The 65,238-nt window shown below is 56.2% G+C and overlaps 5 protein-coding genes across 7 annotated transcripts in view; 4 read left to right on the top strand and 1 right to left on the bottom strand.

The window, feature by feature from the left end:
* Window positions 1-6,537, top strand: part of SMARCD1 (SWI/SNF related, matrix associated, actin dependent regulator of chromatin, subfamily d, member 1) — an 18,026-nt gene extending 11,489 nt beyond the window's left edge. Inside the window, 10 exon segments of the mRNA XM_038753179.1 lie at window positions 406-528; window positions 646-768; window positions 2,502-2,618; window positions 2,757-2,858; window positions 2,958-3,119; window positions 3,326-3,423; window positions 4,384-4,519; window positions 4,676-4,798; window positions 4,999-5,100; window positions 5,513-6,537. Of these exon segments, the coding sequence (XP_038609107.1) occupies window positions 406-528; window positions 646-768; window positions 2,502-2,618; window positions 2,757-2,858; window positions 2,958-3,119; window positions 3,326-3,423; window positions 4,384-4,519; window positions 4,676-4,798; window positions 4,999-5,100; window positions 5,513-5,566 (1,140 nt within the window). The 3' untranslated portion in view covers window positions 5,567-6,537.
* Window positions 6,538-9,534: 2,997 nt separating this feature from the next.
* Window positions 9,535-23,580, top strand: GPD1 (glycerol-3-phosphate dehydrogenase 1). Its single transcript, XM_038753010.1, has 8 exons — window positions 9,535-9,658; window positions 12,478-12,655; window positions 14,691-14,831; window positions 15,626-15,764; window positions 16,013-16,125; window positions 18,863-19,096; window positions 22,949-23,055; window positions 23,254-23,580. Exons 1-8 carry the CDS (start codon window positions 9,609-9,611, stop codon window positions 23,348-23,350), a joined length of 1,059 nt encoding a protein of 352 aa, XP_038608938.1. The 5' UTR covers window positions 9,535-9,608; the 3' UTR covers window positions 23,351-23,580.
* A 7,251-nt stretch (window positions 23,581-30,831) lies between these two features.
* On the top strand, window positions 30,832-37,532 carry LOC119933535 (cytochrome c oxidase assembly protein COX14). 3 transcript variants are annotated; one of them, XM_038753085.1, is made up of 2 exons: window positions 30,832-30,907; window positions 37,113-37,532. In XM_038753085.1, exon 2 carries the CDS (start codon window positions 37,114-37,116, stop codon window positions 37,291-37,293), a length of 180 nt encoding a protein of 59 aa, XP_038609013.1. In that variant the 5' UTR covers window positions 30,832-30,907; window position 37,113; the 3' UTR covers window positions 37,294-37,532. The 3 variants fall into 3 exon arrangements, with proteins under 3 accessions (XP_038609013.1, XP_038609014.1, XP_038609012.1); XM_038753086.1 differs by lacking the exon at window positions 30,832-30,907 and adding an exon at window positions 34,733-34,755; XM_038753084.1 differs by lacking the exon at window positions 30,832-30,907 and adding an exon at window positions 36,098-36,137.
* A 3,428-nt stretch (window positions 37,533-40,960) lies between these two features.
* CERS5 (ceramide synthase 5) lies at window positions 40,961-59,611 on the bottom strand. Its single transcript, XM_038752300.1, has 10 exons — window positions 59,340-59,611; window positions 48,590-48,695; window positions 47,618-47,748; window positions 47,278-47,335; window positions 47,138-47,188; window positions 46,785-46,877; window positions 45,379-45,507; window positions 45,180-45,286; window positions 44,657-44,813; window positions 40,961-41,630 (listed from the first exon to the last, which is right to left on the bottom strand). The coding sequence occupies exons 1-10, from the start codon at window positions 59,609-59,611 to the stop codon at window positions 41,481-41,483; spliced, it is 1,254 nt and encodes a 417-aa protein (XP_038608228.1). The 3' UTR covers window positions 40,961-41,480.
* A 2,383-nt stretch (window positions 59,612-61,994) lies between these two features.
* On the top strand, window positions 61,995-64,239 carry LOC119932920 (basic proline-rich protein-like). The gene is made up of 2 exons (XM_038752046.1): window positions 61,995-63,455; window positions 63,514-64,239. Exons 1-2 carry the CDS (start codon window positions 61,995-61,997, stop codon window positions 64,237-64,239), a joined length of 2,187 nt encoding a protein of 728 aa, XP_038607974.1.
* Window positions 64,240-65,238: the final 999 nt, after the last annotated feature.

Below are 65,238 nucleotides of genomic sequence, written 5' to 3'. Positions count from 1 at the left end.
AGACCCGAGGAAGGACACCCCCCACCACCCCCCAGTCTTGCCGGGTCGCAGGAGGGTGTTCTGGGGAGGTTCTGGAACGCCCCCGTCCCTGAAGTATTTTTAGGACAGAAGGGTTTAGCTTGCGGGGAGAGGGACTCAGGTCCGGGATGAGATGGGCCTCGACGTCCCCTCATGGACCCTCCCGGCTGAGTCTCCCAGAAAGTTCCGCCTCCCGGCCCGCTGTCCCCCGCTTTATTTATATTAATGTCTGTCTCCCCTTCTAGACTGTAAGCTTGTTGTGGACAGGGAGTGTTTCTGTTATATTGTTGTATTGTCCTCTCCCAAGCGCTTAGTACAGCGCTCTGCGTGCAGTAGGCACTCAGTAAATAGGACTGAGTGAGTGAGCGAGCGCCGCTGCCCCCGCAGATCCGGGAGTTGGTCCCAGAGTCCCAGGCCTACATGGACCTGTTGGCCTTCGAGCGCAAACTGGACCAGACCATCATGAGGAAACGGCTGGACATCCAGGAGGCCCTGAAGCGGCCCATCAAGGTACCCGCCGCCCCCCACCCGGGGCTCCCCTCCGAGGGTCCCGGTGGAGACCGGCCGCTCCTGGCCTGGGGGTCCCCACCGGAGCCCGTTTAACGACGACCCCCTCTCCCCCCCCAGCAAAAACGCAAGCTACGCATTTTCATTTCCAACACCTTCAACCCGGCCAAGTCGGACGCGGAGGACGGGGAAGGGACCGTGGCCTCCTGGGAGCTGCGGGTGGAAGGACGGCTCCTCGAGGACGTGAGTGGGCGGCGGGCGGGATCGGGGGTCCTGCTCCGGATGGGGGCCAGAGGCTGGTGGGAGGTGTCCTTTGTGTGCCTCTCCTGTCAGGCTGGAGACCCCATTTTCCTCCCGCCTGCCAACCCCTCCTCTGACCCTGCCTGTTCCACAATGGCCTCAGGCCGGCCTCCCCTCACACCCTTCTTGGGGTGCCGCGGCCTTCCCCCCACAACCCCGGGGTGGCTGGTGTCAGAGGGGGGGCTCAGGGCAGGGTGGAGATGGAGAAGGGGAGACCAGAGGCCTTCGAGGATCCTGCCCGGGTGCCGGCCCCCCTCACCAACCCCCAAACACAGGCTTAAATCAGGCTGAAGTCAGGGTAAACCAAGGGAGGAACTTCTGTCCTCTGGGGCCGGTGGGGGGGGGCAGGGGTGGGGGGGGGGCAGGCCAAGGAAGCCTCAGAACAGGTCTCCTAGGGGGAAAAACAAAAGGGACATTCACCTGCCTTAAGGCAGGGGCCTGGCCCAGATGATCCCTAGGAGTATAGCCCTTTTGTGCCGGAGACTGGAAGGAGTCCCCCGAGAGATGCTTTCCACTCCCATCTCCCCCCTTGTCTCCTCTCATCATCCCATCTCCCTCATCCCTTCTCTCACTCCCCATCTTTCTCTTCCTTCCTCCCCATCTTTCCCTTCCTTCCTCCCCATCTTTCCCTCTCCCCATCTCTCCTTTCCTCCCCCATCTCCATTCCTCCCCCTACATCTCCCTCCCCATCTTTCCCATCCCCCATCTCTCCCTTTCTGCCCCGTCTCTCCCTCCCCCCGACCTCTCTCTCCTACTCCATCTCTCCCTCTCCCTTCCTCCCTCCATCTTTCTCTCCCCCACATCTCCCCACCTCTCCCTTCCTTCTCACTTTTCCTGCCCACATCTCTCCCATCTCTCCTTTCCTCCCCCATCTCCATTCCTCCCCCTACATCTCCCTCCCCATCTTTCCCGTCCCCAAATCTCTTCCTCCCCATCTCTCCCTTTCTGTCCCGTCTCTCCCTCCCCCTACCTCTCTCTCCTACTCCATCTCTCCCTCTCCCTTCCTCCCTCCATCTTTCTCTCCCCCACATCTCCCCACCTCTCCCTTCCTTCTCACTTTTCCTGCCCGCATCTCTCCCATCTCTCCTTTCCTCCCCCATCTCCATTCCTCCCCCTACGTCTCCCTCCCCATCTTTCCCGTCCCCCAATCTCTTCCTCCCCATCTCTCCCTTTCTGCCCCGTCTCTCCCTCCCCCCACCGCTCTCTCCTACTCCATCTCTCCCTCTCCCTTCCTCCCTCCATCTTTCTCTCCCCCACATCTCCCCACCTCTCCCCTCCTTCTCACTCTTCCTGCCCGCGTCTCTCTCGTCTCTCCTCCTCCTCGTCTCCCACCACTCTCCCACCCAAATATAGAAACTCACACAGTTCAGGCCCAGAAACTCCCCCTCTTGTTCCCATAGCAGTGAATTCTTTCTGAGTCCCCGCTCCTCCCTCCCCGACTCCCACTCTGCTCCCACCTAGTCTGGGAACGGCTCCACGGGGCCTCCCACGCCTCTGAGCCCAGCCTGCCTCTGGGCGGGCGCCCCCGGATACCCGCAGCCCCTCGGTCCCGGGGTGAGGCCTCGGCACCGTCGACCTCCCGGCCGGAGTTTCCCATCCGCCCCGGGCAGCCAGAGGGCCGTGGGGAGGCCCCCGCCGTGGTCCTCTCCAAGCCGCGTCCTCGGCCTCCCCCGCAGTCCGCCCTGTCCAAGTACGACGCCACCAAGCAGAAGAGGAAATTCTCCTCCTTCTTCAAGTCCCTGGTGATCGAGCTGGACAAGGACCTGTACGGGCCCGACAACCACCTGGTGGAGGTGAGCGGTGGGGGTGGGGGGATTAGGTTGGCGCATCCAGCCGCCGGATCACGGGCCCCACCCTGGGGCTGGGGAAGCCAAGCGGAGGCCGAGCCGCTCCCGGACGCCCTCCTCCCTCCCCCGCCCCCCGCCCCTCAGTGGCACCGGACCGCCACCACGCAAGAGACGGACGGCTTCCAGGTGAAGAGGCCGGGGGACGTGAACGTCCGCTGCACCGTGCTGCTCATGCTCGATTACCAGGTAACGCCCCTACCCACCCATCCCCGCCCTGTCCGTCCTCTCCCCGCTATCCCCCCCCCCCCACAACTCCCTCCCGCTGTCTCCGTGTCCCCCCCTCAGCCTCCCCAGTTCAAGCTGGACCCCCGCCTCGCCCGCCTGCTGGGCATCCACACGCAGACCCGGCCCGTGATCATCCAGGCTCTGTGGCAGTACATCAAGACCCACAAGCTCCAGGACCCCCACGAGAGGGAATTTGTCAGCTGTGACAAGTACCTGCAGCAGGTGACCGGTGGCGGGGAAGAGGGGGAGGCCTTCATCCCCCTGCCCTCACCCTCCCGACCCCCGGTTGCCACTCCCTCTTTAGACCGTAAGCTCTCTGTGGGCAGACAACGGGCCTGTCTCCTGTGGGACTGTACTTTCCCAAGAGCTCAGTTCAGCGCTCAGCACGCGGTCAGCGCGATCGACTGACCGACTGACTCTCCCACCAGATCTTCGAGTCGCAGCGGATGAAGTTCTCAGAGATCCCCCAGCGACTTCACGCCCTGCTCATGCCCCCCGAGCCCATCATCATCAACCACGTCATCAGGTACTGCTCCAAAGAGTCTTCCGGGATTGCACCTTCTTGTCTCCAGCCTCTCGGGACTTTTTTGGTTCGTTTGGTTTTGTTTTTTAACTGGTATTTGTTCAGCGCTTACTATGGGCCAGGCACCGGACTAAGCACTGGAAGCTAATCAGGTTGGGCAAAGTCCCCATCCCATGTGGGGCTCACGGTCTTCATTCCCACTTTGCAGATGAGGGAACTGAGGCCCAGATTGCCCAAAGTCACACAGCAGGCAAGTGGCAGAGCCGGGATTAGAACCCAGGTCCTTCTGACTCCTAGGCCGTGGCTCTATCCACCGGGCCGTGCTGGTTCAGTCGGCCCCTCGGCCCCTGGGATGCTCTGAAAACAGCTTTCTGCCGATGGGATTGTGCCCGTCCAGAGTGCCAATGGACTGGCAGCCCTTGAGGACCAGGCTGGGTCCCCTCGTGCCCAGGCAGGGCTCGGATTTACCCGTGGGCACTCCCCCAAGCATAGAGGGGTGCTGTCCTGTTAAGCCCATCTTCCCTCAATCTCCCTGTCCCCTGGGGCAGCCCCATCTTTGGAGGTGGGAGGTAGAGGTCCCGGGGGTTGATGGAGAGGATTCTAGGAAACAGGAGCTCCAGGTGGGTAGGGGGAGAGGTTTATTGTTATATTGTTCTCTCCCAAGCGCTTAGTACAGCACTTTGCACACAGTAAGCACTCAATAAATACGACTGAACGATTCTGGGAGGCGGAAGAGCTCGAGGCGGGTAGGGGGAGAGGATTCTGGGAGGCAGAAGAGTCGAGGGGGGCCGGATCCCGGAATCTGGTGCGCTGGGGGTGGGCGGTGGGGGTTGCGGAGCTGGGGGTGGGTCGGGGAGAGTCCTGGGAGTCCAGGATGGAATTTGGGAGCTGGGTCGGGATTTGGTCAGGGCCACTCTGTATCGGCCGCCGTGTCTTCCCCCGTCCCCCTCCCCGCGCCGCCAGTGTTGACCCCAATGACCAGAAGAAGACGGCCTGCTACGACATCGACGTGGAAGTGGACGACACGCTCAAGACGCAGATGAACTCCTTCCTGCTGTCCACCGCCAGCCAGCAGGAGATCGCCGCCCTGGACAACAAGGTGGGGGGTCCGCCCCCGTCCTCCCAGGAGCCGAGCCAAACTGGGCTCTCTGAGGAGAGCCCCCCAAGCTGGTCCCCTGTTTGATCCTGATACCCCCACGCCCCCAATGCCCCTGCTGTGTCCCCCCCCAACGCCCCCAACCCCTGCCATCCCCAGATTCACGAGACCATCGAGACCATCAACCAGCTGAAGACGCAGCGCGAGTTCATGCTGAGTTTCGCCCGGGACCCCCAGGGCTTTATCAACGACTGGCTCCAATCTCAGTGCCGGGACCTCAAGGTGAGTCTGGGGGCCGGAAACCACCGGGGCTGCTGCGCAGGGAGAACTCAGGGGCATCCGCCCTCGGGGGACGGGCCCCTCCAACCCCACCACTGTTGTTCAGGTGCCGGCAAACTGGGGAGGGGGGAGACGGGCCCCCAGGCTGTCTGGGGGAGGGGGTCGGGGAATCGGCCCAGCCCCCGGATCCCGCCCACCCCCAGGCCATGACCGACGTGGTGGGCAACCCGGAGGAGGAGCGGCGAGCCGAATTCTACTTCCAGCCCTGGGCGCAGGAGGCCGTGTGTCGCTACTTCTACTCTAAGGTGGGTGCGGGGCCCAGGCTGGCTGGGGGGGGCCGGGCCGAGCCCCTCCTCTGCCCTGAGCCTCAGAATTCAGCCCCCGTGGGCAGTGGGGAAGGGCGGGGTGCACACGTTGGACCAAATCAGACAGAGAACCTCATTTTAAGCAAGGGCAGAGAGGAGCTAGAGGTGGGAGTCATGGAAGTGTTAATCTGGGAAGGCCCTCTGAAGGAGGTGGAGGAGATGGGGATGAGAAGCCAGGAGGGCATTCCAGGCACAGGGGGTGGGCCTGGCGATGGCTGGGCCGGGGGAGAGACGTGGTCAGGGAGGGGAACGGCTGTGGGAGAGCCTGAGGATGCAGGCCTGGAATCCCAGGAGTCAGGGGGCCTCAGGGAGGGTCGCTGACACCCCCCTTCCTTTCCCTCCCCCCTACCAGGTGCAGCAGAGGCGGCAGGAGCTGGAGCAGGCCCTCGGAATCCGGAACACATAGGGGCTCGCCGGCCCGGTCCCCCACCCCCCATTGCCCGGGACCCCCGGGGCCGGAGGCCGCCACCCCGAGCCGACGAGTTGCCTCGATTCTGGGCCACACGGCAGCCGTCAGCCCCTCCCCGTCGGTCCTTCGTCACCTCCCCACCCCTCCCCTCACTCTGCCTTGTCAGCCCCGAGACTCCCACCTCTGGGCCTGCCCCGGTCCCGGTAGGACCCTCATAGTGTTAGTGCCAGACCCCCATGGTGGGGATCTGATGCGCACGGAGCCAGTTGGGGGTCGGGGATCGGAGTTTCCGGCCGGTCCCGGCCGCGGCCGCCGGCCCCCAGGGCCGTCTGTAAGCTGGCAGTTCCCCACCCCTCCCGCTTCCCTTTCCTCCCCCTACCCCCTGTCCCCGCTACCCACCTCAGGCAAGGCTCTGCCCACACCTCGGGCATCCCAGCCCACGGGAAGGATGACCCCAACCGACCTCCCGCGCCCCTCTCCAAGGGTGCTGGCGGGCTGCCAGGCCCGCTGCCCGGAGCCAAGTTGCGGGCCGGTGCCTCGCCACGGACCTCCCCCACTTTTCCCCACTCCTACAAGCCCCCAGTGCCCAGACCCTGGGGCGTCCCCCCCACACTCACTAGAGGCACCGGACTGAGCTGAGGCCTACGGGGGGTCAGCAGGGGCAGCGGGGCTGGGCCGGCGGGCGACCTAGAGACCCGCGGCGACCAGCCGGACACGGGCACCGACCTCCCCCGCCTCTTCTCCTCCCCTCCGCCGGCCTCCCGCTCCCCCACCTCCAGACCCCCAGGAAGCCCGTAGCCGGGGCCAGGGCGGCCCACCCCCACACCGGGCGGGAAGGCCCGGGGCCCCCCGGCCAGTAGCTGTCGCAGAATAACTGTTTTTACTACCGGATACTGCATTTTTTCATGGACCAAATTTTTTTTGTACTGTCCCCTACTAGATGTCACCCGGTTTTAATAAAAGCCTCTTCAGAAGGACGGCCCGAGATGTGGGGTCAGGCCCTGTGGCGGGGAGGGACCCATTTGGGGGTTTGGCCTCGCTTGACACTGGCCCCGGAGTGGCCCCTGCTCTGCTCCTGGGACTGAAGAGTGGTTCACCTCAGCAATCCGGGGAAAAGCACGCTGCTAGTTTGGGCAGTGGAGACCCCTCCCTGATCTCCCCCCCTTCCGTTAACGGTGTGGGGGAGGAGCAGGGGCCTGCCCAAGCCCAGATAGACTTGGCTAACTGCCTGAGACAGCCAAAGTCCTCCGTCTTGGAGGCTGGCAACACAACCAGACGACCCTTCGGTTCTCCCAGCCCTGGGTCTGCACCTCCAAAGGAGGAGGCCGCTGAACCCCAAATCCCACCTCAGATTGCACAAACAGATCGGCGCTGCCCCAGGTAATTCCCTCTCAACCAACCCACAGATGCTATTTATTGAGTGCTTACTATGTGCAGAGCACTGTACTAAACCTTTAATACGATACAACAGAATTAGCAGACACGTTCCCTGCCCATAATGAGCTTACAGTCTAGAGGGACAGACGGGGGGGGGGGGGGGGGAAATGCTGACGAAAGGGGCATTGCTTGGGGTGAGTCCGTGCCCGCAGGGATGCCAGTCCCCTAAATCGGGCTGCCCCCACCCACTTGGGTCTCACCTCCCTCTCCCGTGCTGCAAGAGCCCGCGCCCCTGCTGCCTCTGGGCACATGCCAGCCCTCACCCTGCTTGTCTTTCTGCTGACCTTTCTCCATCCCCAGGGGCCTGTGGTTCCTCCCCCCTGCAGGGTTGGAACTGCCAGGCTAAAAGTGTTTCAAGGGGAAAGAGCAACCAGGACAGAAGCGAAGGAAACTGGGTCCTAAAGGGGTTGGGGGTGAGCCCTGGGCGATGACGAGGGGGCCGTGGTCTAGGCAGCAAGAAGAACTGGCTCCCTGCAGGGCTTCACCCCTGGAGTAGAGCTAATTTCCGAGAGCGTTCTCCTGAACTCGCGTCCGTCCGCCCTAGAAGGTGCTGGGTAGAGGCAGGGAGACAGGTCAGATGGTTGCCATGTTAGTGGACACAACGCATCGTATAAGTGCTTGGGAATCAATTAACCGAGCGCTTATTGTGAGCAGAGCGCTGAATGATGATGATGGTATTTGTTAAGCGCTTACTATGTGCAAAGCACTGTTCTAAGCGCCGGGGGGGGGATACAAGGTGATTAGGTTGTCCCACGTGGGGCTCACCGTCATCCTCCCCATTTGACAGATGAGGTAACTGAGGCTCAGAGAAGTTAAGTGACTTGCCCAAGGTCACACAGCAGATATGTGGTAGGGACTGTCTCTATATGTTGCCAACTTGTACTTCCCAAGCGCTTGGTACAGTGCTCTGCACACAGTAAGCGCTCAATAAATACGATTGATGAGGATATGTGGCGGAGCGGAGATTCGAACCCATGACCTCTGACTCCAAAGCCCGGGCTCTGTCCACTGAGCCATGCTGCTTCTCTCTATTATTATTATTATTATTATTATTATTATTAAGTGCAGATATGCATGTGGCCCTGCCTCCCCCTGCCCCCGCTGGGGGCTTCACCCCCGAGCTTGACTTGCTCCACGGTTGGCATCTGACCCGCCCCTGGTGCCAAGCTGCAAGCAGCCGGCCTTTCCCTTAACGGGGAGCCGGCCAGCCCTGGCCAGTTGCCCAGGCAGCCTCCACCCTGGTGGGCAGAAGGCCCTGGCCCGGCTGGGTTGTGCCCCCCACACTGCCGCACTCTCTGGGCAGACCAGATGAGGGGCGGGGGTGGGTATTGTCCCCATCCCCACCCTCTTTGTGGGGGCCTGGCTGGGCAGAGGGGGTGACGCAGGAGGCGGCTGCCCCTGGCAAACTGCAGGTTCCCAGGGCCATAATCTGGGCCGGACCCCGTCCTCTCCCCCCAGCCCAGGGAAATGTTTCAAGTGGGGCCCTGAGGACCCCAACCTCTGTGGGTGAAAGGTCAGGGGTGATTCTCCTCTCCCTGCTCAGCCTAAGAGTTTTCCAAATGAATAAGTGGCTCACTTTCCACCCCACCTCTGGGTGACTGCTGTGTACCCTTGGGGTAAGCCCTGTCCCTCTCTCAGCTTTAAATGACCCTCCCCTGAAACTGGAAAGGCCCAGCCCCCTCCTTCCTCTCCCCCTCCTCACCCTCCCCATCCCCTCCTCCTTACCTCCTTCCCCTCCCCACAGCACCTTATATATGTAAAAATGTTTGTGCATATCTATTACTCCATTTATTTTACTTGTACATACTTATTCTATTTATTTTATTTGGTTTATATGTTTTGTTGTCTGCCTCCCCCTTCCAAGCTGTGAGCCCACTGTTGGGTAGGGACTGTCTCTATATGTTGCCAACTTGTACTTCCCAAGCGCTTAGTCCAGGGCTCTGCCCACAGTAAGTGCTTAATAAATACGATTGAATGAATCAATTGTATTTATTGAGCGCTTACTGTGTGCAGAGCAAGAATGAAAAAACTGGAGGAGACTGTTTTAGGGGGTACCACCGGGCAACTAGCATGGATGGGGAGGGGGGCAAGACTCCCATGGTGGGGGGGGGGGGGATTGTGGGTGCTTAGCAACTGAGAAACCAGTGATTCTGCTGGGAACCCAAGGTAGGGAGGAGCCTGAGCCTCTCTTTTAGACTGTGAGCCCACCGTTGGGTAGGGACTGTCTCTATATGTTGCCAACTTGTACTTCCCAAGCGCTTAGTCCAGTGCTTTGCACACAGTAAGCGCTCAATGAATACTATTGATTGATTGATCGAGAAGAGGGTCGGCGGAGGTGGGCAGGGAGGGGAGATTGGGTCCCTGGGGCTGGGGCTGGCCCCCTCCCTGTCCCCTCCACCTGTCTCAGTCTATCTCTGTCCCCCTCGCCCTCTTTCTCTCTGTCTCTCTGTCACTCTGCCTCTCCATTGCTCCTCCCCCGGGAGGCAGGCACCAGGGACACCCATGTGTGTATCTGTGTGTGCCTGTGTGAGGGTTAAAGGCTTTGGGATCCGCCTGCGGGGCGAGGGATTGAAGGGCAGTGCGGGCCACCGTTGGCAGGACCATGGCAACCGGGAGTGGGAAGAAGGTTTGCATCGTGGGGTCCGGAAACTGGTGCGTTTGGGGTTCTGCTGGGCGGGGAGGGGGGATCCCCCAAGGTCCTGGGTGGGTGGGTGGGTGGGGGGACTGTGGGGGAGACAGGGAGGGTCCTCAGAGCTGGAGACTGTGAGCCCACTGTTGGGTAGGGACTGTCTCTATATCATCAATCATATTTATTGAGCGCTTACTATGTGCAGAGCACTGTACTAAGCGCTTGGGAGGTACAAATTGGCAACATAGAGAGACAGTCCCTACCCAACAGTGGGCTCACAGTCTGAAAGGGGGAGACAGAGAACAAAACCAAACATACTAACAAAATAAAATAAATAGAATAGATATGTACAAGTAGAATAAATAAATAAATAGAGTAATAAATATGTACCCTGGGGAGTGGTTATAAGCGCTTGGGAGGCCTAGTACATGTTGCCAGCTTGTACTTCCCAAGCGCTTAGTCCAGTGCTCTGCACACAGTAAGCGCTCAATAAATACGATTGATTGATTGATTGATTGGAGGGCTGGGGGAACCACCCCGGGGCTACGGGTGCCGAGGTGTTGCAGGTTTGGGAGATTGGGGGGGTCTTGGTCGGGGACGGGTAATCCCAACCTCTGGCCCCGACCCTCAGGCCGGGCCGGGGCCTGGGGTAAATTGGGAGGGGGGGCTTTGGGAGTCTTCCTGACCCCATTTCCCCGAGGCAAATTCAATCAATCAATCAATCAATCAATCGTATTTATTGAGCGCTTACTGTGCGCAGAGCACTGTACTAAGCGCTTGGGAAATCCAAGTTGGCAACATCTAGAGACAGTCCCTACCCAACAGTGGGCTCACAGTCTAAAGGGGGGAGACAGAGAACAAAACCAAACATACTAACAAAATAAAATAAATAGAATAGATAGGTACAAGTAAAATAAATAGAGTAATAAATATGTGCAAACATATATACATATATACAGGTGCTGTGGGGAAGGGAAGGAGGTAAGATGGGGGGATGGAGAGGGGGGCGAGGGGGAGAGGAGGGAGGGGGCTGAGTGTGGGAAGGCCTCCTGGAGGAGGTGAGCTCTCAGTAGGGCCTTGAAGGGAGGAAGGGAGCGAGCTTGGTGGATGGGCAGAAGGATTGGGGGCATTCCAGGCCCGGGGGAGGACGTGGGCCAGGGGTCGATGGTGGGACAGGCGAGAACGAGGCCTAACGGTGAGGAGATGAGCGGTGGTAGAGGAGCAGAGGGTGCGGGCTGCGATGGAGAAGGACAGAAGGAAGGTGAGGTAGGAGGGGGCGAGGGGATGGACAGCCTGGAAGCCCAGAGGGTGAGGAGTTTCTGCCTGATGCGCAGATTGATTGGTAGCCACTGGAGATTTTTGATTCAATCATACTTACTGAGCGCTTACTGTGTGCAGAGCAGTGTACTGCTCGGTCCAGTCCCGCGGGCTGGGGGGGCCTCTGTGGCAGTGGAGGATCCCCAGCCCTGGGGGGGCAGTTGTCCTGGTCAGCGCCCTTTGACCCCGGGCCGGGCCCTCCCTGTGCTGGACCCCCCCGTTATCAACAGCCCGGAGCGATAAGGGCGAATCTACAGCCTCGGACCTGCCCCCTCCCCACCCCATTCATTCAATCGTACTTATTGAGCGCTTACTGTGTGCTGTGCACTGTACTAAATGCTTGGGAAGTACAAGTTGGCAACACATAGAGACGGTCCCCACCCAACAGCGGGTTCACAGTCTAGAAGGGGGAGACAGACAACAAAACAAACCATATTAACAAAATAAATGGAATAAATATGTACAAGTAAAATACATAGAGTAATAAATATTTACAAACATCTATACATATATACAGGTGCTGTGGGGAGGGGAAGAAGGTAGGGCGGGGGGGATGGGGAGGAGGGGGAGAGGAAGGAGGGGGCTCAGTCTGGGAAGGCCAGTGCCAAGCACTGTTCTAAGCGCTGGGGGAGATACAAGGTCATCAATTTCATTCATTCATTCAATCGTACTTATTGAGCACTTACTGTGTGCAGAGCACTGGACTAAGCGCTTGGGAAGTACAAGTTGGCAACACATAGAGACCGTCCCCACCCAACAGCGGGTTCACAGTCTAGAAGGGGGAGACAGACAACAAAACAAAACATATTAACAAAATAAAATAAATAAAATAAATAGGTACAAGTAAAATAAATAGAGTAATAAATATATACAAACATATATACGTATATACAGGTGCTGTGGGGAGGGGAAGGAGGTAAGGTGGAGGGGGGATGGGGAGAGGAAGGAGGGGACTTAGACTTTTAGACTGTGAGCCCACTGTTGGGTAGGGACTGTCTCTATGTGTTGCCAACTTGTACTTCCCAAGCGCTTAGTACAGTGCTCTGCACACAGTAAGCGCTCAATAAATACGATTGATTGGTTGATTGATTGATTGATTGATTGACTCAGTCTGGGAAGGCCAGTGCCAAGCACTGTTCTAAGCACTGGGGAAGATACAAGGTGATCAGGTTGTCCCACATGGGGCTCGCAGCCTTAGTCCCCATTTTCCCGAGGAGGGAACTGAGGCCCGGAGAAGTGAAGTGACTTGCCCGAAGTCACCCAGCTGATAAGTGGCAGAGCTGGGATTAGAACCCACGACCTCTGACTGCCAAGCCCGCGCTTTTTCCGCTGAGCCAACGCTGCGTGTCCTCTGACTCTCAAGCCTGGGCTTTTTCCAAATCACACTACTGTTGGAGCAGGGAGGAAGCGGGGAGAGAGGGGAGATGCTCAGGGACCCCCGGGCCCCTCAACACATGTGAGTGTGTGTGTGTGTGTGTGTGTGCGCGTGTGTGTGTGTGTGTGTGTGTTTGTGACACCCATCCAGGGGCTCAGCCATCGCCAAGATCGTAGGCACCAATGCCGGACAACTGGACCGGTTCGACTCTCGGGTGACCCTGTGGGTGTTTGAGGAGGAGGTGGACGGCCGGAAGCTGACCGAGATCATCAACTCCCAACATGAAAACGTCAAGTATCTTCCAGGCCACAAGCTGCCCCCCAACGTGGTGAGCCGGAGTCGGGGGTCTCGGGGGACGGGGGAAGGGGAGAGGGGTCCGGGGTCCAGGATGAGGCCAATTCCCCCGTTCTACTGCTCCGGGGCCGGAGGGAGACTAAGAGGAATGTCCAGATCTGGGGCTTCCTCGGACAACTCGGGACCGCCGGCCCAATGACGAGAGCCCGTTCTAGACTGTGAGCCCGTTGTTGGGTAGGGACCGCCTCTATATGTTGCCAATTTGTACTTCCCAAGCGCTTAGTACAGTGCTCTGCACACAGTAAGCGCTCAGTAAGTACGATTGAATGAATGAATGAATGAATGAGAGAGAGACGGGGGTGGGGGGAGGTTATTATTCTTAATAATAATAACTTTGGCACTTGTTAAGCGCTTATTTGTAGTGGCTAGAGCACAGGCCTGGGTGTCAGAAGGTCAGGGCTTCTAATCCAGCTCTGCCGCTTGTCTGCTGTGTGACCTTGGGCAAGTCGCTTCACTTCTCTGTCTCTATATGTTGCCATCTTGTACTTCCCAAGCGCTTAGTACAGTGCTCTGCACACAGTAAGCGCTCAATAAATATGATTGATTGATTCTCTGGGCCTCAGTTACCTCATCTGTAAAATGGGGATAGAGACCATGAGCCCCACGTGGGACAGGGATTGGGTTCAACTTGATTTGCCTGTATCCACCTCAGCGCTTCATACAGTGCTTGGCACCTAGTAAGCGCTCAACAAATGCCATCATCATTACTATGTGCCAAGTACTGTTAAGTGAGTCACGTTGGACACAGTCCCTGTCCCGCATGGGGCTTGCGCTCTTCATCCCCATTTTCCAGATGAGGTAACTGAGGCACAGAGAAGTTAAGTGACTTGCCCAAGGTCACAAAGCAGGGAAGTGGAGGAGCTGGGATTAGAACCCAGGTGCTCTGACTCTCTGGCCTGGGCTCTACCCACTAGGCCACGCTGCTTCTCAAGGGAAAAGCAAGGGAGTGGAGAGGGGGGCTTCTTCACCTCATTAATCAATCAATCGTATTTATTGAGCGGTTACTGTGTGCAGAGCACTGTACTAAGCGCTTGGGAAGTACAAGTTGGCAACATAACAAGTTGGCATCATTATCCCAGCAGATACTTCTTATGGTGCTTCTGGGGGTCTGGGCTGAGTCGGGGGTGGGGGTCACCACCGGCTCAGAGCCAAGAAATTGGGAGAGTGAACCCTCAGGACCCGAACCAGGAGCCCTTGGCTTTCCTCCCTCCCACAACCCCCTCCCCTATTCTCCTTTAAAGCGAGGCAGGCCTCTACTCCAAGCACCGCGTCTTAGTGGCAAGACCCCGTGCTTGAGAGTCAGAGGATGTGGGTTCTAATCCCTGCCCTGCCACCTGTCCGCCGTGTGACCTTGGGCAAGCCACTGAACCTCTCTGGGCCTCGGTTCCCTCACCTGTGAAATGGGGATTAAGACTGTGAGCCCCATGCGGAACAAGCTGATTACCTTGTATCTACCCCAGTGCTTAGAACAGCACATAATAAGCGCTTCTAGACTGCGAACCCGCTGTGGGGTAGGGACCGTCTCTATATGTTGCCAACTTGTACTTCCCAAGCGCTTAGTACAGTGCTCTGCACACAGTAAGCACTCAGTCAATACGATTGAATGAATGAATGAATGAACAAATACCCTAATTATTAATATTAACATAGCACACCACCCCCTCCCTGAGTAAGCCTTTAATCTCGATGTGGAGACACACACACCCCCAAAGACCCCGGGGTGGGCGGGGGAGATCCAGGGTCATTTCACTAAGGTCCAGATAGGTTAAGTGACTTATCCAAGGTCACATAGCGGCCTAGCTTGGGTCTAAAGCATCGAGACCCCCCTCCCCATCTCCCACCTTCACTACGCCGGCCTCTGGGGCCCGACCCCATCTCCGGCCCAGTGGCCCAGCAGCCCAGGGGCCCAGGGGCCGGGACCCCCGTGAGGGACAGGATAGGAGGGGTCCCGGGCCGCTTTGGACCATTCCCCTCCCCTCCTCTCCCCTGGGCTGGGGTCGGGTCTGCAGGTGGCCGTGGCGGACCTGGTGCAGGCGGCGTCCGGAGCAGATGTGCTGGTCTTCGTGGTCCCGCACCAGTTCATCGGCCGCGTCTGCGAGCAGCTCAAGGGACACCTGAAAGCGGAGACCCTCGGCGTGTCCCTCATCAAGGTGCCGACCCCCGCCCACCCCGCCCTCGGAAATCCCCGGTTCGGCCCGCCCCGCGGCCCGGAAGATTATTATTAACTGTATTTATTGAGCGCTTACTGTGTGCAAAGCACTGGACTAAATGCTTGGGAGATGTGGCTCAGTGGAAAGAGCCCGGGCTTTGGAGTCAGAGTTCATGGGTCCAAACCCTGGCTCCACCAATTGTCAGCTGTGTGACTTTGGGCAAGTCACTTAACTACTCTGTGCCTCAGATACCGCATCTGGAAAATGGGGGTGAAGACTGTGAGTCCCCCGTGGGACAACCCGATCATCTTGTAGCCTCCCCAGCGCTTAGAACAGTGCTTGGCACGTAGTAAGCGCTTAACAAATACCATTATTATTATTATTACAACGTAACAATACCTTCCCTGCCCCTCCTTTCCAAGCCGTGCCTCTCCCCTTCCTCGGGTGGCCACTGAACTACCATCATCACCCTCCCCTCCTCCTCCGGGAAGCCGGCCTGGATTAACCCAATGGGCTCCCCTGTCCCCTATGGCTACAGTGGACTTGTCTGTAATTCTGGGTCTGGGGTCCATGCTGTCACATAGGTGTGTATGTATGAAAGAGAGAGAGAGAGAGAGAGAGCTGCTTTCCCCCGGCAGACTTGAAAACCCTCGAAGGCAGGGACTTTGCCTTCTTTCTCTGTCCCTCCCCCAGTGCCAGTTGAGAGAGAGAGAGTGTGTGTTTGTGTGTGTGTGGGTGTGTGATTTTTGTTTAGGCTGGCCAACCGGCCAGGCCTGATGCCCGTCCTGTGGCAGGGCGTGGACGAGGGCCCCCAAGGGCTGAAGCTGATCTCAGAGGTGATCCGGGACAGTCTGGGCATCCCCATGAGCGTGCTCATGGGTGCCAACATCGCCAACGAGGTGGCGGCTGAGAACTTCTGTGAGACCACCATCGGTAAATGCAGGCCCCCCAACTGGGCCCAGCTTCCTCCCGCCCCCATCCTGCCCTGCCCCTCGTATCCGGGCCTAATCCCACCCACTTTGGCCTAACCCTACCTTTCCTGCCCCACCCCACCTCTCCCAGACCCAAATTACCAGGGCTTTGACCCTGTGGCCAGTCGAGGGTGGGGGAAGAGGAATTGCACCCTGCCAGGCGCGGCCCCCATGCCCGCACCCCTGACAGTCCCCTCTCTGCCGTGCCAGGGTGCAGGGACCCAGCCCAGGGTCAGCTGCTGAAGGAACTCTTTCAGACGCCCAATTTCCGGGTCACTGTGGTCAAGGAAGTGGACACGGTTGAGATCTGTGGAGCCCTCAAGGTGACGAGCGGTCAGAAAATCTACCATGCATTCATTCAATCGTATTTGTTGAGCACTTACTGTGTGCAGGGCACTGGACTAAGCGCTTGGGAAGTTCAAGTTACCACCATTGCAAAGGCCAGGAAACAGGACCCGAGACGTCACAGGACTTGCCCAAGGTCACACAGCATACCAAGGGAAGAGCAGGATTCTTGAACCCAGAACTCTCAGCTGGCCTCTAATAACGATAATAATAATAACTGTGGCATTTGTTAAGCATTTACTCTGTGCCAAGCACTGTGACTGTGAGCCCACTGTTGGCCAACTTGTACTTCCCAAGAGCTTAGTACAGTACTCTGCACACAGTAAGCGCTCAATAAATACGATTGATTGATTGTGATAGATATAAGATCATCAGGTCTTATGTATATGTGTTTGTACATATTTATTACTCTATTTATTTATTTATTTATTTTATTTGTACATGTCTATTCTATTTATTTTATTTTGTTAGTATGTTTGGTTTTGTTCTCTGTCTCCCCCTTTTAGACTGTGAGCCCACTGTTGGGTAGGGACTGTCTCTATATATTGCCAATTTGTACTTCCCAAGCGCTTAGTACAGTGCTCTGCACATAGTAAGCGCTCAATAAATACGATTGATGATGATGATGATGATGATCAGGTCCCACATAGGGCTCACAGTTCAAGTCGAAGGGAGAACAGGGATTGAATCCCCATTTTGCAGGTGACGTAACTGAGGCCCAGAGAACTGAAGCGATTTGCTCATAGTCACACCGCAAACAAACAGCAGAGTCAGGATTAGAACCCAGGCCCTCTGACTCTCGAGCTTCCCCGAGCTGGAGCTGTCCTCAGTACTCACCTGTGACCCCGCTCAATCGATCAATTGATCGTATTTTTCGAGCACTTACTGTGTACGGAGCAGTGTACTAAGCGCTTGGGAGCATCCAGTGTGACAGAGTCGATAGGCAGGTGCCCTGCCCACAGTGAGCTTGCAGCGTAGACGGGGAGACAGGCGTTAAAATAATTTACGGATATGGACAAAAGTGCTGAGGGCAGCGGGTAGGGTGGATAAATGGTAACTTCTCAGAGAGAACACCCACCTCACCCCCAACACACACACACAGTTCTCCAGCCCAGCCTCACCGGAGAATGTCCACTCGTCCTGGGGTCCAAATAATAATAATAATGATGATGGCATTTGTTAAGCGCTTACTGTGGCTCAGTGGAAAGAACACGGGCTTTGGAGTCAGAGGTCATGGGTTCATGGGTTCAAATCCCGGCTCCGCCAATTGTCAGCTGTGTGACTTTGGGCAAGTCGCTTAACTTCTCTGGGCCTCAGTTACCTCATCTGTAAAATGGGGATTAAGACTGCGAGTCCCCTGTGGGACAACTTGATCACCTTGTAACCTCTCCAGCGCTTAGAACAGTGGTTTGCACATAGTAAGCGCTTAATAAATGCCATCATTATTATTATTATTATTATTATTACTATGTGCAAAGCACTGTTCTAAGTGCTGGGGAGGATCCAAGGTGATCAGGTTGTCCCACTTGGGGCTCACAGTCTTAATCCCCATTTTACAGAAGAGAGAACTGAGGCCCAGAGAAGTGAAGTGACTTGCCCAAAGTCACACACCTGACAATTGGCGGAGCCGGGATTTGAACCCATGACCTCTGACTCCAAAGCCCGGGCTCTTTCCAAAGTGCCACGCTGCCCCCGAGGGCAGAGGCTTCACTATGGCAGGGCTGAGTCCTCGAAGCGATGGGCGATCCCACTTGTCCTGGGGTCCAAAGCCAGAGGTCCACTGTGGCAGGACCGAGTCCTCAAATCAATCAATCAATCGTATTTATTGAGCGCTTACTATGTGCAGAGCACTGTACTAAGCGCTTGGGAAGTCCAAGTTGGCAACATATAGAGACGGTCCCTACCCAACAGTGGGCTCACAGTCTAAAAGGGGGAGACAGAGAACAAAACCAAACATACTAACATACTAACATTCGGGAGACAGAGAACAAAACCAAACATACTAACATGCTAACATTCGGGAGACAGAGAACAAAACCAAACATACTAACATGCTAACATTCGGGAGACAGAGAACAATCAATCAATCAATCAATCAATCAATCGTATTTATTGAGCGCTTACTATGTGCAGAGCACTGTACTAAGCGCTTGGGAAGTACAAATTGGCAACACATAGAGACAGTCCCTACCCAACAGTGGGCTCACAGTCTAAAAGGGGGAGACAGAGAACAGAACCAAACATACCAACAAAATAAAATAAATAGGATAGAAATGTACAAGTAAAATAAAACCAAACCAAACAAAGAACAAAACCAAACATACTAACATACTAACATTCTAGACTGTGAGCCCACTGTTGGGTAGGGACCGCCTCTATACGTTGCCAACTTGGACTTCCCAAGCGCTTAGGACAGTGCTCTGCACACAGTAAGCGCTCAATAACTACGACTGATTGATCGATTAGAAGAGTGGGCTCACAAGCGGGCGATCAGGAAGTTCTTTTCCCCTAGTCTAACCCGACTCCTCCTTGCTGAAGTCAAAGCCTGCTTCTTCTGTCTCAGTGCTCAGTACAGCGCTCTGCACACAGTAAGCGCCCAATAAATACGATTGAACGAATGGGGGCCGTGGAGGTTTTAGGGGGCGACGGCTGGGCCGGTGGTGGTCCAGGAGCCCCAATCTCCGGGGGGGCCGCCCCCTTTTCCCTCCTCCGCAGAACGTGGTGGCGGTGGGCGCCGGCTTCTGCGACGGGCTGGGCCTGGGCGACAACACGAAGGCGGCAGTGATCCGGCTGGGCCTCACCGAGATGATCGGCTTCGCCAGGCTGTTCTGCGCCGGGCCCGTGACGCCCGACGTCTTCCTGGAGAGCTGCGGCGTGGCCGACCTCATCACCACCTGCTACGGGGGACGCAACCGCCGCCTGGCCGAGGCCTTCGTGCGCACCGGCAAGGTGCCCGCAGACCCCGGGCCCCGGCCGGCTGGGCGGGGGGCGGAGATGGGGAGAAGGAGGAGATGGGGGGAATAATAATAATGATAGCATTTATTAAGCGCTTACCATGTGCAAAGCACTGTTCTAAGCGCTGGGGAGGTTACAAGGTCATCAGGTTCTCGTTCTCGCCCGTCCCGCCATCGACCCCCGGCCCACGTCATCCCCCGGGCCTGGAATGCCCCCAATCCCTCCGCCCATCCGCCAAGCTCGCTCTCTTCCTCGCTTCAAGGCCCTACTGAGAGCTCACCTCCTCCAGGAGGCCTTCCCACACTCAGCCCCTTCCTTCCTCTCCCCCTCTCCACCCCCCATCTTACCTCCTTCCCTTCCCCGCAGCACCTGTATATATGTATATATGTTTGTACATATTTATTACTCTATTTATTTTACTTGTACATATCTATTCTGTTTATTTTATTTTGCGAATATGTTTGGTTTTGTTCTCTGTCTCCCCCTTTTAGACTGTGAGCCCACTGTTGGGTAGGGACTGTCTCTGTACGTTGCCAACTTGCACTTCCCAAGCGCTTAGTACAGTGCTCTGCACACGGTAAGCGCTCAATAAATACGATTGATGATGATGATGATCAGGTTGCCCCATGGGGGGCTCACAGTCTTCATCCCCATTTTACAGATGAGGGAACTGAGGCCCAGAGAAGTGAAGTGACTTGCCCAAAGTCACACAGCTGGCTATTGGCAGAGCCGGGATTTGAACCCACGACCTCTGACTCCAAAGCCCGGGCTCTTTCCACTGAGCCCCGCATAATAATAACAATAATAATGACGGTATTTATTAAGCGCTTATGATGTGCCAACCACTGTTCTATGCGCCGGGGTTAGATACAGGGTAATCAGGTTGTCCCTCGTGGGGCTCACTGTCTTCATCCCCGTTTTCCAGATGAGGGAACTGAGGCCCAGAGAAGTAACAATAATAATAATAATAATGGCATTTACTAAGCGCTTACTATGTGCAAAGCACTGTTCTAAGCGCTGGGGAGGTTACAAGGTGATCAGGTTGCCCCACGGGGGGCTCACAGTCTTCATCCCCATTTGACAGATGAGGTAACTGAAGCCCAGAGAAGTTAAGTGACTTGCCCAAAGTCACACAGCTGGCTATTGGCAGAGCCGGGATTTGAACCCACGACCTCTGACTCCAAAGCCCGGGCTCTTTCCACTGAGCCCCGCATAATAATAACAATAATAATGATGGTATTTATTAAGCGCTTACGAAGTGCCAACCACTGTTCTAAGCTGGGGTTAGATACAGGGTAATCAGGTTGTCCCTCATGGGGCTCACTGTCTTCATCCCCATTTTCCAGGTGAGGGAACTGAGGCCCAGAGAAGTAATAATAATAATGGCATTTACTAAGCGCTATGTGCAAAGCACTGTTCTAAGCGCTGGGGAGGTTACAAGGTGATCAGGTTGTCCCTCGGGGGGCTCACAGTCTTAATCCCCTTTTTACAGATGAGGTCACTGAGGCCCAGAGAAGTGAAGTGACTTGCCCAAAGTCACACAGCTGGCTATTGGCAGAGCCAGGATTTGAACCCATGACCTCTGACTCCCAAGCCCGGGCTTTTTCCACTGAGCCGTGATGGGGATGGGGAGGGGGAGAGAGGGAAGGAGGAGGGGAGAAGTGGAGGGAGGGGAGAGGGTGAAGAAGGAGGAGGGAAGAAGGAGTGGGGAGGGCGAAGGAGGAGGGCAGGGAAATCCAATCAGTGGTATTTATTGAGCGCTTACAGTGTACTGTCCAGTGTACTAAACGCTTGGGAAAGTCCAGTTGGTAGAGGCGCTTCCCACCCACAAGCAGCTTCCAGTCTACGGGAATCAATCAATCCATCAGCGGAAATGATTGAGCGCTTACTGTGTGCAGAGCACTGTACTAAACGCTGGGGAGAGTAGCTTAGAGAGTGAGGCCCGACTCCTGCCCTCAAGGATTTTACAATCTAGCGGAATTGAGTGGGAGGAGGGAAAGAAGGAGGAGAAGCATGGGAATGGAGGGAGAAGGGTGGTGGGAAGAGGCGGGATAGGGTTGGATCTGGAGAGACAGGAGGGTCTTGGAGGGGAGAGAAAAGACATCACTTTTATTTTATGAAAATGCCTTCCCTTCAGTCATTTCATTTTATCCTTGCAATATCATCACCATCATCATCATCATCAATCGTATTTATTGAGCGCTTACTGTGTGCAGAGCACTGTACTAAGCGCTTTCCCTGTGAGGGAGAAGCAGGTATTAATAGTCCCATTATTATTACATACCGTGAGCCCCCCCGTGGGACAACCCGATCACCTTGTAACTTCCCCAGCGCTTAGAACAGTGCTTGGCACATAGTAAGAGCTTAATAAATGCCATTATTATTATTATATACTTGAGGAAGGAGGCTCAGAGAGGTTAAAAAATTGTTATTTTTCAATTAGGGTACTTGTTAAGTGCTTACTTTGTGTCCATCACTAAGTACCGGAGTAGATAATGGGAAGGGGGGAATCGGTCTAACAGGAGAAGCGGCATGGCCTAGTGGATAGAGCGCAGGTCTCGGGGGAGTCAGAAGGACCTGGGTTCTGATTCCCAACGCTGCCTTTCGTCTACTGTGTGACTTTGGGCCAGTCGCTTTACTTCCCTGTGCCTCAGTTACCACATCTGTAAAATGGGGATTAAAACTGTGAGCACCACGTAAGGATAAGCACTGTGTCTAACCCGATCATCTTGTATCCACCCCAGTGCTGAGTTCGGTGCCTGGAACCCAAGGAAGCATTAAAAAAAAAGTGGGAGGGAGGACAGGCATTGAATCCCCATTTTGCAGATGAGGGAACTGAGGCCCAGAGAAGTCAAAAGTGATTTTCCCAGGATCGCACAGCGGACAAATTGCAGAGCTGGGATTAGAAGTCAGGTGCTCTGACTCTTTCATTCATTCATTCAATCGTATTTATGGAGCGTTTACTGTGAGCAGAGCACTGTACTAAGCGCTTGGAGGGTACAATACAACAATAAAGAGAGACAATCCTTGCCCACAACGGGCTCACAGTCTAGAGCGGGGGCAGGCAGACATCAATACAAGTAAACAGGCATCAATATAAATAAATAGAATTGTTGGTATATACGGATATACATAAATGCAGTGGGGAGGCCCAGGCTCTATCCACTAAGCCACGCTGTCTTCCCGCCCTCTCCCACTATTCATTCATTCATTCAGTCGTATTTATTGAACGCTTACTGTGTGCAGAGCACTGTACTAAGCACTTGGAAAGTACAATACAACAATAGAGAGAGACAATTCTTGCCCACAACGGGCTCACAGTCTAGAGGGGGGACAGGCAGACATCCATACAAGTAAACAGGCATCAATATAAATAAATAGAATTGTTGGTATATACAGGTATACATAAGTGCAGGGGAGAGGCCCAGGCTCTATCCACTAGGCCACGCTGTCTTCCGGCCCTCTCCCACTATTCATTCATTCATTCCTTCAATCGTATTTATTGAGCGCTTACTGTGTGCAGAGCACTGTACTAAGCGCTTGGGAAGTCCAAGTCGGCAGCATATAGAGACGGCCCCTACCCAACAACGGGCTCACAGTCTAGAAACGGGAGACAGACGACAAAACAAAACATGCGGACAGGTGTCAAGTGGTCAGAACAAATAGAATTAAAGCTGGATGCACATCATTAACAAAATAAATAGAATAGTAAATACAGTACCTGCCCTAGACCCTCCTCCTCATCTTCCTCAGTGTCCCCCTCCCCATGCGCTCTCCTCCTCTGCCTGGGCCCTCGCGTCCTTCACCCCCACGCCCACCCTCTGACCCCGACCATTGCCCACGCAGTCCCTGGAGCAGCTGGAGGTGGAGATGTTGAACGGGCAGAAGCTGCAGGGTCCGCAGACGGCCCGGGAACTCCACAGCATCCTCCGACACCGGTCCGCCGTGGACAAGTGAGTCACCCGGCCCTCTCCCCACCCCTCTGGGGACCCCAGGGGCCAGAAGGGCCCAGACTGTACCCCCTCCATGCCCCCTCTTCCTCTCTGGCTGATCCCTCCCTGCCTCCATGCCCCCTCTCCCTCTTGGCGCCCCATTTGTGGTTGACCCCTCACCCCTCTCCGGCTGACCCCTGCCCTCCCTGCTCGCCCCAGGTTCCCCCTCTTCGTGGCGGTGTACCAGGTTTGCTACGAGGGCCACCCGGTGTCGGAGTTTATCCGCTGCCTCCAGAACCATCCACAGCACATGTGAACCAGGACCGCTCGGCCCGGCCGGGCGAATCCCTCGCCCCACCAAGGGGACCTCCTTCTCCTCAATGCAGGCCGCGGCGGACCACCCGGGGCACGTCTCCCTATAGGCCCGGGACTTTCGTCTCTGCCCCTGCGGGAGCCACAGGAGGACCCCGGAATAGGGGGCGGGGGGCTCCACAGGCCTGGCACCGGTTGGACCCGTTGTGAACCAAATACAGAGATCTGCAGCTCCCCGCTGCTGCGTCTGGGCACCGTCTCTCCGCTCCCGTGCCCCGCAGGGCCTGGCAGTGCCCTCGCCCCAATGGTCCAGATCCCTGGCTCCCCAGGGCCCCCGTCCTTTCCTTCCTTTCTTCCCCCACCTCCCCCCGGGCCAGAACCTGATCTGTCGATGGTGCAGGAGGCCCTGCTTCGCCCCCTCTGCCCCTGCCCTTTCCGCTTCCCCGGGACCCTGGCCCGAGCCGGCCACTGTGGTGGACTCTCACGAGTGGCAAGACCCCCTCCCCTGCAACACTGCCCCTCTTCCTGCCAAACACACCCCAAGGCAGGTGGGAGGGGGGGTCCCCCCTCATCAAGGGAGAGGAGGGGGTGATCAGAATCAGGGACTAATCTAGGAAGCCTTCCTGGTGGAGGCAGCAGTTTGTTTTAGTCCATAATATTCCTTGAGCACTTACTGTGTGCAGAGCATCATCATCATCAATCGTATTTATTGAGCGCTTACTATGTGCAGAGCACTCTACTAAGCACTTGGGAAACACAAATTGGCAACACATAGAGACAGTCCCTACCCAACAGTGGGCTCACTGTAGAGCACTGTAGTAAGGGCTCGGGAGAGGAGGATATACCAACATAAAAGAGGTAGTAGACGTGTTCCTGGAGCTTTGGGAAGACCACGGGAGGGAGGGCATTCCAAACCCGGAGCTGAGCCTCTTCCCCGGGGGTGGGGTGGGGGTGGGGGGCTTCTCTGGCCCGCCTGTCGGACGGGACTGAGTGCTCACCCCTCCAATGCCCAGCTGGTCCAGGAGTCAAGTGGGTTGTCTTTTTTTTTAATGGTATCTGTTGAGCACTCACTATGCGCCAGACACTGTTCTAAGCTCTGGTGTAGATACAAGCTTATCAGGTCAGACCCAATCCCCGTCCCACGTGAGGCTCACAGTCTGAGTAATGGGGAGAACAGGTATTGAATCCCCATTTTACAGATGAGGAAACTGAGGCACAGAGAAGCTGACTCGCCCAAAGCCACGCAGCAGGCAGGTGACAGAGGCCAGGTCCTCCTACCCCCAGGCCCGAGCTCTTTCCACTAGGCCACGCTGCATGGGGGTGATGGAGGTCCAGGGCTGTAGAGAAGGGGAGAGATTGTTTCATCTTGGTGCAGCAGGAGGGATTTGGGCTAGACAAGAGAGTTAAAGGGGCTTTGGAAGAGCCCAGAGGGCCCCAACATGTCCATCCCTTGGCTGGGGTGGGGTGGGCACCCGTGCTGGAGGACTGAACTAGATGATCTTTTGAGATTCCCTGGCAGGGGACAGCTGGCACCATTACCCGGAGAGCCTGTGCCCAACTTGGCTCCCCCTTTTATCATCATCAATCGTATTTATTGAGCGCTTACTGTGTGCAGAGCACTGTACTAAGCGCTTGGGAAGTACAAATTGGCAACATATAGAGACAGTCAATCAATCGATCAATCAATCGTATTTATTGAGCGCTTACTATGTGCAGAGCACTGTACTAAGCGCTTGGGAAGTACAAATTGGCAACATCTAGAGACAGTCCCTACCCAACAGCGGGCTCCCAGTCTAAAAGGGGGAGACAGAGAACAAAACCAAACATACTAACAAAATAAAATAAATAGAATAGATATGTACAAGTAAAATAAATAAATAAATAGAGTAATAAATGTGTACAAACATATATACAGGTGCTGTGGGGAAGGGAAGGAGGTAAGATGGAGGGATGGAGAGGGGGATGAGGGTCCACTGTTGGGTAGGGACTGTCTCTATATGTTGCCGACTTGTACTTCCCAAGCGCTTAGTCCAGTGCTCTGCACAAAGTAAGTGCTCAATAAATACGATTGATTGATTGATTGATTGGCTCCCAGCCCCACGCCTCCCTCCGCTGGCCCCCAGCGGTTGCCCCGGCCCACCCTCCGCTGACTCTTAGCCCCTGCCCCGTCGCTTACTATGTGCAAAGCACTGTTCTAAGCGCTGGGGAGGTTACAAGGTGATCAGGTTGCCCCACAGGGGCTCACAGTTGTACTCCCCATTTGACAGATGAGGGAACTGAGGCCCAGAGAAGTGAAGTGACTTCCCAAAGTCACCCAGCTGACAAGTGGTGGAACCGGGATTTGAACCCATGACCTCTGACTCCAAAGTCCGGGCTCTTTCCACTGAGCCGCGCTGCATCTCTAAGGAAGGGAAAGGAAATTAACAATCCCTTGAAAGGCAGTTAATAAAGCTGTCAAGGGGTTGCTCTGAACTGCGGATACCAATCAATCGTATTTATTGAGCGCTTACTGCGTGCAGAGCACTGGACTAAGCGCTTGGGAAGTCCAAGTTGGCAACATAGAGAGACGGTCCCTACCCAACAGTGGGCTCACAGTCTAGAAGGGGGAGACAGAGAACAAAACCAAACATACTAACAAAATAAAATAAATAGGATATGTACAAGTAAAATAAATAGAGTAATAAATATGTACAAACATATATACAGGTGCTGTGGGGAAGGGAAGGAGGTAAGATGGGGGGGATGGAGAGGGGGTTCAGCTGCTTTAGCTCTACAGTCGTAGGATGGATATTTGAGGCTATTCCTACTTTCTCTTCCTCCGAGGACAACTAAGACTTTGGCTGGCTTTAGGATGGCCAGCTAAATTAGCACGGTCCCTGACCTTAAAAAAAAGTGGGTGGGTGTTGAAACCCGATGCAGGGGTGGGGGTGAGGGTGGTGATCCGAAGGAAGGGCCACCGCGCCTGCCCGCCAATGCCAACGGGCCCGGCCGGAGCCTCCCAGAGGATCGGGTGGCAGTGCCAGTTGATACATGGCCCAGGTCAGCAACCCATCCAGGGCTATAAATAGAAGCGGGGTGGGAGAGGGACAGGAGTGTTGGGAAAGCTTTCCACTTTTGGGAATCAATCAATCAATCAATCGTATTTATTGAGCACTTACTGTGTGAAGAGCACTGTACTAAGCGCTTGCGAAGTCCAAGTTGGCAACACATAGAGACAGTCCCTACCCAACAGTGGGCTCACAGTCTAGAAGAGTGGGCTCACAGCCTAGAAGATTTTGCACATAGTAAGCGCTTAATAAATGCCATTATTATTATTATCATTATTATTCATTCAATCACATTTATTGAGCGCTTACTGTGTGCGGAGCACTGTACTAAGCGCTTGGGAAGTCCAAGTTGGCAACATATAGAGACAGTCCCTACCCAACAGTGGGCTCACAGTCTAGAAGAGTGGGCTCACAGCCTAGAATACTTTGCACATAGTAAGCGCTTAATAAATGCCATTATTATTATTATCATTATTATTCATTCAATCACATTTATTGGGCGCTTACTGTGTGTGGAGCACTGTACTAAGCGCTTGGGAAGTCCAAGTTGGCAACATATAGAGACAGTCCCTACCCAACAGTGGGCTCACAGTCTAGAAGAGTGGGCTCACAGTCTAGAAGACTTTGCACGTAGTAAGCGCTTAATAAATGCCATTATTAATATTATCATTATTATTCATTCAATCACATTTATTGAGCGCTTACTGTGTGCGGAGCACTGTACTAAGCGCTTGGGAAATCCAAGTTGGCAACATATAGAGACAGTCCCTACCCAACAGTGGGCTCACAGTCTAGAAGAGTGGGCTCACAGTCTAGAAGACTTTGCACATAGTAAGGGCTTAATAAATGCCATTATTATTATTATCATTATTATTCATTCAATCACATTTATTGAGCGCTTACTGTGTGCGGAGCACTGTACTAAGCGCTTGCGAAGTCCAAGTTGGCAACACATAGAGACAGTCCCTACCCAACAGTGGGCTCACAGTCTAGACGAGTGGGCTCACAGTCTAGAAGACTTTGCACATAGTAAGCGCTTAATAAATGCCATTATTATTATTATCATTATTATTCATTCAATCACATTTATTGAGCGCTTACTGTGTGCGGAGCACTGTACTAAGCGCTTGGGAAGTCCAAGTTGGCAACATATAGAGACAGTCCCTACCCAACAGTGGGCTCACAGTCTAGGTTTCATCCATCTCCCACCAGAAGCAATCTAGTTTGTTGACAGTTCACTGGAAAAACTCTTCCCTGATCTCCACAAGAATTATTTCATTTTTTAAATTTTTAAGACGCACTGAAGGCTTGTAATTAGATTCAAACAATCTTACAGCCTGCTATTTTATAAAAAAACAGTCCATTTCTTCCTATTTACTTTTGTCCTGTTTGCACTTCCCCTGGCAAGATGTGAATATCCTCACATCTTCCTTTAATGCAGTTCCTCCCAAATCCGCGTAGTTTGCATTTGCTATTTAATCCTCATTTGATATAAGTTTAAATATTCCCAATGCCTTCTGTCCATCTGCTCCTGCAAATTATAAGGAAGCCTGGGAAGCCTGGAGACGTGCCCTCAGGGAATGGCTCTCCGCAAAAAGGCTTCATCCCTGCCTGGGATGGGATCTTTGGGGAAGGAAATGGAGCTTGCTCAGGACCCTCGCTGGGGAGGTGGGGATGGGTGGGTTGCAACAACAATGATAATAATAATCGTGATTTCCTTTCAGGCAGCGTGGCTCAGTGGAAAGAGCCCGGGCTTGGGAGTCAGAGGTCAGGGGTTCAAATCCCGGCTCTGCCGCTTGTCAGCTGTGTGACTCTGGGCAAGTCACTTCACTTCTCTGGGCCTCAGTTACCTCATCTGTAAAATGGGGTTTAAGATTGTGAGTCCCACATGGGACAACCTGATCACCTTGTCTCCTCCCCAGCGCTTAGAACAGTGCTTCTCCCCCTCTCCATCCCCCCCATCTTACCTCCTTCCCTTCCCCACAGCACCTGTATATATGTATATATGTTTGTACATATTTATTACTCTATTTATTTTACTTGTACATATCTATTCTATTTATTTTATTTTGTTAGTATGTTTGGTTTTGTTCTCTGTCTCCCCCTTTAAGACTGTGAGCCCACTATTGGGTAGGGACTGTCTCTATATGTTGCCAAATTGGACTTCCCCAGCGCTTAGTACAGTGCTCTGCACACAGCAAGCGCTCAATAAATACGATTGATGATGATGATGATGCTTTGCACATAGTAAGCGCTTAACAAATACCAAAATTATTATTATTACTTGCCATAAATAATGCCATAAATGCCATAAATATGCCATAAATAATGGCATTTATGAAGCGCTTACTGTGTGCAAAGCACTGTTCAAAGCGCTGGGGAGGTTACAAGGTGATCAGGTTGTCCCACGGGGGGCTCACAGTCTTAATCCCCATTTTCCATGAGGTAACTGAGGCCCAGAGAAGTGAAGTGACTTGCCCAAAGTCACCCAGCTGACAAGTGGCGGAGCCGGGATTTGAACCCATGACCTCTGGCTCCAAAGCCCGGGCTCTTTCCACTGAGCCATGACCATTGTTGTTGCTTCGAAGCAGAGGACAGCCGGACCCTCGGATCCTTTTTCATTCATTCATTCATTCATTCATTCAATCGTATGTATTGAGCGTTTACTGTGTGCAGAGCACTGTACTAAGCGCTTGGGAAGTACAAGTTGGCAACATATAGACTTTCCCCTTCTAGACTGTGAGACCGTTGTTGGGTAGGGACCGTCTCTATATGTTGCCAACTTGGACTTCCCAAGCAATTAGTACAGTGCTCTGCACACAGTAAGTGCTCAATAAATACGATTGAATGAATGAATGGATGGATGGATGGATGGATGGAGGCCCCTCCTTCCTCTCCCCCTCCTCCCCCTCTCCATCCCCCCCTGCCTTTCCTCCATCCCCTCCCCACACCACCTGTATATATGTATATATGTTTGTACATATTTATTACTCTATTTATTTGTACATAGTTATTCTATTTATTTTATTTTGTTAATATGTTTTGTTTTGTTGTCTGTCTCCCCCTTCTAGATTGTGAGCCCGCTGTTGGGTAGGGACCGTCTCTAGATGTTGCCAACTTGGACTTCCCAGGCGCTTAGTCCAGTGCTCTGCACACAGTAAGCGCTCAATAAATAGGATTGAATGAATGAATGAGTGAATGGATGAATGAATGGGTGAATGAATGAAGGAAGGAAGGAAGGAATGAGTGAAGGAATGAATCCTTTCCCCACAGCACCTGTATATATGTATATGTGTTTGTACATATTTATTACTCTATTTATTTATCTTACATGTACATATCTATTCTATTTATTTTATTTTGTTAGTACGTTTGGTTTTGTTCTCTGTCTCCCCCTTCTAGACTGTGAGCCCACTGTTGGGTAGGGACTGTCTCTATGTGTTGCCGACTTGTACTTCCCAAGCGCTTAGTCCAGTGCTCTGCACACAGTAAGTGCTCAATAAATACGATTGAATGAATGGATGGATGAATGAATGAATGAATGAATGGTTGGATGGATTTATTCTATTTATTTTATTTTGTTAATACGTTTTGTTTTGTTGTCTGTCTCCCCCTTCTAGACTGTGAGCCCGCTGTTGGGTAGGGACCGTCTCTAGATGTTGCCGACTTGTACTTCCCAAGCGCTTAGTACAGTGCTCTGCACACAGTAAGCACTCAATAAATACGATTGAATGAGTGAATGGATGAATGAATGGGTGAAGGAATGAATGAATGAGTGAAGGAATGAATGAATGAGTGAAGGAATCAATCATATTTATTGAGTGCTTACTGTGTGCAGAGCACTGTACTAAGCGCTTGGGAAGTACAAGTTGGCAACACATAGAGACGGTCCCTACCTAACAGTGGGCTCACAGTCTAAAAGGGGGAGACAGAGAACAAAACAAAACATATTAACCAAATAAAATAAATAGAATAGATATGTACAAGTAAAATAAATAAATAGAGTAATAAATCCGTACAAACATATATCCATCTATACAGGTGCTGTGGGGAAGGGAAGGAGGTAAGGCGGTGAGGATGGAGAGGGGGCGGAGGGGGAGAGGAAGGAGGGGGCTCAGTGTGGGAAGGCCTCCTGGAGAAGGAAGGAAGGAAGGAAGGAAGGAAGGAAGGAAGGAAGGAAGGAAGGAAGGAAGGAAGGAAGGAAGGAAGGAAGGAAGGAAGGAAGGAAGGGAGTGAGTGAATGAATGAATGAATGAATGAATGAATGAATGAATGAATGAATGAATGAATGAATGAATGAATGAATGACGACTTCTCGGGTCTGGCCATTTCGGCCGACCCGCCTCAGGGACCCGCTGAGGGCAGGAAAGCGTTTCCGCCCAAAGCCAACATGGCGGCCCCCTCTTGGGTGTCCTCGGGCGCTCTAGGCTGCCGCCGCCTGCGTCTCTATGGTTCCGGGGCGCCGCATTGGACCGGAAGTGGCGGGAAAGTCAGCGAGGAGGCCGCCGCCTGAGGTGAGGGAGGCCTGAGGGGGCGGTGGGCTGCCCGCCATTGCTCGGCGGGAGTGGTGGGGGGGAGACCCTCGAGGGACACACCGGAAATAGCCAGAATAATCCTAATGATGGCACTTAATAATTCAATAAAATAATGGCATTTATTAATTAAGCCCTTACTATGTGCAAAGCACTGTTCTAAGCGCAGGGGAGGTTACAAGGTGATGGGGTTGTCCCACGGGGGGCTCACAGGCTTCATCCCCATTTTCCAGAGGAGGTCACTGAGGCACAGAAAATAATAATAATGGCTTTTATTAAGCGCTTACTAAGTGCCAAGCACTGTTCTAAGCGGGGGAGGTTACAAGGTGATGAGATTGTCCCACGGGGGGCTCACAGTCTTCATCCCCATTTTACAGAGGAGGTCACTGAGGCACAGAAAATAATAATAATGGCTTTTATTAAGCCCTTACTATGTGCAAAGCACTGTTCTAAGCGCAGGGGAGGTTACAAGGTGATCAGGTTGTCCCACGGGGGGCTCACAGGCTTCATCCCCATTTTACAGAGGAGGTCACTGAGGCACAGAAAATAATAATAATGGCTTTTATTAAGCGCTTACTATGTGCAAAGCACTGTTCTAAGCGCAGGGGAGGTTACAAGGTGATGAGGTTGTCCCACGGGGGGCTCACAGGCTTCATCCCCATTTTCCAGATGAGGTCACTGAGGCACAAATAATAATAATAATAATGGATTTTATTAAGCGCTTACCATGTGCAAAGCACTGTTCTAAGCACTGGGGACGTTACAAGGTGATCAGGTGGACCCACGGGGGGCTCACAGGCTTCATCCCCATTTTACAGATGAGGTCACTGAGGCACAGATAATAATAATAATGGATTTTATTAAGTGCTTACTATGTGCAAAGCACTGTTCTAAGTGCTGGGGAGGTTACAAGGTGATCAGGTTGTCCCACGGGGGGCTCATAGTCTTCATCCCCATTTTACAGATGAGGTCACTGAGGCACAGAGAAGTTGTGACAATAATAATAATAATGGCATTTATTAAGTGCTTACTAAGTGCCAAGCACTGTTCTAAGCGCTGGGGAGGTTACAAGGTGATCGGGTTGTCCCACAGGGGGCTCACAGTCTTCATCCCCATTTTACAGATGAGGGAACTGAGGCCCAGAGAAGTGAAGTGACTTGCCCAAAGTCACACAGTTGACAAGTGGCAAAGCCGGGATTTGAACCCATGACCTCTGACTCCAAAGCCTGGGCTCTTTCCACTGAGCCACGCTGCTTCTCTATAATGATGGTATTTGTTAAGCGCTTACTATGTGCAAAGCACTGTTCTAAGCGCTGGGGGGATACATGGTGATCAGGTTGTCCCTTAGGGGGCTCCCAGTCTTCATCCCCATTTTACAGATGAGGTCACTGAGGCCCAGAGAAGTGAAGTGACTTGCCCAAAGTCCCACAGCTGACAATTGGCAGAAATGGGATTTGAACCCACAACCTCTGGCTCCAAAGCCCAGGCTCTTTCCACTGAGCCACGCTGCTTCTCCAACAACAAGCGCTTCTTGTTAAGCGCTTTACTGTGCGTCAAGCACTGTCCTAAGCGCTGGGGTGAGGTTCTAATCCCAGCTCCGCCACTTGTCAGCTGTGTGACCTTGGGCAAGTCGCTTCACTTCTCTGGGCTTCATTCATTCAATCGTATTTATTGAGCGCTTACTGTGTGAAATCATCATCATCATCATGAATCGTATTTATTGAGCGCTTACTGTGTGCAGAGCACTGTACTAAGCGCTTGGGAAGTACAAGTTGGCAACATATAGAGACGGTCCCTACCCAACAGTGGGCTCACTGTCTAAAAATCAATCAATCAATCGTATTTATTGAGCACTGGACTAAGCACTTGGGAAATTCAAGTTGGCAACATAGCTTCAGTTGCCTCACCTGTAAAATGGGGATGATAATATAATAACAATAATAATGGCATTTATTAAGCGCTTACTATGTGCCAAGCACTGTTCTAAGCGCTGAGGAGGTTACGAGGTGATCAGGTTGTCCCACGGGGGGCTCAGTCTTCATCCCCATTTTACAGATTATTATTATTATGGTTTTTGTGAAGCGCTTACTACGTGCCAAGCACTGTTCTAAGCGCTGGGGAAGATACAGGGTAATCAGGTTGTCCCACGTGGGGCTCACAGACTTAATCCCCATTTTCCAGATGAGGGAACTGAGGCCCAGAGAAGTGAAGTGACTTGCCCAAAGTCACACAGCTGACAGTTGGTGGAGCCGGGATTTGAACCCATGACCTCTGACTCCGAAGCCCGGGCTCCTTCCACTGAGCCATGCTGCTTCTTCAGGATGAAGACTGTGAGCCCCACGTGGGACAACCTGATCACCTTATATCCTCCCCAGCGCTTTGAACAGTGCTTTGCACATAGTAAGCGCTTAACAAATGTCATTATTATTATTATTATTCTTTGTGCCTGTTACCTCATTTGTAAATTGGGGATGAAGACTGTGAGCCCCATGTGGGACAACCTGATCACCTTGTATCCTCCCCAGCGCTTTGAACAGTGCTTTGCACATAGTAAGCGCTTAACAAATACCATCATTGTTATTATTATTATTATTACAAGGTAATCGGGTTGGACACAGTCCCTGTCCCACATGGGGCTCACAGACTTCATCCCCATTTGACAGATGAGGGAACTGAGGCCCAGTGAAGTGACTTTCATTCATTCATTCAGTCATATTTATTGAGCGCTTACTGTGTGCAGAGCACTGGACTAAGCAGCGTGGCTCAGTGGGAAGAGCCCGGGCTTTGGAGTCAGAGGTCGCGGGTTCAAATCCCGGCTTCGCCACTTGTCAGCTGTGTGACTTTGGGCAAGTCACTTCACTTCTCTGGGCCTCAGTTCCCTCATCTGTAAAATGGGGATTAAAAACTGTGAGCCCCCCGTGGGACAGCCTGATCACCTTGTAACCTCCCCAGCGCTTAGAACAGTGCTTTGTACATAGTAAGCGCTTAAGAAATACCATTATTATTATTATTATTATTCTCTGAGCCTCAGTGACCTCATCATATGGGGATGAAGACCGTGAGCCCCACGTGGGACAACATGATCACCTTGTATCCCCCCTGTGCTTAGAACAGTGCTTTGCACATAGTAAGCGCTTAACAAATGCCATCATTATTATTATTACTAAGCGCTTAAGTGACTTACCCAAGGCCAGACAATTTGGTGTCTGTCTCCCCTCTTCTAGATTGTGAGCCCCTTGTTGGGTAGGGATTGTCTGTTGCCGAATCGGACTTTCCAAGCACTTAGTACAGTGCTCTGCACACAGTAAGCGCTCAATAAATACGATTGAATGAATCATCATCATTAATCGTATTTATTGAGCGCTTACTATGTGCAGAGCACTGTACTAAGCGCTTGGGAAGTACAAATTGGCAACATATAGAGACAGTCCCTACCCAACAGTGGGCTCACAGTCTAAAAGGGGGAGACAGAGACCAAACATACTAACAAAATAAAATAAATAGAATAGATATGTACAAATAAATTAAATAGAGTAAAAAAATATGTACAAACATATATACAATGAATGAATGGATGGAGTCAGGATTAGAGCCCTGGTCCTTCTGATCCCCAGGCCGGTGCTCATGGCTTTGCTACAGGACAGCGGGGAATGCAGTGGGAGGGATTTAAGGCAGGCTAGTAGTAATATTCGTTGTGATGACCTCTCCACATGTTTTGTTTTGTCGTCTGTCTCCCCCTTCTTGACTGTGAGCCAGTTGTTGGGTGGGAACTGTCTCTATATGTTGCCGACTTGGACTTCCCAAGCGCTTAGTCCAGTGCTCTGCACGCAGTAAGCGCTCAATAAATACGATTGAATGAAGGAAGGAATTAGACTTCTGGACCGCGAGCCCTTTGTTGGGAAGGGACCATCTCTATATGTTGCTGACTTGTACTTCCCAAGCGCTTAGTACAGTAAGCACTCAATAGATACGATTGAATGAGTGAATAGTAATAATAAATATGGTACTTGTAAAGCACTAGCTCCGTGCTAGGCACTGTACTAAGCACCGGGGTGGATACAAGCAAATCGGGTTGGATACAATCCCCGTCCCACACGAGGCTTAGAGTCTCGATCCCTGTTTTGGAGATGAGGAAGCTGAGGCCCATATAAGTGAAGTGACTTGCCCAAGGTCATACAGCAGACAAATGGCGGAGGCGGGATTAGCACCCATGACCTGATTCCCAGGCCCCGGGCTCCATCCGCTAAACCAGGCTAATAACTCCTCTAGACTGAAAACTTGTTGTGGGTAGGGAATGCGTCTGCTAATTTTACTGAATTGGAGTCTCCCAAATTTAATACAGGGTTTAGCACGGTGTTCTGTACATAGTAAGCGCTCAGTATAGTCTATTGATTGGATTAAGCCAAGGGCACCCACGGATGCAATGCCATGCGTCCGTTGGGTCCCCGCATCCCAGAAAAGACATGGAGTTGAGCGTCTAGACAGTCTTACAGTCTCTGGACTGTAAGCTCGTTGAGGGCAGGTAACGTATCTGCTAATTCTGTCTATTGTACTCTTCCAAGCGCTTGGTACGGTGCTCTGCAGAGTAAGCGCTCAATAAATACCACTGAGTTCTCTGCAGAGAATAAGTGCTTAAACTCCATTGATTGATTGATTGATTGATAGAGAATGGACCCCAGAATGGTCAGGGGGATGAAGAAGCCCCTGAATAAGCTTAGATTTGAGCTGGGTGGCCTAGTGGAAAGAGCCCAGGCCCGGGAGTCGGAAGATCTGGGTTCTGATTCTGCCTTCACGACTTGCTCTTATTTGTCTGTGCCTCAGTTTTCTCATCTGTAAAGTGGAGAGTCAATTCCTCCACTCCCTCATACTTAAGAGTTGGGAGTCCCACGTGAAGCAGGGACCGTGTCCGACCCAATAACCTCCGATTTCCCTTTACTGTGTGATCTTTTTCTCATTATGGTATTTGTTAAGCGCTTACTATGTGCCAGACACTGCACTAAGCCCTGGGATAGATACAAGATAACCAGGTTGGACACAAGTCCCCGTCCCACCTGGGGCTCACCATCTCAACCCCCCTTTTACAGGTGAGGTAACTGAGGCACGAAAAGGGGAGTGACTTGCCCCAGGTCACCCAGGAGAAACGTGGCGGAGCGGGGATTAGAACCCAGGTCCGTTCTCTATCCACTGGGCCACGCTGCTTCCCAAACTAAAGGTAACTCTTCTCCCAGCGAGTGGTGACAGGGATAATAATAATAATAATGATGTCATTTATTAAGCACTTTCTACGTGCAAAGCACTGTTCTAAGCGCTGGGGAGGTTACAGTAATAATGATTGCATTTATTAAGCGCTTACTATGTGCAAAGCACTGTTCTAAGCGCTGGGGAGGTTACAATAATGATTGCATTTATTAAGCGCTTACTCTGTGCAAAGCACTGTTCTAAGCGCTGGGGGGGATACAAGGTGATCAGGTTGTCCCATGGGGGGCTCACAGTCTTCATCCCCATTTTACAGATGAGGTAACTGAGGCACAGAGAAGTGAAGTGACTTGCCCAAAGTCACACAGCTGACAATTGGCGGAGCCGGGATCGAACCCGTGACCTCCGACTCCAAAGCCCGGGCTCTTTCCACTGAGCCAAGCTGATATCTCTGTGCCCCCCCGGGATACCGGGCAGCTCGTTGCGGGCGGGGAACGTGCCTCTCTATTGTTGTATTGGACTCTTCCAAGCGCTCAGTCCAGTGCTCCGCACACAGTGAGCGCTCAATAAATGTTAAGTATAAATAAATATGGCATTTGTTAAGCGCTGACTACGTGCAAAGCGCTCGGGGGATACAAGGCGATCAGGTTGTCCCACGTGGAGGAGAGGGGCAGGAGGGGAGGTTAGCCGTGAGGATGGATGTCCGGGGGGGTGCCACGGGCGGATGAGTTGGAGAGGAAGATGGGTTGTAGATCATCATCAACCGTATTTATTGAGCGCTTACTATGTGCAGAGCACTGTACTAAGCGCTTGGGAAGTACAAATTGGCAACATATAGAGACGGTCCCTACCCAACAGCGGGCTCATGGTGGCGGGGGGGGGGGGGGGCTCGGCTGGTGGTGTGGAAGAGGTTGCAAGTGGGGTTTTCCTCCTCCTCCTCCTCCTCCTCCTCCTCCCCCTCCTCCTCCTCTCCCCTCGCCACCCGCCGCAGGATGCCCACCGCCAAGCAGCTGGCCGACTTCGGGTACAAGGCCTTCTCGGGCTCCATGATGGTGCTGACCCTGTACGGCGCCTTCCTGTGCAGCGCCCGCGCCTACCGTTTCTTCCAGCGCCGCAGCGCCCTGCGCCAGGCGGCCGAACAACAGGCCGACCCGCCCGCCCTGCGAGACTGACGGCCTCGGACCCCCCGCCCGCCGCGCCCGGCCATGTTGGGGGGCGACGCACCCGGATGAAACGGATCCGGTCGAACTCATCGCCCGGCTCGTCCACGGTCACCCCCCCCATCCACGCCCCCCAACGGGTACCGAGAAGAGAGGGAGCATCCCCTCTCCCCTGAGCTTCGTCCCGGAGATGGGGCGGGGATAATAACTGTTATATGTAAGTGATTAATAATAATAATTAAGGTATTTTTTATGCGCTCACTGTGTTCCAGGCACCGGGCAGATACAGGCAAGTCAGGCCGGACGGAGCCCCTCTCCCGTGGGGCTCACCGTCTCAATCCTCATTTTACAGAGGAGGGAACTGAGGCCCAGAGAAATGAAGTGACTTGTCCAAGGTCACACAGCAGACAGGTGGGAGAGCGGGGTTTAGAACCCATGACCCGACTCGTAGGCCGGGGCTCTGTCCACCGCTCCCTGCTGCTTCTCGGTTCTTGGTTGACAGATCCAGTACCATCCGACCAGCCAACCCTGGTCGCTCAGTCCCAAACGGGAGGGAGAATGGGTATTAATAATAATAATGGCATTTATTAAGCACTTACTATGTGCAAAGCACTGTTCTAAGTGCTGGGGGGGGATACAAGGTGATCAGGTTGTCCCAGGGGGCTCACAGTCTTAATCCCATTTTACAGATGAGGTAACTGAGGCCCAGAGAAGTTAAATGATTTGCCCAAAGTCACACAGCCGGTAAGTGGCGGAGCCGGGATTCAAACCCATGACCTCCGACTCCCAAGCCCGTGCTCTTTCCGCTGAGCCACGCTGCTTCAATAATAATAATGGCATTTATTAAGTACTTACTATGCAAAGCGCTGGGGGGGATACAAGGTGATCAGGTTGTCCCACAGGGGGCTCACAGTCTTAACCCCCATTTTACAGACGAGGTAACTGAGGCCCAGAGAAGTGAAGTGACTTGCCCCAAGTCACACAGCTGACAAGTGGCGGAGCTGGGGTTTGAACCCGTGCCCTCTGACTCCAAAGCCCGGGCTCTTTCCACCGAGCCACGCTGCTTCTCCAAGGGGTATTTAATCCTCAGTTTACAGATGAGGAAACTGAGGCCCAGAGAAGTGAAGTGACTTGCCCCAAGTCACACAGCTGACAAGTGGCGGAGCTGGGGTTTGAACCCGTGCCCTCTGACTCCAAAGCCCGGGCTCTTTCCACCGAGCCACGCTGCTTCTCCAAGGGGTATTTAATCCTCATTTTACAGATGAGGAAACTGAGGCCCAGAGAAGTGAAGTGACTTGCCCCAAGTCACACAGCTGACAAGTGGCGGAGCCGGGATTTGAGCCCGCGCCCTCTGACTCCAAAGCCCGGGCTCTTTCCACCGAGCCACGCTGCTTCTCCAAGGGGTATTTAATCCTCGGTTTACAGATGAGGAAACTGAGGCACAGAGAAGCAAAGCGGCTTGGGAATCACGCAAGCCAGCAGGCGGGATTAGAAGCCAGGTTCCGACTCTGGATCCTGGGGCGGCTTGCAGTGAGCCGTGCCCGCTTCTTGGGGAGGCCCCGTTTGGGGTCAGAGGTCAGCAGCTCAGTGCCACTTTGTCCCAGAACCGTGGACCAATCAATCAATCAATCAATCAATTGTATTTATTGAGCGCTTACTGTGTGCAGAGCACTGTACTAAGCGCTTGGGAAGTACAAGTTGGCAGCAAGTTGGACCACCCTTGAGCTTCAGCCGGAGGGCGGGGGGACTGACGGTAGGGAGAGCGGGGAAGCCGGGCCCCTTGTTCGGCAGTCGGGCTACCGCTCCCACCTCCTCGTGGCCGTCATCATCATCAATCAATCGTATTTATTGATTGATGCCAATATTTATTGATTGGCTGGCTGGCCCCCAGGCCTGCAGGGAGGATGGACAGAGAGGAGATAGAAACAGTGTGACCTCGTGGAAACAGCACGGGGCCAGCAGTCGGAAGGACCTAATAATAACAATAATAATAATAAAGAAGCAGCGTGGCTCAGTGGAAAGAGCCCGGGCTTTGGAGTCAGAGGTCATGGGTTCAAATGCCGGCTCCGCCAGTTGTCAGCTGGGTGACTTTGGGCAAGTCACTTCACTTCTCGGGGCCTCAGTTCCCTCATCTGGAAAATGGGGATTGACCGTGAGCCCCCCGTGGGACAACCTGATCACCTTGTAACCTCCCCAGCGCTTAGAACAGTGCTTTGCACATAGTAAGCGCTTAGTAAATGCCATTATTAGTATTAATAATGATGGCGTTTGTTAAGCGCTTACTACGTGCCAGGTACTGTACTAAGCACTGCGATGGATACAAGCAAATTAGGTTGGACGCAGGCCCTGTCCCCTGTGGGGCTCTTACTATATGCCAGGTACTGTAGTAGGCACTGGGATGGATACAAGCAAATTAGGTTGGACGCAGTCCCTGTCCCCTGTGGGGCTCTATGTGCCCAGTACTGTACTAAACACTGGGATGGATACGAGCAAATCGGGTTGGACGCAGTCCCTGTCCCCTGTGGGGCTCACAGTCTGAATCCATTTTACAGATGAGGTAAACTGAGTCACAGGGAAGTAAAGCGACCTGCCCAAGGCCACACAGCAAACTGGCGGAGTGGGGATTAGAACCCAGGTCCTTCTGACCTCCAGTAATGATAATAATAATGATAATGATGGCATTTATTAAGCGCTTACTACGTGCAAAGCACTGTTCTAAGCGCTGGGAAGGTTACAAGGTGATCAGGTTGCCCCACGGGGGGCTCACAGTCTTAATCCCCATTTTACGGATGAGGTAACTGAGGCCCAGAGAAGTGAAGTGACTTGCCTAAAGTCACACAGCTGACAAGTGGCGGAGCGGGGATTTGAACCCACGACCTCTGACTCCAAAGCCCGGGCTCTTTCCGCTGAGCCACGCTGCTTCTCGCTGCAGTAGGCCATGCTGGGTTCTCATCATTAATTTCTACAGTTGTCTTTCTCCCGCTCAAGACCACGGTGTCCTTGTGGGCACGGGATGCGTCTCTACTGTTCTAGTGTACTCTCCCAAGCGCTTGGTAAAGTGCCCTGCACACAGTAAACGCCCAATAAACACGATCGAACAAATCTCAGTTCTGCCGCTTGTCAGCTGTGGGACCTCAGGCAGGTCGCTTCACTTCTCTGGGCCTCAGTTACCTCTTCTGTAAAATGGGGGTTAAGGCCGTGAGCCCCAAGTGGGACGGGGACTGGGTCCAACCTGATCCGCTTGGGTCTACGCTAGTGCTTAGTACGGTGCCTGGTGTACAGTAACTGGTGGGCACGGAATGCGTCTCTCTATTGTTCTAGTGTACTCTCCCAAGCGCTTAGCACAGTGCTCTGCACGCGGTAAGCGCTCAATAAATACGACTGATTGAAATACCTTAAAAAAAGACAAGTTGGGCGCCTGGCCGGCCAAGGGAGGCCCGAGGACCGGTCCCCTCCCGTCCTGGCCGTGGCATCTGTGGGGGGTCCCGGCCCGGACGGGGTCAGTCACCCGGCCGGCGCCCCTGGGGAGAACAGACTTTTAGACTGTGAGCCCACTGTTGGGTAGGGACCGTCTCTATATGTTGCCAATTTGTACTTCCCAAGCGCTTAGTACAGTGCTCTGCACACAGTAAGCGCTCAACAGATACGACTGATGATGAACAGAGGTGGTGCGCGGAGCTGGAGGGGGCGAAGCACATTTAATCACAGAGAAGAGCAAACAATGGTATAAAAACGGTAACCGCCCTCACCCGCCAGCGCCCGCTGTGCCCCCCAGGGTACATCGTCCCCACGTACCATCGCGGGAAGGCCGCGGCCCGTCCCCCCGGGTGGGGAAATCCAGCGGCCACCCCAAGTGGGGATGCGGGCCAGGCTCCGTGCCCCCCGCCGCCGAGTCCCCACGAAGGGCCACGGGGGCAGGATGCCGGGGGGGGGAAGGGCCGGGACCCCCAGCCCGCCCGCTGTCCCGGCCCCGGCTCCCATACACGCACGCACGCACACACGCTGCCATCACGTCACGGACGGGACACGGAGGCTATTAAATACAAAAGGCGGGGGCTCTTAAAAAAAGGGAGAGACGTTTGTCCCCGTGGGGCCCGGCTCCTCCGTCCCGGAGCGGGGCCGCCGCGGGCGAGGCCTCAGAGTCCGCGGGTCCCAGGCAGGGGCCGGGCCCCCTCGCCACCCCTGCCCGGCCGCTGGCCCTACTCCCGCACCCAGCGCGTCCCTGCGGAGGCGTGGCCGTTGGCGCGGTTGGCGCCGTTGCTGGTGCCGCCTCCGCCCCGAGCACCTTTCCGGGCGCCGTCCTCCTCCTCCGAGCTGCTCTCCACGTCGCTGCGGTCATCCTTGGACACCTGCAGACCCCACCAGGAGGGCAGAGGGGGAGAGAGAGAGAGAGACGGTAAGTCCCGTCGCTGTTGTCCCACGCCCCGCTCCCCGCAGCTCCGTCTGCCTGCTACCGAGAAGCAGCGTGGCTCAGTGGAAAGAGCCCGGGCTTTGGAGTCAGAGGTTGTGGGTTCAAATCCCGGCTCCGCCACTTGTCAGCTGGGTGACTTTGGGGCAGTCACTTCACTTCTCTGGGCCTCAGTTCCCTCACCTGTAAAATGGGGATGAAGACTGTGAGCCCCCCCGTGGGACAGCCTGATCACCTTGCAACCTCCCCAGCGCTTAGAACAGTGCTTTGTACGTAGTAAGCGCTTAATAAATGCTATCATTATTATTAACCCAAGCCCTCCAAGACTCTGACCCACCGTCTCCCAGAAGTCCTCCTGGATTCACCCCCCCCCCTTAAAGCACTGACCGTCTGGCTTGGGCCTTCTGGGTTGCCAACTTGTACTTCCCAAGCGCTTAGTACAGTGCTCTGCACACAGTAAGCACTCAATAAATACGATTGATTGATTGATTGTCCCAAGGGAAGCTTGCCGGGATGGCTTGTGTTCCCGGCCCCCCCGCTTCCCCGCCATCACCTGTCCCCGCTCTCAGCGTCCAATACAGGGCCCCGGGGCTCTTCCCAGAGGGGCTCGGCCCAGGCTGCCGGATGGAGGGATGCAGGGATGCAGGCTGAGCCCAGGGAGTTCCCCCTCACCATCCAGGAGCTGAATGGGATCCCAGGGAGTTCCCCCTCACCATCCAGGAGCTGAATGGGATCCCAGGGAGTTCCCCCTCACCATCCAGGAGCTGAATGGGATCCCAGCTCCCGGACACTTGGGTCCCTCGGCACTCTGGTCTCGGGGCCGCCCCTCTAGGAGGGCTGGGGCAGGAGGGAGGAACCCAGGGCCCCCTTAGCCCCGTCCTTTCACAAATAATTATAACCGTAATGACGGCATTTGTTAAAGGCTTACTACGTGCCAGGCACTGTTCTAAGCAGCCGGGGGGACCCAACGTAACCAGGTTGTCGCACATGGGGCTCATGGTCTTCATCCCCACTTTACAGATGAGGTCACTAAGGCCCAGAGAAGGGAAGTGACTTGCGCAAAGTCACACGGCTAAGCCGGAATTAGAACCCACGACCTCCGATCCCACGGCCACGCTCTGACCACTGAGTCAGGCTGCTTCTCTGGCCCCGGCCCACCCCCTGTTGGCAGGCTCCCGCAGGGGTCAGGCGTGGTGGGGCTGCCCACCGCAGACGCGGGGAGGAAGCCCACCCGCCCAGACCCCCAGAAGCCTCCAGCCCCCTCCCCTGGCGCTCCGGCGCCCACCGGCAGGGGGCGCGACGGACCAGGCGGGCGCGGCCACAAGGGGGCGCTGCAGCCCGGCCCGGCGGCCACCGGCAGGGGGCGCTGCAGAGACCAAGCGGGGGCGGCCACAAGGGGGCGCTGCAGAGGCCAGGCGGGGGCGGCCACAAGGGGGCGCTGCAGCCGGGCCCGGCAATCACCGGCAGGGGGCTTGGCCCCAATAATAATAATAATAATAATAATAATAATAATAATGGTACTTGTTAAGCGCTTACTTTGTGCAGAGCACTGTTCTAAGCGCTGGGGGGATACAAAGTGATCAGGTGGTCCCACTTGGGGCCCACAGTCTTAACCCCCATTTTGCAAATGAGGGAACTGAGGCACAGAGAAGTGACTTGCCCAAAGTCACACTGCTGGCAATTGGCGGAGCCGGGATTTGAACCCACGACCTCTGACTCCAAAGCCCGGGCTCTTTCCCCTGAGCCACGCTGCTTCTCATGCCGATGCGCCAAGAGCCCGGCCACAAGGGGGCGCTGCAGCCCGGCCCGGCGCCCACCGGCAGGGGGCGCCGCAGAGACCAAGCGGGCGCGGCCACAAGGGGGCGCGGCAGAGACCAGGCGGGCGCGCCCACAAGGGGGCGCTGCCGCCGGGCCCGGCAATCACCGGCAGGGGGCGCGGCCCCGATGATGACAATAATAATAATAATAATAATAATAGTAATAGTACTTGTTAAGCGCTTACTATGTGCAGAGCACTGTTCTAAGCGCTGGGGGGATACAAAGTGATCAGGTTGTCCCACTTGGGGCTCACAGTCTTAACCCCCATTTTACAGACGAGGGAACTGAGGCCCAGAGAAGTGAAGTGACTTGCCCAAAGTCACACAGCTGGCAATTGGCGGAGCCGGGATTTGAACCCACGATCTCTGACTCCAAAGCCCGGGCTCTTTCCCCCGAGCCATGCTGCTTCTCATGCTGACGCGCCGCGAACCCGCTGCAGCCCGGGTCCAGAGCAGGAGACACACAGAGACGGAAGGAAGCAGGAAGAGAGAGACAGGAGAGACAAAGAGACACAAACACACACACACACACGCATGCACGCACACAGACGGCCACCTCGCCCACGACCCACACGGGACGGGGCAGGGGAGCGGCGGCGGCGGCGGCACAGGTTACACTTACATGCAAGAGATGAGAGTGTCCAGCTCCGTGTCTGGCACAGAGAAAAGGAGGAAGGTGAGAAAAGAGGAGAGTACAGAGCCGGGGTCCGGTCCTCCCCTGGGCTAGGTCACCTGGGCAGGAGAGAGAGAGACAGAGAGAGACAGAGACAGAGAGACAGAAGAGCAGGAGGGGAGAGATGGGGGTGGCTGGCGGCCGCAAGACGGATGGACGGACAGACACCGGGAGGTGGCACGGTGAAAGGCGACACTGGAGACCACGGGCACGGCTTGGGGCTGGGGGGTGTCCCGCCGCCAGGCCCGGGCCGGCTGGAAGGGGTGGAGGAGGGCTGGGAGCTGGGGTGAGGGAAGGGCCCGCGGTGGAGCCCCCAGTTAGTAGTAATAATAATAATGATAGTATTCGTTATTATGTGCCAAGCACGGTTCTAAGGGCTGGCACCGTTCTAAGCGAGTTGCCTCATGGCCCCGCCACCTCCGGCCAGGGTTAGGGGATGAGGGGAGGGGAGGAGGGAGGCTGGGTCCCGGGCCCCACCTTGCCCTGGGCGAGGGCCTTGTAGGCGATGCGGGCGATGAGGTAGGACCAGATGACGTGCAGGCTCTGCAGCACGAGGAGCAGACTGTTAAACAGCCACCAGGTCGGGTAGGGCCCGATGATCTCCCAGCTCTCCACCAGCGTCGAGTGCAGGATCCTGCCGGGACGGGCGGCGGGGGAAGGCGTGCGCTGACCGACCGCCGCTAAGCGGAGGGGGGGACGGGGAGGTGCCGGGGGACGGGGCCTGACGGGGTAGGGGGGATGGACAGGGATGGGGCCCGGGGGGGAGAGGGAGCAGGGGATGGATGGATGGATGGATGGATGGATGGATGGATGGATGGGTGGGGCCAAGAATCACACTGGCAATAAATACACTCGAATGAATGAATGATCGGGGCGGGGACGGGGCCCGGGCCCAAGGGGGACGAACTCGGAAGGGACAGGTGGGGCCGGCCGGGAGCAGATCCCGAGGGAGAGAGCCGGGCCGCGGCGCCCGGGTCTGCCGTGGCCATCGGCCCCTCACCAGAACGGGAAGATGCCCAGGCGTGTGACCATGAAGACGGCGCTGAAGACCACGAAGAGGGCATCACAGAGCCGCTGGTACTTGGCGTAGTTGGCCAGCTTGGCTGCCTGGATGGAGGGGGTGGCTAGTGAGGCGGCGAGGCGGCGAGGCGGGGCAGGGGAGGGGAGGAGCTGAGGGGGAAGGAGGGCAGGCAGCTCACCTCCAGCAGGAAGTCGGAGGAATCGTGCAGGCATATGACCAGTGTCCCCATGCGCACCATGTTGTTGATGTAGGAGATGGTGATGAGGGCAATGGTGACCAGGTGATGGACGAACATGATCAGGAAGTCCTGGGGAGGGGGAAGAGGGGGCCGGGGGCCACGGACCACCCGCTCGACAACCTGGCCCGCCTCCCTGCCCGTCCTAGTGGCCCCCGGCCTCTGCCCTGACTGTGCCCGGCCCTCTCCCTTGACCCGTCCGGACCTGGTTGGATCTGTCTGGGTCCACCTGAAGAATAATAGTAACGTTATAACTGCAGTATTTGTTAAGTGCTTCCTCGGTGCCGAGGACTAGACTAAGCGCTGGGGTAGATACAAGGCAATCAGATCCCACGTGGGGCTCACAGTCTAAGTAAGACGGAGAACAGCTTTGTCCCTCCCAAGCGCTCAGTACAGTGCCCCGCACACAGTAAGCGCTCAATAAATACGACTGAATGAATGAACACATACTGAATCCCCATTTTTGCCGATGAGGGAACTGAGGTCCAGAGAAGTGAAGGGATTTGCCTAAGGTCTCAGAGCAAGTACATGGAGGAATGGGAATTAGAAACCAGGCCCGTCCTCTTTCCACTAGGTCATGCCCCTCCCGAGCGCTTAGTACACTGCTTTGTGCACAGTAAGCGCTCAATAAATTCAACTGAATGATTGTTTTGGGGGCACGGGGCCGGGGTCCTTGGGTCTGAGTCGCCGACCCCGCCCCTTCCACCCCCGCCGGTGTCCCCGCAGGCCGCCCAAGCCTAGGGCTCGGGGATTGGTGGGCCGGGGGGCTGGCCGGGCCGGGGCCCCAGGTCGGGTGTTCCCCACTCTCCGCGACACCCTGGGACGGACCGGTCTTCTCGGGCTCTGGGTCCCCCCGCCCCGGGGCCCAGCTGGACCCAGAGAGGTCAGCGGGAGGAGGCGGGTGGACTCCCGCGGTCAGCGCCTCCCGCCCGACCCCTGCCCTCACCGCCACCCCGATCCCCATTTTCCCCACAAACCCCAATGCCCAGGCTCAGGCCCGGGACAAGAGAGCCGCCCACGGAGCCCCTCTCTCCCAGAAATGGCGGTAAAAGGGGGGGCCCGCAGAGGCCGGTCTGAGCCGGTCAACGATGCCAAGGTAGCCTGGGCCACCCCATGGGAGACCTCGGTGCTGGGGGGGGCTGGGCCTTCTTAGCCCTGACTGACTGATATGATGATGGTGATGTTTGCTTAGTGTAGGGTACCGTTCTAAGGGCTGGGGTACAGACGAGCTAATCAGGTCGGACACAGTCTGCCCACCCCCTACCCTCGCCTTCCCCCAAAGCAGGGCGGCGGAAGGGGCGCGGGAGAAGGAGAAGGAAGGGGAGGCGCGGGGGGGAGACGTCTCTCACTTTGCGTTTGATGTCTGTGAACTGGGAGAACATGAGGGACCAGTAGAAGGCCAGCTCTATGATGTAATAGTAGTACAGGTCCCAAGTCAGGGGCTGCGGGGCCGAGGCAACGGGTGAGACCGGGCGGGACCCCCGCCCCGGATCCCACCGCCCACCCCCCGACTCCCTCCGACCCGAGGGTAGGGGGTGGCGGGGGAAGTAAGGGGCAAGCCCGAATCGCAGCCTCCGGGCCGTCCGATCCCGCCGCGGCCCCCACCCGTCCCCCCCGCCGGCCCCCCGAGGGACTGAAGGGGTCAGGAGTCCCGGCCCAGGCCCGCCGCCCCCTCCCGTGCCCCCCGAGCCCCCGGCCCCACCTGGAAGGGGTAACCGTGCCAGCAATGTCGGGTATCCCAGAACCACGGCGTCTGAGGGAGGAGACCCCCACCACACCGAGGTCAGCCCGCGCCCAGAGGTGCCCCCCTCTCCGCTCCCGGCCGCCCCCGCCCCGACTCACCGACCACAAGAACCGGATGCCGTAGCAGAACACGCACAGGTAGAAGGTGAATCTCCACCTGGTGCGGGGAGGGGGCGGGGATGAACCCGGAGCCCCCTGCCCCGGCCCGGCTCGGGGACTCGGGGCCATCCCCCCAGCCCGTCCCCCCAACTCTGGCTGCAGGGGTGGTGGCGGCCCAGGCCCGGGGGTGCTGAGGCAGGCTGGCCACCCTGGGGACCCCACTCGGGCGGAACCCCGTCCCGTTTGGGAGGTCTCACACACACCCCCGCGCACCGCCACCCACGCGGACCCAGGGGGTGCCCTGTCCGCCCCCCGCCCCCCGCCTCCCCCGCACACCCACATGCTTTCACAGAACTTGGTGAGCGGCGGCGGCTTCTCCTGGTTCCTGCGGTGCCGGAACCAGCACTGGATTTTCCGCACGTCCCAGTCCAGCTGCTTGGACAATCCCTCCAGCCGCTTCCTGTCGGGGCTCTGCAGGTCGGGGACGGGGGTCACCGTCGCCCCCAAGGCGGGTGGACTCCTGGCTCAGGGGCCACCAGGCTCCGGCCGGTCGGGGGGCCCTCGATCCCCCTCTGGACCGGAAGCTCCTTGAGGGCAGGAAATGTGCCTCCCAACTCTGTTGTCTTGTAGCCTCCCCAGCATTTAGTACAGAGCTCTGCCCTCGATAAACACCACTAAACGGCCGAGGTCCTCCCGGGGTGGCGAGGGAAGGGGGCCGCTCAGTCCCGGACCTCCTGGCGGGCAGACTGTAATCTCACTGTGGGCAGGGAGCGTGTCGACCAAATCTGTTGCATCGTACTCTCCCGGGGGCTCGCGGGAAGCGCTCAATAAATACGATCGCCTGATTGATCGACCCCGGTCTCGCTCCCCAGGCAGGGTCTCTCCGTGCCCTGGGCCACCCTACCTCCCCCTCTCCCCGCCTTGCGGCCTCATTCGTCTCCTCCTAGAGGCCTTCCCTGATTAACTCGTGTCCTTTCCTCCCGCTCCCTTCTGCGGCGCCCTCGCTTGCTCCCTTTATTCGCCGCCCCCAGCGCTTACGTCCTCATCCGTAATTTATTTACATTAACATCTTCCCCTTCTAGACTGTAAACTCGCTGTGGGCGGGGAATGCGTCTGACGTATTGCGCTATCCCAAGAGCTCAGTACAGCGCTCTGCACCGGGTAAATGCTGAATAAATACGATTGACCGTACCAAACGGTAAGGACCTCCCCGTCTCGTGCCAGACCTGTGGGGGGGTGGAGATGGGGCAGGGTTTGTGGGGAAGGGGCGGCGGGAGAACCAAGCCAGGAGAGCCCCCTGCCCCCCGCTCACCTTGGTGATGGACGTGAAAACCTTCTCCAGGATGGCGTTGGGCTGGGCGTGGCGTGTCCCGCTGTCTTGGATGCCCAGGTGGATGGCGCACGGCTTGGCGATGAACCTGCAGGAGGGGGCGGGAAGCCGGTCAAGGGGCCGGGTGGGGGACTGGACCTCCCGGGTCTGTTCCCGAATCTCTGCCCTCGAGTGTCCCCCAATCAATCGTATTTATTGAGCGCTTACTGTGTGCTGAGCACTGTACTAAACCCCCAGGGTCATCATCATCATCCCCGACACCCGGGATGGAGAGACAGTGCGGCCTAGGGGAAGGAGCCCGCGCCTGGGAGGCGGGCTAATCCCGGGCTATGTGACCCCGGGCAGGTCACTTTACCGGGCCTCAGAGTCCTCATCTGTAAAATGGGGATTCGATCGATGCCTGTCGTCCCCCACGCTTCGACTGTGAGCCCCCCCCGTCCAACTTGATTATCTTGATTACAGAAGCAGCGTGGCTCAGTGGAAAGAGTACGGGCTTTGGAGTCAGAAGTCACGGGTTCAAATGCCATGGGTTAGGCCTTCCCAGACTGAGCCCCCTCCTTCCTCTCCCCCTCATCCCCCCCGCCTTACCTCCTTCCTCTCCCCACAGCACCTGTATAGATGTATATATGTTTGTACGTATTTATTGCTCTATTTATTTTATTTGTACATATTTATTCTATTTATTTTATTTTGTTAATATGTTTGGTTTTGTTGTCTGTCTCCCCCTTCTAGACTGTGAGCCCGCTGTTGGGTAGGGACCGTCTCAACTTGTACTTCCCAAGCGCTTAGTCCAGTGCTCTGCACACAGTAAGCGCTCAATAAATACGATTGAATGAATGAATGAATGAATTACTCTTATTTATTTATTTCACTTGTACATATTTATTCTATTTATTTTACTTTGTTAATATGTTTTGTTTTGTTGTCTGTCTCCCCCTTCTAGACTATGAGCCCACTGTTGAGTAGGGACCATCTCTATACATTGCCAACTTGTACTTCCCAAGCGCTTAGTACAGTGCTCTGCACACAGTAAGCACTCAATAAATACGATTGAAAGAATGAATGAATTACTCTTATTTATTTATTTTACTTGTACACAATTATTCTATTTATTCTATTTTGTTAATATGTTTTGTTTTGTTGTCTGTCTCCCCCTTCTAGACTGTGAACCCGCTGTTGGGTAGGGACCGTCTCTATATGTTGCCGACTTGGACTTCCCAAGCGCTTAGTACAGTGCTCTGCACACAGTAAGCGCTCAATAAATACGATTGAATGAATGAACGAATCCCGGCTCAACCGACAGCTGCGTGACCTTGGGCAAGTCACTTCACTTCTCCAGGCCTCAGTCCCCTCATCTGTAAAATGGGAATGCAGACTGTGAGCCCCATGTGGGACAATCCGATCACCTTGCATCCCCCCCAGCGCTTAGAACAGTGCTTTGCACATAGTAAGCGCTTAACAAATGCCATCATTATTATTATTATTACTCTTGAGAAGTAGTGTGGCCTAGTGGATAGGCCTGGAGTCAGAAGGGCCTGGGTTCTAATCCCAGCTCTGTCAGATGTCTGCTTTGCGACCCTTTACTTCTCCGTATTCTCCCCGATACGACTGCCTGGTTCTCTATGTCTCAGTTACCCCACCTGTAAAATGGGGATTAAAATTGCGAACTCTATGATGTGGGACGGGGACTGTGTCCAACCCGATGACCTTGTATCTACCCCAGCGCTTAGCAGGGTGCCTGGCACCTAGTAAGCGCTTTAACACATGCCATGAAGTAAAAATGAATCGGGTTAGACGCAGTCCGTGTCCCCTATGGGGCTCCCGGTCTTAACCTCCGTTTTACAGATGAGGTAACTGAGACCCAGAGAAGTGAAGCGACTGGCCCAAGGTCACGCGGTAGACGAGGGGCGTAGTCGGGATTAGAACTCAGGGCCTTCTGAATTCCAGGCCCGGGCTGTACCCGCTAAGCCACACCGCTCCTCCGACCAGCCCGAGGTCACACAAGCAGACTCGGAGCTGGAACGCAGCTCTCAATCAATCAATCAATCGTATTTATTGAGCGCTTACTGTGTGCAGAGCACTGTACTAAGCCCTTGGGAAGTACAAGTTGGCAACTGGGCTCTCCCGACGCCCAGTCCCGGGCAACGGACTCTGGCCAAAGTGGATGCCGGGGATGACGAGAGCCGGGGCTCCCCGGAAGGTCACCACCCGGTCAAGGCGGCGCCGGCCACCCCGGCTCAGAGCTGGCAGTGGGACCCCAGGATTAGAACTCAGATGTGCCCCACCTCTGGCGTCTCCTCCAGGAAGCCTTCCTGCTGGTAACTGAGGCACAGAGAAGTTAAGTGACTTGCCCAAAGTCACACACCCGATAAGCGGCGGAGCCGGGATTCGAACCCATGACCTCTGACTCCCAAGCCCGTGCTCTTTCCACTGAGCCACGCTGCTTCTCCATATCAAACGTCCAAAGGTCACAGATCCAAATGCGTAGCATATTCCCCTCATCTTACCTCCTTCCCTTCCCCACAGCACCTGTATATATGTATATATGTTTGTACATATTTAGTGCTCTATTTATTTGTTTTACTTGTACATATCTGTTCTATTTATTTTATTTTGTTAGTATGTTTGGTTTTGTTCTCTGTCTCCCCCTTTTAGACTGTGAGCCCACTGTTGGGTAGGGACTGTCTCTATATGTTGCCAACTTGTACTTCCCAAGCGCTTAGTACAGTGCTCTGCACACAGTAAGTGCTCAATAAATACGATTGATTGATTGATTGATTGATTGATTCTCCCCTCCCTTTTCACTTCCCCTCCGTCCAGGCTCTCCATTAGAGAAGTGGCGTGGCTCAACGGAAAGAGCCCGCGCTTTGGAGCCGGAGGTCGTGGGTTCCAATCCCAGCTCCGCCAACTGTCAGCTGGGTGACTCTGGGCAAGTCACTTTGCTTCTCTGTGCCTCAGTTAATCAATCAATCGATCGTATTTATTGAGCGCTTACTGTGTGCAGAGCACTGTACTAAGCGCTTGGGAAGTACAAGTTGGCAACATCTAGAGACAGTCCCTACCCAACAGTGGGCTCACATCATCATCATCAATCGTATTTACTGAGTGCTTACTGTGTGCAGAGCACTGTACTAAGCGCTTGGGAAGTACAAGTTGGCAACATCTAGAGACAGTCCCTACCCAACAGTGGGCTCACAGTCTAAAAGTGGGAGACAGAGAACAAAACCAAACATACTAACAAAATAAAATAAATAGGATATGTACAAGTAAAATAAATAGAGTAATAAATAGGTACAAACATATATCCATATATACAGGTGCTGTGGGGAAGGGAAGGAGGTAAGATGGGGGGGATGGAGAGGGGGACGAGGGGGAGAGGAAGGAAGGGGCTCAGTCTGGGAAGGCCTCGCCTGTCCCCGTGTTTTGTTTTGTCGTCTGTCTCCCCCTTCTAGGCTGTGAGCCCGTTGTTGGGGTAGGGACCGGCTCTCTATGTTGCCGACTTGGACTTCCCAAGCGCTTAGTACAGGGCTCTGCACACAGTAAGCGCTCAATAAATACGACTGAATGAATGAATGAATGAACGGTCTGGGGACTCGCCCCATCTCCCTCAAGGCCTGAGGCGTGAGTGGCAGTGGGGTGGCTGGGGCCTCTCACCGGGGCGGGGGTTGGAGTTGGGATTGGGAGGGGACCACAGACCCTAAAGACACAGGAAGCTGTGCAATCCACGGCCCCAAGTGCAGGGAACTGGCCAAGACCACAGAGTCCAACCGTACTTATCCCACCCCAATCCCGCCTGGCCGCCCCCGCCCCCCCCGACAGACCATCCGCGCCCCCCAAAAGAAAACAGGTCCAACCGGGCCAGGCCCAACCACCACTAGCAGCCCACCCCACCCCCCGGCCCAGTATATGCTGAGAAGCACCGTGGCCTAGTGGATAGAGCCCACAGTAAGCGCTCAATAAAAACGATCGAATGAATGAATGAGTCATCATCATCATCAATCGTATTTATTGAGCGCTTACTATGTGCAGAGCACTGTACTAAGCGCTTGGGAAGTACAAATTGGCAACATGTAGAGACAGTCCCTACCCAACAGTGGGCTCACAGTCTAAAAGGGGGAGACAGAGAACAAAACCGAACATACTAACAAAATAAAATAAATAGAATAGATATGTACAAGTAAAATAAATAAATTGAGTAATAAGGGTTCTAATCCCGGCTCCGCCACTTGTCTGCTGTGTTACCGTGGGTAAGTCACTGCCTTCATTCATTCAATCGTATTTATTGAGCGCTTACTGTGTGCAGAGCGCTGTACTATCAATCAATCGTATTTATTAAGCGCTTACTGTGTGCAGAGCACTGTACTAAGCGCTTGGGAAGTCCAAGTTGGCAACATCTAGAGACGGTCCCTACCCAACAGTGGGCTCACAGTCTAGAAGGGGGAGACAGAGAACAAAACACATTAACAAAATAAAATAAATAGGTGATTACAAGGTGTACTAAGCGCTTGAGAAGTACAAGTTGGCAGCTCCACTTCCCTGGGCCTCGGTCCCCTCATCCGGAAAAGGGGGTTTGAGACTGCGAGCCCCACGTGGGCCGGGGACTGTGTCCAACTCGATTTGCCTGTATCCACCCCGGAGCTTGGTGCCTGGCGCAAAGTAAGCGCTTAACAAATACCATCATTATCAATATTATTCTAGGCTGCATGGTGGTCAGCGGACTGGTGGAAGAGGGGCCGGCGTCCAAAGTCCCCTCCTCCGAGGGTCCGGGCCTTTTCGGACCCCACGCTAGCCCCCTCGAAAGTTGGGCCTCCCCTCAGCAGGGAGGGGGGCCGGGAGGCCAGGCCCCAGTCTGCAATGGAGAGACAGAGACAGGGAGAGATAGAGAGACAGAGAGAGAGCACACACAACCAAACAGAGCAGAGAGGGCAGGAATCGAGGCTGGGGGGGGGGCCCTTGAGAAGAGTCGGGGGACCCGGGCATAACCGCCCAAACCCCCGTCCGTGAAGCCCGAACAAGAGGAAACGGGCCCTCGATTGCGACGAGAGACTGCGGTCAGACCCGAGAAAGAGCTTTTCCTGCCGGGGTTATTCAACGCTGGGACAGGCAACTGATTCAGAGAGCGAGAAGGGGCGAGAGCGAGCCAGAATTAACCGTCCTCCCGGGCTAGGCGTTGGTACGCTTGGAGCCAGGCTTGGAGCCAGGGGACCGGTTCCCGGTGATGTCGTTAAGCGTCGGGCCCCGGGGCCCTTGGGGCCAAGGCTAGACAAGGTCGGGGGGCGGCCCTCCACTCCGGTTAAACCGCTTGGGCGGACGGGCAGGGGGTGGGCGGAAGGCCTCTTGTCGGTGTTGCCCGGATGGATGGGCGGATCCGGCCGGTCCCGGAAGCTGCCAGCCGCCCCGGGCCCCCTTTTCCCCCCACAGGGCTCCCCCACCGGACTCGGCCGCCCCCCACCTCTGGCCCCGGATGGCATCTCTACTAGTGCGGAGCAACGACCCGCCGGGAACAGAAAGAGAAAAAAAAGTTGGTCATCCTCTCCAGAGCCCACCCAACGGGGTGGGATGGAAGGGCGGGCCGGGGGGCCGGGAGCGGCCGGCTTTGGCTGTTGCTGCCGCCGCTGCCCACCACCGCTGGACTGACTCGCTTCCAGGCCCCTTCGCCGGGAGGGGAAAGAGCTGGGGGTGGGTCTCTGGCTGACAGACACATACGGATAATAATAATAATAACGGCATTTATTAAACACTTACTATGTGCAAAGCACCGTTCTAAGCGCTGGGGAGGTTACAGGGTGAGCAGGTTGTCCCACGGGGGGCTCAAACTCTTAATCCTCATTTTATAGAGGAGGGAACTGAGGCCCAGAGAAGTGAAGTGACTTGCCACACAGCTGACAATTGGCGGAGCCGGGGGTTTGAACTCATGACCTCTGACTCCAAAGCCCGGGCTCTTTCCCTCCGGCTGGGAAAAACACACACACACACAAAAAAAAAACATACACACACGTACACAATCAATCACTGGTATTTACTGAGGGCTAACTGTGCACAGAGCAGTGTACACACACACACACACACACACACACACACACACAGAGGTTGTGTGCAGGCCTCAGGGTGGGACTCACACATATACATGGAGCCGGACAGACAGACTGATGGACACGTGCATCTGGGGGGGCCGCCCTCCGGTCCGGACGCGCAGACCAGGAACAGAGGGGTCACTGAGCGGGCCCCCCGACGCGATCCACGAGGCCATTCCTGCCACTTTTAGACTGTGAACCCACTGTTGGGTAGGGACTGTCTCTAGATGTTGCCAACTTGTACTTCCCAAGCGCTTAGTACAGTGCTCTGCACACAGTAAACGCTCAATAAAAATGATTGATTGATTGACTGCCACCCGCCACACCCCAGCAGAGCCGGGAGAGCCAGGGCCACCTCCGCCTCCAGAATAATAATAATAATAATAACAATGACAGCATTTGTTAAGCGCTTACTATGTGCAGAAATGATAATAATAATAATAATAATAATGACAGCATTTGTTAAGCGCTTACTATGTGCAGAGCACTGTTCTATGCGCTGGAAAACCACCACCACCGCCGCCACCCCGGACACCACTCCCGCCCGGAGCCGGGGACCGCCGCTGATGGGGGGGGGCGGGGGCCGGAGCCTTGGGACCCCACCGCGGCCAGGCCCAACACCCGAACTCGTACCCCGGGCCCCCCTCAACATCTCCCGGGGCTCAACGGGGTTCGAGTCAGGTCATGGGTTTTAATCCCGGCTTGTCCACTTGTCCGCTGTGTGAGCTTGGGCGAGTCACTTCGCTTCTCTGGGCCCCGGTGACCTCATCTGGAAAACGGGGCTCGAGACTGTGAGCCCCACGTGGGACCGTGCCCAACCTGATCTGTTTGTTTCCAGCCCCGGCGCTTAGTACAGTGCCTGTCACAGAGTAAGCGCTTAATACCACACTTGGTATCAGTCCAGTCCAGCCCCGGCCCCAGAGGAACGATGGGCTAGGGTTTCCCAGCCTCCTTAGGTTGGCGATCCCAAGTACCAGAGACCCGCAGCGGGGCCGAGTCCACCATCTCCTGTGATCGGGAGAAGGCGGGGAACCCCGGTCGATTCTCGGGGTGGGGACACTGCCTCCCCATCACCCTTCGCCCGAGGAAACCTTGGTGGCATCTGGAGGCTGGGATGAGTTGGAAAGACGCAAGGGTTTTTTGTTTTTTATGGTACTGATAGTAATAATGATGATGGTATGTGTTAAGCGCTTACTATGTGCCGAGCACTGTTCTAAGCGCTGGGGTCGATACAAGCTAATCAAATTGGACGCTGTCCCTGCCCCACACGGGGCTCACACGACTCATCCCCAATCAATCAATCGTATTTATTGAGCGCTTACTGTGTGCACAGCACTGTACTAAGCGCTTGGGAAGTACAAGTTGGAAACATCCCCATTTGACAGATGAGATAACTGAGGCTCAGAGAAGTATAAAGCGGCGTCTTGCCCAAGACCACAGAGAAGATGAGAGGCGGGGTTGGGATTAGAACCCAGGACCTTCCGACTCCCAAGCCCGTGCTCCGTCCACTAGGCAACGCTGCTTCTGCGCTTGGAGTGAGGAGGGGGATTCAGTCACCTCCCTCCCTCCGCCAAGAGGGGCTGGGGGTGGGGGGCGTCATTTCTCGGGTAGGGCCCGCACGGGGAGGGGGCCCAGCAGGAGGATGCCGGGGGTCTCAGCCCGAAAGAACCCCCCGCCCCTCACCCCCACAGCGGCCTGGGCAGTGAGGGCCAGCCGGGCCCCTCAGACGGGGTGGAGGGCAGCAGCGGGAAGTGGCCCCCGCATCTTCGCCCACCCTAGCTGCCCCCATCGGGCCCGGCTCCGGATTCCCATCCGTCTCGGCCCACACCCGGTGCCTGCTCCCAGTCTCCAGAATCCCCGAGGGGGTCTCCCGGCTCTCCCGCCGCTTGCTTCCATCGTTACCACCGACTCCTTCCTTAGCAACCCCAGGAGGTCGGAGGCGCTGCGGGACAAACTGGATGGGCGCAGGAGACGACGGGAGTCCCATTTCTGCTGCCCTTCGGACCCCAAGCCGACAAGACCCTTTTGCGTGGCTTTAATTCATCCAGACACCTCACCCCATTCCTCCCCCTCAATCCCCTCCGCACAAGCCCCCTCCCCAACTCCTTGGCCTTCTCCTTTCCCAAGCCCTCAGCCACCAATCAATCAATCAATCATATTTATTGAGCGCTTACTGTGTGCAGAGCACTTCCCCCGGCCCAGTCCCCAACTCCACCCTACAACCGTCCGGCCCCCTGGCCTCCAGCCCCCAACTCCCTTCCTAGCTCCCGCCCCCCCAGGTTCCCCCAGCCCCTGCCCCCCAGGCTCCAGCCCCCACCATCTGGACCCCAGCCCCCCCACTCCCAAACCCCCAAGCTCCATCCCCACCCCCGCTTCCAGGGGGAGCAGTGTGGCCTAGTGGAAAGAGCCCTGGCTTGGGAGTCGGAGGTCGTGGGTTCTAATCCCGGCTCCGCCACTTGTCGCCGTGTGACCTTGGGCAAGATGCTTAATTTCTCTGAGCCTCAGTTACCTCATCTGTAGAAAGAGGATTAAGACTGAGAGCCCCACGTGGGACAATCTGATGTCCTTGTATCTCCCCCAGCGCTTAGAACAGTGGTTGGCACTGAACAAATACCATCATTATTACTATTATTCCCACATCACCCTCTCCTAGCTCTCTTGCTCCCAGCCCACCGATCCCGCTCCCCATTCCCCGCTCCTGCCCCCTGCTCCTCCTCCCCACTCCTTACTCTTAGATCCCCGTTCCTGCTGCGAGCTCCCCACTCCCAGCCCCCTGCTGCTGCTCCCGACTCCCCTGCTTCCAGCCCTCCTGCTCTTAGATCCCCACTCCTGCTCCCAGCTCCCCACTCCCAACCCCCGGCTCCTGCTCCCGCTCCCCTGTTTCCAGGCTCCCTGCTCCCAGCGACCCCTGCCTCTGCTTCCAGTCTTCCTGTTTCCACTTCCAGCCCCCCTGCTCCTAAATCCCCACTCCTGTGGCTAGATCCCCACTCCCAGCCCCTCTACCTCTGCTTCCAGGCCCCCTGCTGCTGCTCCTAGATCCCCACTCCTGCTCCCAGCCCCCCTGGCTGCTGGATCCCTGCTCCTGCTCCTAGATCCCCACTCCTGCTCCCAACCCCTCTGGCTGCAGGATCCCTGCTCCTGCTCCCAAGCCCCCTCCCTCCCTCTGCTTCCAGGCCCCCTGCTCCGGCTCCCAACCCCGCTCCCTACCTCTGCTTCCAGGCCCCCTGCTCCGGCTCCCAACCCCGCTCCGTACCTCTGCTTCCAGGCCCCCTGCTCCGGCTCCCAGCTTCTAACTCCTGCTCCCAACCCCCCTACCTCTGCTCCCAGCCCCCCAGCTCCAAGATCCCTGTTCCTGTTCCTAGATCTCCACTCCTGCTCCAGCTCCCCTACCTCAGCTCCCCTACCTCTGCTCCCAGGTCCCCTGCTCCTAGATCCTCATTCCTGCTCCTAACCCCCGCTGACTGCTGAATCCCCGCTCCTGCTCCCAGCTCCCAATTCCTGCTTCCAACCCCCCTACCTCTGCTTCCAGGCTCCCCACTCCTATTCCCAGCCCTCCCACCTCTGCTCCCAGCCGCCCTACCTCTGCTCCCAGGCCCCCTGCCCCTGTTCCTAGATCCCCACTCCCGCTCCCAGCCCCTCAGTTCCCAGATCCCAGCTCCCGCTCCCAGCCCCTCAGCTCCCGGATCCCACCTCCCGCTCCCAGCCCGCCTTCCTCAGCTCCCAGCCCCCCTGCTCCTGGATCCCAGCTCCCAACTCCCGCTCCCAACCCCCCTACCTCTGCTTCCAGGCCCCCTGCTCCTGCTCCCAGCCCCCTCCTGCCCCTGCTTGCAGATCCCCACTCCTGCTCCCAGCCCCCAGATCCCTGCCCCTGCTTGCAGATCCCCACTCCCTGCCCCTTCTCCCAGATCCGCACTCCCGCTCCCAGCCCCTCAGTTCCCGGATCCCAGCTCCCAACTCCCGCTCCCAACCCCCCTACCTCTGCTTCCAGGCCCCCTGCTCCTGCTCCCAGCCCCCTGCCCCTGCTTGCAGATCCCCACTCCTGCTCCCAGCCCCCAGATCCCTGTCCCTGCTTGCCGATCCCCACTCCCGCTCCCAGCCCCTCAGCTCCCGGCTCCCTGCCCCTTCTCCCAGATCCCCACTCCCGCTCCCAGCCCCTCAGCTCCCGGCTCCCTGCCCCTTCTCCCAGATCCCCACTCCCGCTCCCAGCCCCTCAGCTCCCGGCTCCCTGCCCCTTCTCCCAGATCCCCACTCCCGCTCCCAGCCCCTCAGCTCCAGGATCCCAGCTCCTGCTCCCAGATCCGCACGCCCGCTCCCAGCCCCTCAGCTCCCGGATCCCGGCTCCCGCTTCCAGCCCCTCAGCCCCCGGGTCCCAGCTCCCACTCCCAGCCCCCCTGCTCCCGGATCCCAGCTCCCAACTCCCGCTCCCAACCCCCCTACCTCCGCTTCCAGGCCCCCTGCTCCTCCTGCTCCCAGCCCCCAGATCCCTGCCCCTTCTCCCAGCTCCCCGCCCCTCAGCTCCCGGATCCCAGCTCCTGCTCCCAGCCCCTCGGCTCCCATCTCCCGCTTCCAATCCCCCTAGCTCCGCTCCCAGCCTTCCCATCTCTCCGGGCTCCCGGGCCCCTCCCGGTGGGTCGGTGGGGGGGGGGGTTCGCTCTCACCGCTCGAAGAGCAGCCTGAGGGAGAAGAGTCCGGCGGCCAGGGGGAAGGCGAGGAGGGCGTGCCGTGCGCGCGGGAAGCCGAGGCCTTGGCCTTGCCCCTGGCCCTGTCCCTGGCCGTGGAGGGGGCCTCCGGCGGGGTCCCCGCCCGCCTCCAAGTCGGCCCAGCTGAGGTTGCCGGGCAGCCAGAAGCGCTCGCTCCACAGCCAGCCCCACAGCGGGCCCAGCCCGCCCGCCGGCGCCGCCGGACACCACCGCCACGGACACGACGCCATCTTCCTCGGCGCTCGGCCCTGTCCGCCCCCGCCCGGGCTGACGACCCGCACGACGCCACGGGGGAGGGCGGGAGGGAGGGCGGACCGACACGCCCCCCCCCGCGCCCCCACCGCCTCCTCACCCCGTCATCATCATCATCATCATCGAGAAGCAGCGTGGCTCCGTGGAAACAGCCCGGGCTCTGGAGCCAGAGGTCGTGGGTTCCAATCCCGGCTCCGCCAATTGCCAGCTGGGTGACTTGGGGCACTTCTCTGGCCCTCGGTGACCTCATCTGGAAAATGGGGATGAAGACTGGGAGCCCCCTGCGGGACAACCTGCTCACCTTGTAACCTCCCCAGCGCTCAGAACAGTGCTTTGCGCAGAGTAAGCGCAGAACAGTGCTTTGCGCAGAGTAAGCGCTTCATAAATGCCATTGTTATTATTGTTATTATCGTCATCAACCGTATTTATTGAGCGCTCACCGTGTGCGGAGCGCTGGACCGAGCGCTTGGGAAGGCCAAGTTGGCCACATCGAGAGCCGGTCCCTACCCAATAGTGGGCTCACGGTCTAGAAAGGGGAGACGGACAACAAAACCAAACGTATTAACAAAATAAAATAAATAGAATAGATAGGTACGGGTAAAATAAATAAATAAATAAATAAAGTAATAAATACGTACAAACATATATACAGGCGCTGTGGGGAAGGGGAGGAGGGGGGGAGGAAGGAAGGGGCTCAGTCTGGGAAGGCCTCCTGGAGGAGGTGAGCTCTCAGCAGGGCCTTGAAGGGCCCCGTCATCATCATCATCATCAATCGTATTTATTGAGCGCTTACCGTGTGTGGAGCACTGGACTGAGCGCTTGGGAAGTCCAAGGTGGCAACATCTAGAGACGGTCCCTACCCAACAGTGGGCTCACGGTCTAGAAGGGGGAGGCAGAGAACAAAACCAAACATATTAGCAAAATAAAATAAATAGAATAGATGTGTACAAGTAAAATCAATCAATCAATCAATAAATAGAGTAGTAAATCTGTACAAACATATCTACATATATACAGGTGCTGTGGGGAAGGGAAGGAGGTAAGGTGGGGGGGAAGGAAGGGGCTCAGTGTGGGAAGGCCTCCTGGAGGAGGTGAGCTCTCAGCAGGGCCTTGAAGGGCCCCGTCATCATCATCATCATCATCATCATCATCAATCGTATTTATTGAGCGTTTACCGTGTGCGGAGCACTGGACTGAGTGCCTGGGAAGGCCAAGTTGGCAACATCGAGAGACGGTCCCTACCCAACAGCGGGCTCACGGTCCAGAAGGGGGAGACGGAGAACAAAACCAAACGTATTAGCAAAATAAAATAAATAGGATAGGCACAAGTAAAATACATAAATAAATAAATAGAGTAATAAATACGTACAAACATATATACAGGTGCTGTGGGGAAGGGAAGGAGGTAAAATGGGATGGAGAGGGGGAGGAGGGGGAGAGGAAGGAGGGGGCTCAGTCTGGGAAGGCCTCCTGGAGGAGGTGAGCTCTCAGCAGGGCCTTGAAGGGCCCCGTCGTCATCATCATCATCATCATCAATCGCATTTATTGAGCGCTTACCGTGTGCGGAGCACTGGACTGAGTGCTTGGGAAGTCCAAGTTGGCAACATCGAGAGACGGTCCCTACCCGACAGCGGGCTCACGGTCTAGAAGGGGGAGACGGAGAACAAAACCAAACGTATTAGCAAAATAAAATAAATAGGATAGGCACAAGTAAAATACATAAATAAATAAATAGAGTAATAAATACGTACAAACATATATACAGGTGCTGTGGGGAAGGGAAGGAGGTAAGATGGGATGGAGAGGGGGAGGAGGGGGAGAGGAAGGAGGGGGCTCAGTCTGGGAAGGCCTCCTGGAGGAGGTGAGCTCTCAGCAGGGCCTTGAAGGGCCCCGTCATCATCATCATCATCATCAATCGTATTTATTGAGCGCTTACCGTGTGCGGAGCACTGGACTGAGCGCTTGGGAAGTCCAAGTTGGCCACATCGAGAGACGGTCCCTACCCGACAGCGGGCTCACGGTCTAGAAGGGGGAGACGGAGAACAAAGCCAAACGTATTAACAGAATAAAATAAATAGAATAGATGATGATGATGATGGTATTTATTAAGCGCTTACTATGTGCAAAGCACTGTTCTAAGGGCTGGGGGGATACAAGGATACAATAGGTACGTACAGGTAAAATAAATAGAGTAATAAATCTGTGCAAACATATCTACATATATACAGGTGCTGTGGGGAAGGGAAGGAGGTAAGGCGGGGGGGTGGAGAGGGGGAGGAGGGGGCTGAGTGTGGGAAGGCCTCCTGGAGGAGGTGAGCTCTCAGCAGGGCCTTGAAGGGAGGAAGAGGGCGAGCTTGGCGGATGGGCAGAGGGATTGGGGGCATTGGGGGCCCCGCCCACGGCCCCGGGACACGGATTCTCCGCGCGCCGGACACGCCCCCTCCACGGCAGGCCCCGCCCACGTCCCGGGACACGCCCCTCCGCGCGCGGGACACGCCCCCAGCCCGTCAGACACACGCCCCCTCCGCCGCGCACCAACCGCCTCCTCAGCCCGTCAGACCGACGCCCCCTCCGCGTGAGGCCCCGCCCACGGCCCCGGGACACGCCCCTCCGCGCGCGGGACACGCCCACAGCCCGTCAGACACACGCCCCCTCCGCCGCGCGCCCACCGCCTCCTCAGCCCCAGGACACGCCCCCTCCTCGACAGGCCCCGCCCACGTCCCGGGACACGCCCCTCCGCGCGCGGGACACGCCCCCATCCCCTCAGACACACGCCCCCTCCGCGTGAGGCCCCGCCCACGGCCCCGGGACACACCTCCCCTCCGCGCGCGGGACACGCCCCCAGACCCAGGACATACCCCCGCCGCCCCGGCCCCCTCCGCGCGCGGGACACGCCCACAGCCCCAAGGCACGGCCTCTCCGCGCGCGGGACACTGCCTCAGCCCGTCAGGCACACGCCCCCTCCGTGGGGCCGCGCCCACGGCCCCGGGACACACCGCCCCTCCGCGCGCGGGACACGCCCCCAGCCCGTCAGACCGACGCCCTCCGCGACAGGCCCCGCCCACGTCCCGGGACACGCCCCCCCGCGCGCGGGACGCGCCCCCAGCCCGTCAGACACACGCCCCCTCCGCCACGCGCCCACCGCCTCCTCAGCCCCAGGACACGCCCCCTCCGCGACAGGCCCCGCCCACGTCCCCGGGACACGCCCCTCCGCGCGCGGGACACGCCCGCAGCCCGTCAGACGCACGCCCCCTCCGCCGCGCGCCCACCGCCCCCTCAGCCCGTCAGACAGACGCCCCCCCCCCTCGCGTGAGGCCCCGCCCACGTCCCCGGGACACGCCCCTCCGCGCGCGGGACACGCCCACAGCCCCAGGCCCCGCCCCCGCCGCGCACCAACCGCCTCCTCAGCCCGTCAGACAGACGCCCCCCTCCGCGGGGGCCCCGCCCACGTCCCCGGGACACGCCCCTCCGCGCGCGGGACACGCCCGCAGCCCGACAGACACACGCCCCCTCCGCCGCGCGCCCCACCGCCCCCTCAGCCCGTCAGACAGACGCCCCCCGCCCCGCGTGAGGCCCCGCCCACGTCCCCGGGACACGCCCCTCCGCGCGCGGGACACGCCCACAGCCCCAGGCCCCGCCCCCGCCGCGCACCAACCGCCTCCTCAGCCCGTCAGACAGACGCCCCCTCCGCGGGGGCCCCGCCCACGTCCCCGGGACACGCCCCTCCGCGCGCGGGACACGCCCGCAGCCCGACAGACACACGCCCCCTCCGCCGCGCGCCCACCGCCCCCTCAGCCCGTCAGACAGACGCCCCCGCCCCGCGTGAGGCCCCGCCCACGTCCCCGGGACACGCCCCTCCGCGCGCGGGACACGCCCACAGCCCCAGGCCCCGCCCCCGCCGCGCACCAACCGCCTCCTCAGCCCGTCAGACAGACGCCCCCTCCGCGGGGGCCACGCCCACGGCCCCGGGACACGCCCCTCCGGGAGCGAGACAGGCCCCCAGCCTGTCAGACACACGCCCCCTCCGCGTGAGGCCCCGCCCACGGCCCCGGGACACGCCCCTCCGCGCGAGGGACACGCCCCCAGCCCGTCAGACACCCCCCTCCGCGTGGGGCCACGCCCACTGGCTCAGGACACGCCCCTCCGAGCGCGGGACACGCCCACAGTCCCAGGACACGCCCTCAAACCCAGGCCGCTCCCTGACAAACACGCAGGCCACGCCCCCTCCGCGCGCGGGACATGCGCCCAGCCCCGGGAGGGCACAGGCCACGCCCTCACATACAGGCCACGCCCCCGCGGGGAGCGGGACACGCCCACAACCCGTCGGAGACACGCCCCCTCCACCTCCTCAGCCCCAGGACACGCCCCGTCGCGTGTAGGCCGCGCCCTCAGGCCAGGCCACGCCCATCCGCACGGGGCCACGCCCCTCAAACACGGGCCACGCCCCCGCTGCGCGACTGCCACGCCCTCAGCCTGTAGGTGTCACGCCCTCCGACCCAGGACACGCCCCCTAGCGCGCGAGGGCCACGCCCGCAGCCCCAGGAAGGCGCGGGCCACGCCCTCAGACGCAGACCACGCCCCCTCCGCGCGCGGGACACGCCCATAACCCTCCAGGGACACGCCCCCTCCGCGCGCGCCCGCCGCCTCCTCAGCCCCAGGGCACGACCCATCGCGAGCAGGCCACGCCCCCAGACCCTAGGCCACGCCCCTCTCCCACGAGGCCACGCCCACAACCCCAGGCCGCGCACAGGCCACGCCCCTCAAACACTGGCCACGCCCCCTTTGCGGGAGGGTCACGCCCACTGCCCCGGTAGGGGCACGCCCCCTCCGCGCGCAGGACACGCCCACATCCCAAGGACCCGCCCCTTCCGCGCGCCCTTCATTCATTCATTCATTCATTCATTCATTCAATCGTATTTATTGAGCGCTTACTGTGTGCAGAGCACTGTCCTAAGCGCTTGGGAAGGACAAGTCGGCAACATCTAGAGACGGTCCCTACCCAACAGCTGGCTCACAGTCTAGAAGGGGGAGACAGAGAACAACAAAAAAAAACATATTAACAAAATAATAATAATAATAATAATAATGGCATTTATTAAGCGCTTACTATGTGCAAAGCACTAGTCTAAGCGCTGGGGAGTTTACAAGGTGATCAGGTTGTCCCACGGGGGGGGGCTCGCAGTCTTCATCCCCATTTTACGGATGAGGGAACTGAGGCCCAGAGATGGGAAGTGATTTGCCCAAAGTCACACAGCTGACAAGTGGCGGAGTCGGGATTTGAACCCATGACCTCTAACTCCAAAGCCCGGGCTCTTTCCACTGAGCCACGCTGCTTCTCGTGGCTATAAAGTAAAATAAATCGAATAAATATGTACAAATAAAATAGAGTAATGTTGTAACCCTGTAACCTCCCCAGTGCTTAGTATATATGTATATATACATATATGCATACATATGTGTATATATACATATATGTACATATGTATATACACATATATGCATATATGTATGTATACATATGTGTATATATACATATATGCATATATGTATATATATGTATACATGTATCAAGGCCCTGCTGAGAGCTCACCTCCTCCAGGAGGCC

Source organism: Tachyglossus aculeatus, chromosome 10 (assembly GCF_015852505.1).
Source record: "Tachyglossus aculeatus isolate mTacAcu1 chromosome 10, mTacAcu1.pri, whole genome shotgun sequence".
NCBI lineage: Eukaryota > Metazoa > Chordata > Mammalia > Monotremata > Tachyglossidae > Tachyglossus > Tachyglossus aculeatus.
This window is presented reverse-complemented; position numbering and strand designations above follow the sequence as displayed.

Bases quoted from the DNA above. Each gene is read 5' to 3' on its own strand.
- CERS5 (XM_038752300.1), bottom strand. From the start codon at position 59,611: ATGGCGTCGTGTCCGTGGCGGTGGTGTCCGGCGGCGCCGGCGGGCGGG. The intron at 47,749-48,589 runs GTGAGCGGGGGG...CCCGACCTGCAG, and splicing joins TTTTCACGTCCATCACCAAG to AGCCCCGACAGGAAGCGGCT. The intron at 45,287-45,378 runs GTGAGCTGCCTG...CCCTCCATCCAG, and splicing joins CCTCCGACTTCCTGCTGGAG to GCAGCCAAGCTGGCCAACTA.
- GPD1 (XM_038753010.1), top strand. From the start codon at position 9,609: ATGGCAACCGGGAGTGGGAAGAAGGTTTGCATCGTGGGGTCCGGAAAC. The intron at 9,659-12,477 runs GTGCGTTTGGGG...ACACCCATCCAG, and splicing joins ATCGTGGGGTCCGGAAACTG to GGGCTCAGCCATCGCCAAGA. The intron at 16,126-18,862 runs GTGACGAGCGGT...CCTCCTCCGCAG, and splicing joins AGATCTGTGGAGCCCTCAAG to AACGTGGTGGCGGTGGGCGC.
- LOC119932920 (XM_038752046.1), top strand. From the start codon at position 61,995: ATGGGCAGAGGGATTGGGGGCATTGGGGGCCCCGCCCACGGCCCCGGG. The intron at 63,456-63,513 runs GTGAGGCCCCGC...ACACGCCCACAG, and splicing joins GACAGACGCCCCCGCCCCGC to CCCCAGGCCCCGCCCCCGCC.
- LOC119933535 (XM_038753085.1), top strand. From the start codon at position 37,114: ATGCCCACCGCCAAGCAGCTGGCCGACTTCGGGTACAAGGCCTTCTCG.